The sequence below is a fragment of the Pomacea canaliculata genome, linkage group LG3, assembly GCF_003073045.1.
Source record: "Pomacea canaliculata isolate SZHN2017 linkage group LG3, ASM307304v1, whole genome shotgun sequence".
NCBI lineage: Eukaryota > Metazoa > Mollusca > Gastropoda > Architaenioglossa > Ampullariidae > Pomacea > Pomacea canaliculata.
The window spans coordinates 31,725,082-31,784,399 of record NC_037592.1 but is presented as its reverse complement, the minus strand read 5'-3'; the positions used below and the strand labels follow the sequence as shown (position 1 = coordinate 31,784,399).

General features: G+C 45.7%; 2 protein-coding genes across 2 annotated transcripts; one reads left to right on the top strand and one right to left on the bottom strand.

Moving 5' to 3' along the window:
* Window positions 1-2,109: 2,109 nt before the first annotated feature.
* Window positions 2,110-3,837, top strand: LOC112560346 (cholecystokinin receptor type A-like). Its single transcript, XM_025232153.1, has one exon. The coding sequence runs from the start codon at window positions 2,825-2,827 to the stop codon at window positions 3,719-3,721; it is 897 nt and encodes a 298-aa protein (XP_025087938.1). The 5' UTR covers window positions 2,110-2,824; the 3' UTR covers window positions 3,722-3,837.
* A 3,027-nt stretch (window positions 3,838-6,864) lies between these two features.
* LOC112559396 (rho GTPase-activating protein 36-like) lies at window positions 6,865-46,184 on the bottom strand. Its single transcript, XM_025230621.1, is given in 14 exon segments — window positions 6,865-10,983; window positions 10,985-11,486; window positions 11,722-11,819; window positions 12,052-12,234; window positions 12,538-12,689; window positions 14,677-14,827; window positions 14,956-15,011; window positions 15,315-15,498; window positions 15,706-15,802; window positions 15,929-16,071; window positions 16,074-16,082; window positions 19,536-19,660; window positions 21,252-21,408; window positions 42,637-46,184. Coding segments are annotated over 14 exon segments (2,787 nt in total). The 5' UTR covers window positions 43,336-46,184; the 3' UTR covers window positions 6,865-10,752.
* Between the last annotated feature and the right edge of the window lie 13,134 nt (window positions 46,185-59,318).

Sequence of the window (59,318 nt, the reverse complement as noted above, 5' to 3'; positions counted from 1 at the left end):
CGCTCATGTGTATCATCCAACACTGTCTGCAAATCCACCTCAAGCTGTCTAAACATGATGCTACCATATTGTTGCCAATTTTTGTTTACTGCAAGTAGTGCACTGCGGAGCTGTCGAGGAGGAGTTGCGAGAAGGCAGTTTGGGGAAAACGCAAAGTCAGGGGGTTGGGGGGGGGGTGAAGCCGGTTCGGTAATTGTTATGCAACTTGTTTTCTTTATTCTTTTCTCTTTTTTTTTTTCCTTTTTCCTTGTTTACTCACGGCTGCAATACTTTCTTGAAAATATCTTTCACTACTCTGACTAATTGTTTCTTTGGTTAATGTCAAGATGAGTGCCTTTGTCAATACTTTCCGCTTATACCTCCATTCCCCTCCCGGCATTGCTCTTGCAGTTATCTTAGTGCAGGAGCTTTATTTGTATGTAAGATGCATGTCCCCATCATTAATCCTTCAACTGTTGCTTTTAAAAAGTGAAGTTACAGCCTCCAGCACGTAAAGTGTTAAGTTTCATGGCATCGGCAAATTGCGAGGACAATATTTTTCTAGTGTCAAGACAGGGAATCGATGCAACAGCTCCTGGGAAATATTCCCTCCACCCCACCCTCCCGCTCATTTGTCACCGCGCCTTCTATGTTCGATGCTCTCTTTTTGTAGCTTTGTGGCTATAAAGGTAAAGGAATCGTCGTTAATAACGATCGTCGACGCCGCTTCGCTCTCGTGCGTTCAGTGACTGTCCCAGAGTTCTCAGCGACACAAAGACTTCTAAGATGTGCTGTCCGTTAAGACAAGATGACTGGTATACAGTGTATGTGTCTTCATTATCATTGGCGAAAGTTCTCTTCAGCCAACGAAAATAATTAGCAGTGTCACCGACCGCTGATAGGCCAGCGTGAGGACTGTTCAGTCAGTTGACAGTGTTTGTCACCAACGTCCCCTGCCGGTCGCAGTCGTTGCAGTAACGAGTTTGGACAACAAACGAAATTTTGAATTTAAAAATAATAAAAATAAACACGAAGACAAGACCAAAGCAGGAGACGAAGCGAACAAAAAAGATCTCTTTTCATGCATCATTGTTCAAGTTCTACACAAATGCGATGAGTTTCTCGTTCCGTGGATGGTTTTGCTCATTTTTCTCATGAAAATTAAATCAGCTGCGCCGGGTAAGGCAGTGTCAACAAAAGTTTCGGGTGGATGGGCAACTTTAGGAGGGCCCTTTAGGCATTGACATGATGTTGTGGAATGCCATAACATATATTGTGAGATCGGAATGAAAACACGATCCTAATACTAACCCTAAACTAAACCCGGATCCTAACTCAACCCTTAATTTTAATTCCTTCGTCTGATTTGTAAAAGATGGCTTGGCATCATTGGCCCTACTAAAGTTATATCTTTTTCTTTAAAAAAAAAAAGTAAAAGGACTGCTATACCTCAAAAGAGTGTAGTTAATTGGTGAAGTTACTTATACTTGAATAATTAACAAGGAACTTGCAGTATTCTCATCAAACAAAACGCTGTCGTTGTGTATTGCTACTTTGTTTCTTTCATTATTGCTGCCAAATTTTTTTAATTTCTCAGCACCCTTCCTTATATCTTCATCTCCCCTGCAATTCTCGTGAAAATGATTTCCATAGTTAAAATATAAACAAGACAGAATTATGCAGGCCGTTAGTTTCGCACCACAGAAGGTCGCCATAACATCACGAAGTACTTAATTCTAATGTTGTGGCTAATTGTTACTGATGACTGATGCCCTTTAATCAAAGAACTCTGTGTCCTGTGCCTAAACCACAGAAATGTCGAGTATGGAGATAGTCGGAGACACCGGGTATTTTCTGAGTCCTGGTTACCCTCAGAAGTATGCACCCTACGAGAACGTGGTATACAAGGCGCACCTCAGGTCACCGGGCCCTCAGTGGGTGAGAATCTACCTCAGCCTCGACCTGCAGAACGGCGCCAGTGGCTGTAACGACTACGTCAGAATCAACAACGGACGGCGCTTTTGCGGCAGAGGAGAGGGTTACCACGACGGTTAGAACTGCGTGTATGTGTGTGTGGTGCTGTATGTGCGCGTGCGTGCGTGAGGAGAAGCTTACCATGATTATCAGAACTACATGGACTCACGAATGGGTGTCGTGATGTAGGGAAACATCTGTGCGTACGATTGTGCGTTTGTTCGTGCGTATGTCCGTGAGTTATCCGCGAATGCGCGTGCATGTGGGACAGCACTTGAGAGGTGTAGACCGGCGTGTATCTGTTAGTAAGTATGTTTGTGTGCACGTATGGCTGCATGTCTATCGTACCCCAGTACAAGACCTTTCATTTGGCTATTTTAGTTTTTTTGGAAGGTGCCGAATTTTCTGTGCTCTTCCGCTCTGACTATGTCATTGAGTGGACAGGTTTCAACGTGTCCTATAAAGTAATTACAGGTACGTAATTAACCATCTATAGTTTTTTTGCATTTATTCCCCATGGTATGCTATAGAGGAACCCTAGCTATATACCTTAGACGAATTCTAGCTACATCTCAAACATGGTATAGAAAACGTCTGCTTCGTAACTGTAGCCTCCGGAGGATTAACCAGACATTTTTGACGCGTATATTTTGGCCCTAAAGACAGGCTTATCTATGTAGGGACCCAGCTTGATGTTTTCGGTCATTAACACTTTGCTGGAAATGTTGTCATTTCAGATCAGGAAAGGGTTAAAGACAAGGCACTAGAAACACTCGAGGCAAGACGCAACAGCACCAACAACAGCACTTTGCGCTTTGTAGATTATGCATCCTTCACGGAGCTCCCTTTCTACCTCACGGCCCAATTCGTTATGAACGGCGTGGTCAACCCGCTGATTATCGTCGCAGGCCTGCTGGGAAATTCGTTGACCATCGTCGTCATGAGCAGAATTACGTCCAAGTCGTCGTGCTACCAGGTGTACCTGATGGCGCTAGCAGCATCCGACTTGGCCGTGGTGTTGACCGAGATCGGCTCCGATTGGCTCTTCTTCCAGTTCGGAGTTCCCCTGGATGCCGCCAACGTCGTGCTCTGCAAAACCAGAACGTGGATGGTGTACAGCTTCGGGACGCTGTCCTCCTGGCTGTTGGTGGCCACGACGGTGCAGCGCTCCCTGGCCGTGCTGCGACCGCTGAACGTCAACGTCATCTGCACGACCAGGCGAGCGCGTGGACTGGTGATATCCATCGCTGTCGTCATCTTCGCCATGCACAGCAACCTGATTCGCACCTTCGACATCACCCAGCGGCAGGGCGCCTACGCCAACAAGACGTCTTGCGCGGTCATCAACGATGATTTTTTAGCGGTTTGGAGCGTGGTCGACCTGCTCGTGTCCTCTCTGGTGCCATTCGGTCTTCTGGGCGCTAGCAACGCCATCTTGGTGTGGACGCTGGCCAGGTCCTTGCGGCACGCCCGGCGGCAGCTGAACGCCGCACAGCAAGCTCCGCGCGGCGGCAAGAGAGTGGAGAAGGTCTCCTCTTTGTCCATGACCCTAGTCATGCTGTCGCTGGTCTACTTCCTCCTGACATCACCAGTCTGCGTGCAGGTGATGCTGGAGAGCAACAGCGAGCCGCCGACTGATAGGATTTCTATGGCCACTCACGTAGTTATTCTGGACGTATGGCGCTGTCTGTGGCGGGCCAGCTTCGCGGTGAATTTTTACCTGTACCTGCTGACCGGCTCTAAGTTCGGAACGAGGCGTACAATATGATTGTGGCCTGTTCTGGGAAATGGAAATGTATTCAGTCTAGAGTGTCGCAGACTACTGGGACATGCGCAGTAACTTCGAGTGCGTGCTATGCTTAAATATGCACGCACGCACACACGCACACACACACACATAACGCACACACGAACTGTAGTCAAGTACATGCTTCTTGCAGGCTTATCTACGCACGTACAAGGGTGAGTTAATGAAGGAATGAAAGAGAGAAACACTTAACGCTGTTTCCCCGAGACGTAGCACACCAGTCCCTCCTCAGAAGGGGACAAAGGTTGTAGATGGTATAAAAGACACTTAAACTTTATCTAAACTTCATCTCCATCCACCGCAAGTTAAGAATAAGATAGTCAATAGTCTACGATCGGAATACCTGTTAAATTATATTAGTGCACAAGAATAGTCAGTGCAAGTCCTAATCAAATCAACCGAATATTTAATCATTACCTGATAAGAAGTTCCTGGGATTACCACTGACCTGAAACGAGATAGAGTTTAATCCAATGTTGTCCATAGGAATGTCCCATTATGGGATAGGACAGCACACATTTATATTACACACAAAAGCTTTCATCATCTATTGTAATTCCTGTAGCTTGCTTTTGAAGCCCCCACTCCACCATTTTCACACCTTCAAAAGGGTGAATTACAGGTACACAACATAAAGTTTCTCACCTGTTATTACTTAATCCGTGGCGTGCAGGACGTTGAAACTATTTACAAATGACCCTTGCACTGCCAGTATGTATTGAGAGCCGCGAGGTCTGTTAATTCCGTTCACAGTTTTTTGTAAGGGTTTTCTGCATCATTCTCGTTTTTTTTTTTTTAAAGAGAGATATCCTAAAAGTATTCCAGTAAGTATTGATAAAGGGATACAGTTTAAGTTCTGCCTTCTTGCACAATAATTCTCCGATCGACTTGAGGTAACTAGAGCACGTGTCTCTGGATCATGTGATCTTGCAGGTTTTTTTTTTAAATATGGTATTGACATTAACGTTTGTTTTGTTTTGACGGTCTGCAAACTTTGATCGAAATTATTTACCGTGATTAAAGTTGTGAAATCAGAGCTTTTGGATACGAGTGAGCTCAACTCTCGCACCACATGCGTGAGTGCTTTGTTTTTTTTATAATTATTATCAACCCTGATTTTGCGGTGGCAGAAAAAAGCAATAATTTACATCAGTAATACTAGCGCTCGAGGCTACACGACTCCTACCATGTGTTTTTCGTGATATTTTGTATTATGTAGCATAAGCACAACGAATGGGACATTGGTCAACGGAACGGTAAAGGAAATATCAGGAACAGGTCACAGGTTTGGGAAACCTGTCCACTCCTCTAAAAATAAAGCAATTTTAAAAATTCGTAAATGAACAAATGGAAAGATGAAATGAAACACAAAATGAATACTATATGAGTATTCAGTATTTAAATATGTGATATATATCAAGCAACATCAGCGATTTTATTGCTTTTTATTTTGAGCGCCGTTTTGAAAGGATGTTGTACAAATTTGCTGTCCAAGGTGAGTACTACTCTTCAGTGCTTGATCCTTTTTGGATGAATTCAGTTGGACAATCAACGGGCGGTAAGAGAAATGAGACGAAGCGTGTCGGGGCTCGTGAAGAGTTCTTTCCCAATGTGCCTTACCTTCTTGAACCAAAGAGGTGCCAGAAATACTCGTGATAGATAACGCTAACGTAACAACATAATTTTATTTAAAATATCGACTATAATTAATACGATTATATACATTATGAACGGACTTACATATGTAAGGATTTCACTGTCCTACAGTGTGTATAATGAACGCGCGCCAATTTAAAAAATTTTCTGAGTCTTTTTGAAGTTTATCGAGGAGGAGATCAACGACTGAAGGGTTTCAGTAATTAATCCAATCAGGACAAAAGCAGACAAAAGATTTCGGATGGCAGAAAGTGACTGGAAGGGTCGGATGTCACTGATGCTGTTCAAAGATGGACTTACAGACTATATTCATGTTAAATTATAATATGTCGATGATAACATCACATATTCCAGAGGGTCTACAAAAGTAAGAGAAAGTAGAGAGAAAATTAAAATTGAGGATGGCACACATTTCATTTTATTTGCAGGGGCTATGGGGATGACCTCAGTTTTGTCGCCATTCCTTTTCCGTTTGTTGCTATACATCCAGGCTTTGACAGAGTCCACGGTGCCAGGCGCTAGCAACTGTGGGTCATCAGCACACGTGTGATGCTGGTGTGAATAAATTAACACACGTGTTTGTAATACGTATGTTAGGTTAATGGCAATGTACACATAATTATGTAAAAACTTTGTCAAGGCCAGTATTACAGCTTTTTGCTGGGTAAGTTTCGAACAAACGTGATCGCTTCTCAGTCTGTCAGATTCCCGTACAATAAAGGACTACGAAATTAAACGATCACAACGAGATATTGACTTTTATTTAATTTATTTCCTTGACTTCTGTATTTATGTGTCGTTGTGCCGTTTCCCTTTTTAATCTGTCTCGTTCTCTCTCACACACACACACACGGAGAGTACGAGTTCACAACCCTCGCAAAATGTGTCTAAGGCAGAGACAGAATGATGGGTCAGGGTGAATATAGGGGCTGTGGTGGTGGGAGGAAGGTAAAGGTATTATAGGTGTGTAGAAGTGGGTGTAGAACATTATAATCTTTTCCATTATATCTTTACTCTATAATTATAATGTGCATATGAGTGTGAGGAATGCAGGTGAATTATGAATGAAAATTGTACAGATTTGGGTACGTGTTCAACTCCCTTGCTGTAACTAATGTGCTTAAAGCAATAAAAAAAAAGTGTCTATCTCTCTCTTTCTCCCTCACTCTTTGATTTCTTTATTATTAACCCTTAATATTGTAAGAGACCTACCGTTGAAGAGGAAGCTAGTTCCGACAACGAATGCATGGGACAGCACTCGTAAAGGAACATGGACACTAGTAAGAGTTAAATCCCTTGGCACAGGAGACGAACTCTTGGGCGACAATGTCTGACAGAGTATAAACGTTTACTGTTCTAACCACCACCACCACCCCCACTCCAAAAACACACACACACACACAGACACATGCGTCAACCGAAAAGATCGAAAAGACAAACATCGCAGCAAGAATAACAGTGTATGTTATATTTGAGCATAGCAAGTTTTTTTTTTTTTTTTACGTAGCTCTTCCACCTTCTGTATACATGTATATAATACTGTACACCAAAACAGTACAAAACGCGAACATAGTGGGTACATTGCTAAACACTTGTCACAGAGATTGCGGCTACCGGTTAAGGTCCATTTCGTAGTGGAAATATCAACGAGCATCATGTTTCTATAACCGGCCAGCTGTCGCCATTGAAAATGTAGTTGACCCCGCTGCTACACTGACAAGAAGCTTTAGAATTCATACATTGTTTCAAGACACTATATCAGGATCGAAATTCATTCCTAGTAGCTTTTTGAACACAAACATGGAGATAATTTGTTCTAGTCATCACGGACATCGCTTTAGTCCAGCCTGTACAGCTCTTTGTTGGTAAACACGTCACATGACAACGACACGTGACATTTCAAGCAAGGCACTGAAAGCAGCTTCCGCCACTAAATTTTTTGAGTAGATGCTATGTCAATAATCGCAATGATAAAAACGTATCTTAACAAAACCTATTTTTAAACAATTGCCACAACCACTTGTAGACAACTTGCTCAGGAGGTTTCACAATGTATGTATATATAGTTCCAGATGTAGAACCAATACCTACCGATGACTTTGATATACACAGATACACTATAATACTATATATGGAAGTACATTTGCAAAATCCGGATACAGCAATACTTTCATCTCATTCTGTGCACGAACGAAGCTGACTAAGCCATTAAGTTCTGTTGTTCACGTGAGTTTTGATAAATAAACCATGAATTTCCTGAAAGGATCATAAACAATACTGAAATAAAATCGTCTATTATCATAACGATGCGAGATAATAGCGAGGGAGAGGATGGTGGTTTATCGTGTCAAATACATTGCATGTAAAATGCGGGGTCTAACCCTCTACATCCGGGTTTTTTTTATTTTTCCCTAGATACAAAATCGAACCGGTCTCGAACATGATACCTTTTGCTCCAGGTCAAGCAATGGGTAAAGATCAATGGACCAAGAGCCAGATAAACGGACGACTGGTGACTTTAAATGTCTTTTAAAGTCCAAAAAACTATACTTAACTATACTTACTAACTATACTATATACATATGCCACTTTAAAACGTTCAGCCGACCTTAGAAACATTAAATATTTTGTATAAAACCACGAATAAAGAACAAAATATATTATGTATCCGACAGTGTCTCTAATTTCGCATTAACCCCTTCAGTGCTGTGTCTTCACCAAGTCACGGCAGACCGCCTGCTGGTTCTCACATCTAACTAACATGTATAATATAACATGTACACTGTGTCTTGCGTGAACCTCACCGGTAGATACCCGCTTCTGAACAGTGAACACATGGACTAGACTCTGAACTTGCTGAACTCCACAGATGCACAGTCATGTTAACATCACACCCTACAAAATGTTCTACGAACGAAGCAAAATTTGGTTATTTGTTTTCCGGACTATATTAGACTTTATATCCATTTTTTTTTAAAAATCCCTTGCTAAAAGGAAATCACTCTTTCTCTCTCTTGCTCGCTCTTTCTCTCAACAACTTATTATTATTTTATTTTTTTTTTTTTAAGCCTGTTTGTGTGTGCTTTGCAATCGCCACACTACGCACACACTTACAGTTTGTTTAATTATCGCTTAATTTTCTTGATTTTCCTTTTGAGGTAGGTTCAGCTGGTAGAAGTAAAAGTAGTGACTGAAGATAAAAGTGTTATGATTTTAACCTTTTTTTAAATATTATTTGTTACACATCATAGCACAGATTAGCGCCATGAAGAAGCACCGTGTACGATATGACTAGAAATACTTCGTCAGTGTGTCTGGCATCTCCCAGTGTCTTCAAGCAGCAACAGGAGCTTTTTCTCACACCTACTCCAGCAACAAGTTTCATTTTTGTTTGTGCTTTATTTATTTATTTTTTTATTTTTTTTTTTTTTTGCTCGCCAGTTATAAATTTCTTTAAGAATTTGATTCGAAATATGGGGAAAATTAATGTATATGTTAAGTCGAAAATGTTCAGGTGACGAAACTCTGACACGAAAGAGGTCACAAACTTCTCAAAGCTCTTGTCTAAAAAATATTTTCCAATATCAAGCAAACACGAGAGCTCGATCAATAAGTTTTCTTTTAAAAAAACCGAGAAATATATGAAACTTTATTCGCTGGCTTTGGATGAAATATTATGTTTGCTTTTCCCTGTGTCAGGAGCACTGCTTGCAAGACAAGGTTGAAAGTAAGTCATGTTGGTGCTTGGTGGCCCAGACATGGTTTCAATACTTTACAGTGTCTGTTAGTTAGCTGTCGAGGGCACTCAAAGTTGAGCAGTCACTAAGTGACGTCCTCGTACCGACATTAAAGCTGACGTCATCCCCACCGACTTTACAACAGCTCCGATATTTAAAGCCAAACAGCCAAGACCTGATTTGCTCAAATAAGAAACAAGACTACGGTGTTGGGATAAGGGAAACTGGGGGTAGGTAGCACTTTGAGTATCTGAAAGCCGCAGTAAAACTACTTTTAAGTGACGTACGTAATAAAGTGGAAGACTGTACACATGGCAACCTCCACACTCCTCCCTTTCCTCCGTCCCTATTCCTCCTCCTCCTCCCCACACCCCGAAACCTCCGATCGAAAGCCTGACGTCTCTCGACTAGCACTCAGGCTTCAGACCTGCGATTCCCTGATAAGCGGTAGGGTCAACCCCACGGCTCTGATCAAAGAGAGTCACGCACTGATTAGGTCCCACCTACCTGCACTGCTGTGGGCATGCGTGGGTAGGTCATGTGGTTCATGTGGGTGGGTCAAGGTCTCACGCGCGAAAAGGGTGAAGGACGTTTTGAGCTCACCGCGGATGTTTTTTTAGGGCCATCCAAGATGGTTTGACTTCACCCATTCCACGCTGATTTTTTTTTAATCAACCCATAGTGGGCAGAGACTAAAGGGTTAAGCGTACACACGGACTACTACAACCGTTATGGTCGTTCAGGCGACCACGTGACTTCGAAGATAACAAAGTTGAATCATCTCTACTGAACACATTTGTTCATTTCATGATAAAATTTGAAAACAAATTCGTTAACACTTGAAAAAAATAAACAATATCATGTTGTTCGTTTTCGGTTTGTTTTTAAACAAACAACGTCATCAGATGAGCTAATAATTCAATGGTTCCAAACAGCGATGAAATTTCGGGAAACCACAGGAAAGGATGCAACAGTAAACAGGTAAGATCGCATCAATTTGTTTTTCTTGTTTCTACTGAACGCGAGATACCAGTTTCTCTATAATCCACATTTGAAGAAGAAGAAAGAAAGATAGAAAACAAAACCCACACAAACAAACATACCATCGAGTTGAGATTTATAACATGCATGAGAACTGTTTGTGGGTCGCCTAACAAAGACGCCAGAAAATTGTCTTTCGGATTATTCGGTGTGTGAAAATCCCAGGACCCACCCAGGCGCGATAGGAAGGCAGGGGGGAAGAACTCGAGGTACTTCCGCCACACACCACATTCCCAGGCGACCTTTCTTCGACGACGACAACGGCGTGGTCACGTGACGTCGAGCCGGCCAGCTGGCGCCGTGGCCCAGCGAGGTGGGGGGCCTTTTGTCAGGCTGAGAGACGAGCACGCTAGGGTACCTCCCATGCGCCGTCACACCAATGTCTCCTGCTCCGCCTCGGTGGCGCCATTCCTGCCGGCGGTCAGTTCCTCCCAGTGGCGCCATCTCTCCCGCTGCCAGGCCGGCGACCCCACCGGTGGGCTCAACAGCTCATCGTCATCGCTCCTGACGAGCTGGCGTGGGGTCGCCGTCTGCGCTGGGGAAGCTGGCCCGCCGTCGTCAGCCCCGAGGGAACGGAGGAAGCCGAGCGCCGGATGACCTGCGGAGAGGTGCCCCGTGATACGACGGCGAGGGTTGCCCCCACTGCCCTCCAGAACAGTCGGAACCCAGCAGGCTGGAATGGTCGCCGGGAGACGACGGGTAGCCGCTACCGCCGGTGCTGGAACCACTGTTTTCGCGCACGTACGGCGGCCTGGGGATGACCAGGGACCCGGAGAAGACCTCAGAATGGGGGCGCTCCCGAACAGGAGAAGGGGCCGCCACAATTACCGCCGGGGTTGCAACACTTGTCCGAAACACCAGCCCGCACGTTCAAACCACCAGCAGGTTGCGCAACGTCCTGATTCCTCCGCCGACCGGAAGTTACCCTCTGAACGACTTCCGGGTTGGGCGATTCCTGCGAAACAGTCACGAAGGGTGGGCGGGTGACGGAGGCGGGCCGGCAGGCTGGCAGAGTCCGTGGCGGGGACGAGGTGGTGGGGGAACCCTGGGGACTGGGTGACTGCGACGTGCGATCGGGGACGCTGTCCACGCTGGAGGTGCGCTCAGCATCGGGGTGCGGAGGGTCCGTCCAGGGGTCGGCGCTCCGCGACACTCGCAATGGGCGATGGACCGCACTCCGGCGCTGCGCCAGGCTCAGAAGGTCGGCGTCGCTGTTGGCGCTGTGTGGTAGTGACTGTTGCACTTCAGCGTCCTCAAATACGCTGCAGGTTGACTCGGGGTCCGGCTCGATCCTGCACGGTCCAACAGACACTTAAGTTCACGGGAAGCTCTTTGACGTCGAGGCAAACATTGGTATTCGAAAAAATAAAAATACTTAGTTGCTGACGCTCATAGACTGATAATCGAACAGAATGATAAAATACTAACAGAGCCGTTCAGGCAGAAACTTTTTTGGGTCGAAAGAGATACTGTTTACTAAATGACCAGTAAGTATACTAGGAGGTAATAGAAAAGTCCCACACTCACTGGTTTTCATGAGCCAGTCTTCGGAGGGCCCGGTCGAGGTTCTCCTGATCCGCCTCCATCATCAGCCGCAACACCTCGTCACGCTGATCGGCGGCGATCTGCGCAATAAACACAGCATCTTACATCTGGCCTTGTCACCTGACCACGAGTCATGCAGGATTTCACCTGACCAAAGATAAATACATTGTCATCTTGTCTCAGACCTCAGCAGTTTAGCTGACCACGACTACACACACTTGGATCCCAGGAGATATCCTGACAACAGGTAATGCAGTGTTGCAAATATAAAATAACAAGAAACTAACAAAAAATGTGTGCACGCCAGTGTACCTCGAATAAGTCGTAGTGGTTGTCAATCATATCCTTGACCACACTGATGACCTCTGCACTCTGCTCCGCCTGTTCTGCGCACTCGGCCATGAACTGCTTCTCGTTGACTGCGCGTGCGCGGTGTAGGACGTTGGGGCCGAACAATGTGGCCAGGTTATGGGAGTCCATCTTGTTACCTGACACCTAGCGACAGATAACTCAGCTGATGCGAGTCTGACTCTTCCTTTTGCCGTCCCCATAACCATTTTTTAAATGTTTACTTTTACGTGCGTATAATTATAGAGAGAAAAAATAAGTGAAACCGAAAAACATAAAAAATACACCAATGTTCCTTCCGCACTTATAAGCGAGAGAATGAGGAGAGAGAGACTAGGAAAACAAGTTTGGTGATGATGATGATGATAATAATAATAACAACATGCATAGCACAATATCCTGCCAACAGGCGAAATCATTGCTGACGAAAGGCTCTGCTGTCAGTCTTACCTCCCGCCCTTTACCATCCGTTGAGTCTGCGGAATGTCGGTGCACGGTCGCCAGAAAACGAAGAAGGGCCCACAAGGTGTCGCGGTTTGCAGGCGGAAGTAACGTCAGCAACAACCGAACAGCCTCCGCCTGCTGCTCGCGGTCTTCCAGTTCTGGACAGAATGAAATGAAAATACCTGAGCCAATTGGTCAGAGCCAATGCGAAAAATGGTCTACCTAGGAGCAAAACATATAAAAACAACACTAAGCCGAGCTTATTGGAAGTGTTTGTTCTCAATAATCTGAGTCGATAACCCTTGTTAAGGGGTTGTGATGATATCATATGCGTTGATCAAATCTCCTAGCCTTGATGTTGTGTCAGCCTGAGGTGACCTATCCAGGGTACCTAGTGCACCTACTGTTGTTGTTTTATATATATACAAAGAACACATGCACGCAACTGTATATTCTTAGCACACAAGCAGCTGTAAATCTTCCCTGTAGTAGCCCCTGCAAGTCTCAGCAGTTTACAAGTCCATATGATACTGACGAAGAATAAGTACTCAGCAAAAAATAAAACCCTTCTAGTCATCCCAGGTACTATTTATGTCAGCCTCTTTTTTTTTAGAGAGGATAGGTCATACAGCGTCACCTTTAGACTTGTAACCGTCCATCAACTATTTTTTTTCATGCAGACAGTGCGTTAACCTCCACGAAACAATATCTCTGACATGTGATCCCTCTTATCCCTCCCCATCCACCCAACAAATATTTTTCTTGTCGGTAAGGTCTCACGTAACGAGACGAAGGGATCGCGTGTATCGAAGTACACGAAGAAAAGAACAAAGTACCACTTAAGAAGGAAAGAAATGAGAAGGTTAAAGGTTGTCGCCGTTGGAGACTGAGGTGTGTCGGGCTCTGACCTCGCGGGGTTGTGATTCCCTCCTGCACACCTGCTTTCTCTCTACCCCTCCCACCTAACCACCACCCCTATCTTCTCACTGCACCGAGTCTGTTCGACATAGAGTCGACTCAATCTGAAAATGGTTTTTAAAAAGGATAAAGATTGGTCCTGCTTCATTTATTCCCTCTTTCTTACTCTCATATAGTAGATGGGGGACGTCTGGAAACTAAGTTGTCACCTGACCGAGGGTACAGCACACAGGTTGCCTAGCTACTGTACAACCGAAACCCCATAGATTGCTACGGTTTATTTTAAAATGAAGACAGTAGTGGGAGGAGGGTGACGGTTAGACCGCGTGTCTGCTTACAGTTATCAGCAAACTCTCCTGTGAATATCTTCAGTATTCCACGATCCTATGTCAAAATACTTCTAGCAAGGAATGTTGTTATAAGCGACTGACGAGTTGTACACACATGGCACTGTCTTTAGTTTGGTATCAACAGGTTGTCCGCTAAAGTGTTGAACTCACAACATTTTCTTGCACACCTGTGTCATCTCCTAGGTGACATAGTCATCTCTCGCCATAACATTTGCTGTACCTAGCAAACAATAATGATTTAGTTTAGTCAGTCTGCTCATTTCCCCTGCTTGGTATCGCGAGGATGGAGGGGAAGAGGTGAGAGACAGGAAACACCTGACAAGGTCCTCCATCATGGTCTGTCAAAGTATATCAGGATAGGGGAGGCGAGGTCAAGGTAGGGGTCAGTTTACACTATTTCGGACCAGTTTCTGCGTTGTCTCACTTGTCTGTCCCTATTTCCGTCTCCTTCCAAGCTGCTGGAATATTTTTGACAAGAGTCAGAGCATGTTACAGGGTTAAATTATGGCAGATGACTGTGGCAAGGAGTGGCTCCGAGATGTTTATTTGCTGCTCGTGTCCGGTCAAGTCTTGTCCTGACCTCTGCTGTCCAAGCTGTTAATAATGACTCGGCTTTTCTCATAGCTCACCTCCATCACACATCCGCTGCTGGAGACTTTGTCAGGTAGGTCTTGGAGTTGTTTATTATTGCTGCCACTGCCTGGACTAAAGATGAATTTGGAACTATCATAGGAGTATTTATGATCTTAGCATACAGGAAAGGAATATTTGGAAGACATCTGTTAAGGATTCACGGAGAATGGAGAGAGTCATGTTCATATTATTTTACGCAGACAACGAGAGAGAGAGAGAAAAAAAAAGGAGAGGTGAGACTCACTGCGCGTGGCGACGAAGGGCAAGTAGAGATCACGGGTGAGTAGAGGCTCAGGCAGGTCCCTGAAGAACTCTTTGAGTAGAGCCCCGATGTCGTGTGGATTATGCTCTTCTGTCAGCTGCACGTCCTGCCCAGAGTCGAACTCCTCCCTCAGCTGTTGACACCAGAGAGGACATAGTTCATAGGTCAACGTACTCCACTTTACACGTTCTTCTGTCTCTTAGTCTATCACTCGTAACGAACTTTGTTGGTAAATACTACACAGACATCATCCATGCTTACCTGTTTCACCCGCTTTTTTGATGATCCAACACGAAATATTCCTAGTACGTGTAAACCTGCAAACAATACACGATAAAAATAAATGTTTTAAGTGAGCTGTGGAGAAAGTCTGTATTATATAATAATATAATTTTATTTTAATTAATGTATATAATTTACACCACACTGACTACCTTAAATATCACGCTTACCGGTGCACAGCGCTCGTACACATACATATATTATTAATAATTATATAATCACATCACCTTTCTAACCTGGCATTGTATCAACGTAACACCTGTGTGAAGCGGATCACAGAAGACGACAAAAGTAGAAGACCAAAAAAAAAAATTACATAAAAAAACAGCCGGACTCACCGTAGGTTTCCAGATGCTTGAAGCACGCTTCGACAATGAGCGGAACTTGTGGTGTTGACCCCACAGCCTGCGACCTCTCACCCTCTGTGCTAGGCATGGACAGTGACAGGGCGTCAATGAGACTGGAACTGGCATTGCGACCACTGTACTCGGACTCCGACAGCGAGTCGGAACTCTGCGCCCTCTGTCACAACACCAACAACAGTGGGAGGTAAGTAGGGAGTGGATTTTATTATTTTATGTGACCAGCAGCTTATTTAAAGCCCACGAAACCAGTTAGCTTTGCAGACTCCCGTCAGCATCCAAACAAAAAAACATGTTCTCCTTCCACAACTCAGCCCTGACCCATTATTCATAACCGAATGTAGGATGAATGATGAAGGGAACTCACCCTGGCCGAGTCGTACAGAGAGTGACGGCCGGAGGGTGTGATGCTTCCGTTGTGAACGCCATTGTCCAGGGAGCCTTGCGACGAGCTGCTGGACTTCCTGCAAAAACACAGCAACAGGTCCTGTTGCAATATCTGTCATCAACACTTTTAGGATTTGCTGTTTTGATCAAGGAGTCCCCTAAAGGGAGGGGAGAGAGAGTGAAAGCAGCAGAAGGAAGCTGACCTGGCCTGGCGGGGGGACAACAGCTGGTCTGCGCTCTCGCTCCGAGTCTGGAGGCCGGGCGTCTCGCTTCTCGCTCTCCTCTTCAGCAGCTCCTGGTCGTTGGCGATGCAACGGGCGAGCGGAATGCCAAACACGAGGCCGGCTGCTCTTCCATCTGAAACGATTCAGGAAAAAAAAAATCGTGATTTGTTGAAATTGTAAGTCGAGGAAGCCTACTCTTCTCGTCTTACCTGCAACTTCCACGACCACACATGACTGCTCTTTCTCGCGGTGGTGGTAGTGGTGGTGGTGGTGGTGGTGGTGAGCGGTGTTTTTCCTCTCTTTGTGATTTCATAAAAGTTAAAAAAAACCTCTATAGATAGTTCAGGAACTAACTAGCGACACCTACAGGCCTCCCGAGCACACAGGCCGCGGTGCACAGACCAATGGGCCCAGGATCGTTTTGCACTCGATGGTGTGTATGTCGTAACACCGGTGCGTTCTTCAGACAATTAACAGTTGGGTTTATTTCCCAAATCTCGGATTTTATTCTGCTGACACTTGTCCCGGTCTTTCGTATCATCTATCGGTCACCCACCTCGTCTTTTGTTCGTTTTATGTCATGTCCTGATGTAGTTGTGAAGAGCTTTCATACCTCCAGTTCGTCACATTGTCTCCAAGGCCTTGTGCTTCGCGAAGCTTTCTAAAAATACATCTTGTCGAGGAGGGGCAGTGAACACTGAGAAGGCTGAGTGACATTACAGGTAGGGCAAAGACAATAGCGATTCCCGTTAGAGTAAATACATGTTTATATTTGTTTACAATTGCACACAACATCTCTTCTTTCCGAGCATGACAATTCAAGATGACTTGCTGGCCTGAGCCTTTCAGAGTCAGATACATGCAGACACATCTATAGACCGTTAGTTTCAGAGGCATCCCTAGGAGCACGTTTATGTTTGGAAAAAAATAAGAATGTTCTTGCAAACCTACCGGAAAAAAATAATACGTGAATCTGAATATCGGCAACAAGTGTTACATACAAAAACTTCAACAACAAAACACTATTCGTACACTGTGGTACAGTGAGACAAGAGAATGGAACAGCCAGCAGTGTCACGTGGATGTACCCGTTACCCCTAGAGCCTGCATCAGCAGAGGCATGCGGCACACTGACCGACATCTTGCACAGCAGAGATGCTGATATGGTGGAAGAAAAATGATTTGTCCACACAAGTACCCGACGATGACGCCGACGATTTTGCGTTGTCGCGAAGATAACTGATAATGATGGTGACGTCACATAGCTGTTAGTCAACAACGAAACAAAAGCTAGCCGGCAGTAACAAGAAATACAAATATTATTTTCGTGGCCAAGCGACTATTATGGTCCTTCTACTAACCCGTTTCGGTCTCCGTCATTAGCAACTTCAACATATTTCTGTTGTAACAAACGTTTTGTCAAGAGACAAGCTACACACGTGCTGCAGTAGTAACTATGACAACCCGAAATTCCAAACAAGGTAAACGGAAAACACACCCAGTCTATATTGATGTCAGTTGTACAGAAATATCGCGAGCTGCATAATATAATAATGCAACATAATAAATGCACACATACAAACAAATAGGAACACACGCAAGCACGTTCAAACTCTCACACACAACAACAACCGTGATTTAGTTCTTTTACTGCAGCAGGAAGACATTTTCCCTTTTGCTGTTGACAGGTTTTATTTATTTTCTCTGCTGCCGACTGACGAAGTGGCCAACAAACATGTGAGGACGGGTCGGCAAAAGTGGGTTAACTAATTCACTACATCAACTGCCCCAGTCCCACACCAGGCCACCCACCATCACCTTCCTGCTCTGCGAGATGTCATGGATGTGGAAGGGAACGGGAGGGAATATCTCCGCTTACATTGGGTTGAAAACAATTTGTCATTGCAGGTAAGGTACAGAAGTTGCTTGGCATAGGTAGGCATACCATTCCTTCTTCCTTTGTCAAAGGAAGGTGGGGTGGGAGGTGAGGAAGAACCACTGAGCGGGATTTCAATGATAATAATTTCAGAATGATAATATGCTAATATACTGGCAGGTTATAGCTTCACAGAAGCCTTCTTCATCCGACGGAATATAAAAATCAAAGTCACTAGGCCAAAGGTCACGGTGATGCATATTACAGAAGTTGCAAAAGTTCAGGGCGGACATTAAAAGATCTCAGTTTTCTCAAACAGCAAAGGAACCATGCATTTTCTTGACAACGACATCAACATGAGCTTTGCAGGTAAGTTTATCATCGATAGATATACTGAAATATTTGTAACTGTCTACTCATCTTACTACTGTCCGCTACTTGACACACTTTTCTGTGCCATCAGCAGTCTTTCCTTGACATACTGTTGTGTCCATGTCACGGAAGACAAAGTGAAGTCAATGTTTTGACACACTGACACCAACTCTCTGAGCCAGAGAAGACAAACAAGAGAAAAGCTTTAAAAAAAAAAAACACCCCTACTACTGACCTGGTCTATTTTAAGACGTCTGTACTGAAAGGTGAAAGGTCAGACTCGGTTACCTACCTCAGAATAACAGAATGATGGATGATGTAGTGAGTGGAGAGAGAGATTGTGTGTGTTTTACAATTTCCACAACATCATTTGATATATTTCCAGAAGGCAAATTTGTATTTTTTACATGTCGATGAATGAAGGATAGTTAGATTGGTTGCTCTCTTTCTCCCTCCCTCACACACATACATTTTCTTGTGTTTTCATTCAAAAGGGAGAGAAAACATTTTTGTCCGACATGTGTTGTGTACCTTAATGAGGCTTTTCACCCCAAATACGATAGTTACCTGAACATCAACAGGTGAATGGTCTCTGCGACGACTTTTCAAAGGCAGATATCGAAAATACCACAGGGTTACAACCCCGAACCTGATCTTAGAGCCTCTCTGAGTCTTTATGAGAAGACTAGAACCCTAGCAGATGTTGAGCAAAACAAATATTCATCGTCTCGTATATCGTTTTAATTCTATATCACATTTCTTAGCGTGCATGACCAGATGAAGGAATTTTAAGCTCAGACTTTTATTTCCGTCCCACAACTCCGTCCTGACCCCAGATATCACCCCCAACCCCTCCTCCGTTGTTACAAATGCACACAGCAGGGCTTGAGCCAGAGAACCCGGGGCTTCATTAAGCTTTTTGCCAACTTGCTGTTGCTCAACAAACAGATTGTTGACATAGCGAGATCACCCAGCTGACCAACTGCTAAAAGTCAAAGTCCAAACAAAAAGCTCAATTCAAGGAAAAGGTTTACACGACGAATAAAGATCGAAATCAGTGGTTGAATATTTTTTTGGTGGTCATCTACTCTCTCACTCACGGAACTGACCATTGGAGTGACTGTTCTTGTACTGATTTTATCCTTCAATGAACTCGGGGTAGGAAAATACGGACTTGTGGAAGTGAGGCATTGGCCTCGTGTTACAGAGAAACTCAGTGAACCATTCGCCCGTGTGATGTCAGCGGGGTGCCTGTGAGCTGTACTTACTCATGGAAATAAACTTACTCATAAATGTTCAAAAAATTAAAAAAATTTCACCTTTAACAGTAACTCTTACCTTTGTTTTCCTTATCTTTGCCTTGTCGGTGGAAAGTGTGTCCAGCAAAGTGGACAGGTTGGCGGACTTGGACCGGCGCTTCAGGGAAAGGGTTCGTTTCTTGTGCTGTCGTGAATCGCCGGCATCTGCAAACCAGTTAGTAACAGCTTTACTTAACAAGTTATTTGGATAATGGTACCGCTTGCAAACCACTTGGTAATTTCACCATTAAAAAAATTGTTTGGTAATATCACGGTTTGCGTTTACAAACAATTGATAATGAATTCCAATAATCATTGGTATTTCACAGCCCTAATTTTACAAACCGACTACTTACGTCTATAATGAACTTTGCAATAATATCAGCTCAAACACCAAACCTTTGGTAATATCTCCTTGTATTAACATTGTCCGAGTTTTAAAATGGCTTTGTAGCATCCAAACTGCTTGCATATGCAAACGGTCAAATGATGTCAAAATCGTTTAAAACAAACTGATCCCCTTTTTCTTCGCTCTTTATTTTTTACCAAAAAATACGTATTCTGATATGTCTGGGTTTACAGAAGTATTTTCTTTTCTGCGTCCATCTTACTGACAACACGGTTTAAAACAAAAACTAAAGGAATTTACCAAGAGGACATAAGTCTCAGGTGAGCTATTTACGTCCACGCCGTTGCCCTGTCCACGTCTCACCTGTTTCTAGACTTCCCGGAAACGCATCTATCAAACGGCATTGTCCCCCGTGTCGGCTTACGGAGGGCTCTGGGTGTGATTTAATGTTGAGCTTTCCCCGTCACTCACTCAGACATGTTGCTGTTGACGGCGGCATAATATCTTGTACAGCACCATATAAGGAAATCCCTTCAAGGGATTCTTCCTGTCACGCGAAATTTATATACTGGCTGCTATATTTAGAGTCGAGATGTTTCTCTTACCAAAAACGTTAAAGAACACTATAAACCGAAATATTTCATTCCTGCAGGTGAGGGGAGGGACGGTTTGGTGGGGGAGAGAAACCTCAGCATCACATGCCCGTTGTGACTGTTGACATGTGACGTGACGTGAGGCACGTAACCTTAAGCCCGGATATTAGAGAAATATGTACAGCTTTTTTTTTTTTTTTTTACTTCAAAAATAATGTACACCAGGTAGCAGGTGCTGAGGTAGGACAGGACGAGGGCTGGTAAGCACTGCGACGAGATATACTTGTCCTTTACACTTGCGGAAACAACTTTGGTTACGTGTCATTCTGTGAGAAAACTGTGAACGTATGGTGAATGTTTTCCAACCCACCCTCCTCTCCCTCCTTGTCATATGTTTACATCCATTGCTTGGTGTGTCGTCAGTTTATCCTACTTTTAACTCTTCTTAAACATGGACAAATATTTGACCAAGCCCTTAACTTGATCAAACATGCGAACAATTACGATCAGAGAAGATGAAAGGCGATTCCGGAGACACGAAAAGAAAGACCATGGACGTGACAGACGAGCCAAGTATGTTTGTCGCCAAGAAATACAATTTTTATATTTCGTGAGACATTTTAGCCTCTGGAAGAATCATTCTCTGAGTATGCATTTCGCATTAAGTGTATGTTGATTTAAAAAATGCCCCACAAACCGCCGGTCAGTTGGGTTTGGGGGTTGTTCATCTGTCAGTGAGTTGCAAATGCTGGCAGTGAAGTGAACAGTGCTACACACACTTACACTTTACACTTACACTTACTAACATACGTACCTTTGGGAATGACGATGGGACAGGCCAGGTCCATGGCCTGCAGCTTGGCCAGGGCAATCTTCTGTAATGTCAGGCGCTCTGCTTCCGACAGCTGCAGGATGTTCACTGGCTTCAGCAGCACTTTTCGTCCGCTCACACTGCACCAGGTGCATGGGCCCTGCAAGTCACCACACAGGTAAATTGCAGGTGTTAAGGCTGACAGTCGCTTTTCATTTCAAAATATTCGAAGGTACAATTTTAATTATTAATATTTAACTGAGCTTTTTGTGCTGAGAAGACACTTGCTGCCGAGGAAGATGACGAGATAACAGAATACAACAAAAGTTTTTCTATCTCTCTCTCTCTCTCGACATTTCTCACTCACACTTAAGGCTGTTCTTAATTAAACAAATATGAGCAAAGGTTTGAACATCGACATGGCTTGAACATGGCGGGTACAAAGGTGTCACATGTAGAGAAAAAAAAAAAAACATGTCCAAGACGAGATCTGAACCCAGGACCAGTCCTCGCTATAGTGGTAACCATCGCTAATTGTTGCGCCACCGGACCGTCCCTGTGGTTGATACGGATGGGAAGCAAACGTTTGCTTTGACAGGTTTAGGGTTTGCTGTTGCTAAAACGAGTGTATTGGGAAGCGTTACCCCCAACTTTGGTTTATGTGTCTCAGACTTATCCGGGATTCGACTGCGTACAGAAAAAAAAAAAAACCCATTTCTGAAAAAAAAAAAAAACAATTCCGGGAAACTATTATCTTTATGTTTCAAAAATATGCCAAAGGAAAACAAGTTTGGTGAAGTACACACACCAGCGAAGTTGATGTTAGACTTCTTCAAAGAACCAAAAAACTCCGGGTGCGGGAGTTAGTGTGACGTCCTTGTCACGTGCAGCTGTTCAGCGGGTGCGAAGATAAATCAGCATCCACAAACTAATGACAGGTTGTTATTTGTCTGGGTTAGCATGACCTGACTCCACCTCTCGCAAACTTGAACATCGTAGTTTAAAAGCATCCTCCCCCTCACCAATCCCAATCGCAGGGGGCGGATATACGAGTGTCCCTGTGATAAGCAAGGTGACACCATCAGGACAGCAAGTGTGTAGTATGTAGTCACGACTGCAAGCAATTTCAGATATGATTTCCCCCTCACACAGATTGTGAAAGAGAATAATAAATGATCGGCTGGACAACACCAGGAAGCGTCCGTGCGGATGACGGGGTTGGGGTGGGAGTTGTTGTCACGCTGTCGCACAAACTACAGGTGTGCAGGTGAAACAAAGGACACCCAGAATGACTCCACCACAGTTATGCATAGGGTAAGGGTGGAAAACATGGACGAGGAAAGATTCAATTAAAAACAAGTTCTTTTCCCATACTTGCACACCCTACTGCTTCCTGCTGTGGATCGTACAGATGTATAACGGCCGAAATAAACGTACACGATTTTAATTCGATGATGTTTATGATGATGATAGTAACAACAAAAGTAACTACTATAACAATGTTTTATCTTGTCATACAATAACCAGCGTTATTAGTCATACACCTCAGAGGTCAACTTGTCCCGACAGCGGACCTCCGTGGGCAGCTGCGGCTTCAGCGAAGTCGTTGGTACGACCGTTGGCACGTCAGAGGACGTTTGACGGATGGTCCGCGAAGTCATTGCGCGTGACTAGTCACGCTAAGTCGGGACCCTCTTACTCTGTATGTCTTTCGATGGAACTTTCTGTGGACTGTACCCCACTAAGGTGTCACACCACGACCTCTCAAAAACAAACAAACAAACAAACAAACAAACAAACAAACAAACAAACAAACAAACAAAAACAAAACCAAAACCAACTTTGGGAGCCAAGGTTCTGTTCATAATGTGTGACTGCAGAATGTCCTAGCCACAGTTGCTGGTAAAAGCGGGTGGTTGACAGTGGGTGAATTGTTGATTAAGTATTGATTCGTCATGGTCACTAATCACGTGACAATTAATGACAATGTCGCTCAGTCGCTTCTTTATCAGAACATAAACCATAAAAGAAACAAACTTATGCTAATGAACGTACGTCGACCTCTTTCCGTTAAGTCGGTTAATATGCCATTTCACTTCTTCTCTAAAAAACAGTTCAGTAAATATATTCTTTTCTTTCTAAAATAAGTCGGTAAATGAATCCTCTTTGAAGAAGTCGGTAAATATTTTGCTCTCCAATAACCGAGTCTCGGCGAGTGCAGCTGTGAGTCCATAAATCCAAGCACCGCCAACTTGACGTCTCGGGTGGCAACAAACACGAGCATTAATACACAAAAACGAAGGGCAACATCTCAGGCGCATTAATTGCTGAACTGCGCTCACGTGCACGTTGCCTGGCGACCCCCTGGCAGCAGGACAACCCTCGTGACGAGAGGCAGTGACGCCTTACGACCACGTGACCGAAGAAAAATAGCCTGCAGATGACGTCATGCCCTGCCGACCTTGTCACGATATGATTGGCTGTTGGAGATCCGTCCTGAGCCACGAACTTAACATGCAGGTATTTTGACAATCTTCGTCTCATTTTTCATTTCTTTTTCCGTTTTCCTTTCCTTGTTTCTTTGAGGTTAACTTATTTAAAGGAATTTTTTTTTAGGTGCTGGTGGAGGTAGGACTCCATTTTTGTTAAACGCGGAGTTGATCTTGAGCGAAAAATAAAGTGTAAATTAAATGGAAAGTAAGGGAAATTAATCAAAATTGAAAGTATTAAAAATTTGCTGTCTGTCTCTCAAGCGTGTATGCGTCAAAATTCTGAATGAATGGGTTCTAGTGAGTGCGTGTGATTGTGAATGATTGTGAGCCGACGAATGAATGAGGGAAGTGAGGTTGTCATTACGTGCATGGAATTTACGCCTGACGTATTAAGACCGTTTATGACGTCCCACAGGCGCGTGAGTTGGAGGAGGATAATCTCCGCGAGAAGGTGTCCATGTCAAACGTCAACGTCGGTCGTCCCGTCAATCAATCACATCGCCTTCTCGGTCACTTCAGGATGAGGGTGGGGCGAGGATGTCGCAGGGACACGGTGCACGAGGAAGGAAAGTTCACGAACGCTGAGGAGGAGAGCGAGGATGTAATCACGTGAGTCATTCTACAGTCTACACCCAGTGCACGAGCATCACTTCGTGACTCTAGACACTTCTACAACCTACCCTGTTCTGTCTCCCGACTTACAAATTACATTTACAGTCTATGGCATCTCCACATTCCTTGTTCTGAAATGACTTGAGCGTGGAAGGCTGAGGAGGAGGAGCAAGGCAGGTCCCTTACATCCGTTTGCCATCTTCATAATCGAGAATATACTCGCGACCCCGCGTATCCTCCTCACTCACAAATGGATGTTGACATCTTGACACTCGCAATGTAATGCCAAACTCTTTCCTTGTTTCCTAAACGTTACACCACAAACGTCACTCGCTGTCTGTATGCATGTACGTCACTTGTGTGCGGCAGCTCGTGGATGAGATTGCTCACTCTCCCCCTCCACCTTCCCCCTCCGTCCCATAACAAGGCCACAACAGACAGAAAAAATAAAACCCTCCCCACCGCTATCCTTCTTTCTCAACTCAGTTCTCTGAGCGGCCTCGTTTTGTTGGCTATTTGACGATTCTGGTCCCTCCCACGCCTTCCACTCTCCTTCCACTGAGCCCTGTCTGACGTCCCTTGCGGCGTCAACTACAAGCCACCGTCAGGTCCACTTCCTGTCCTTGCCACCCAGTGTTAAATATTTCCTGTAAACTATCAAAACAAGGTGAATTTTCTATAAGTAATTTAACTCCGAGGTACAGGGTATCTTCGCTTGGCAATTTCGGAGACTTTCCCCACCTTACCCCTGGGGCAGTGTGTTCACCGGGCTTCATGAGTACGGCCCCAGGGGGACACAACAGCATATTAATGAAGTGTCAGTACTGGACTTATTAACCCTGACCTTAGTCGAACTTCAGGGTGTAACCGAAGGTCAGGTCTATCTCCGAGTGAAGGGTATGTCATCACCACTCATCCATCTCTACACATCTTCTCTACACAAACGTGTCAGAGGAAGTGGTGGACGATGGGGAGAGGGAAAGAAGGGAATAGGGATTTGAAGATACGGCCAGTGGCCAACGGGACATCAGAAGGGGTTAAAAATGAGATGGTAGGAATATTTTTAGAAATACTACCCTTTCATCACTTCCTGTTTTCTCGACAAACGAAAAACATTACAGTGGCGTAGGAACCAGGGGGGCAGCGGGGGCAGCCGCCCCCCCCCCAAGGAAAATACAGGGGGGGCAGGAATATCCTTTTGCCCCCCCAATATTTGAGACGTAATTCCTCACAAAGAGCAAAGAACCAAAGAAAGGTAGGGGAACGTAGAGAGGAGACGGTCATCACCGTCACAAAAGCGGGCCCTGAGGCAAGTGGAGGCTCTAGCACCTCTGACGATCAGATCGGGTACAGTCCGTTGGTATTGTTTGCCATGCTAATTGCAGGCTGTGTTGAAGCCTGAGCGAAGAAAGCAGCCGGACAGTACATCGGTACATCGAGTGTGGTCTCCCTCCCCCCTGCCCCATAATGCGACGCCTTTTCTTTGGCGGTTTTCCTTTGACCAACATCAAACATCCCCCACCCACTCGCTGTCACCCTAAAATTATCTGCTATCGCTTACAACCGAAGGGGCCGCACTGGCCATCGGGAACACAGAAAGCCAGTAACGAATTAGTTGCATACCAATACCCCAGTGAGTCTTGCCAATCAGACAGGAACCCTTACACCAGCGGTTCTCAACCTTTTACTTGTGGCGACCCCCCTGACGAACACCGGTACGTCCGCGACCCCCCTTAGCCAGCTAGGTCGGTGGAAGAGTGGGGGAGGGGGGGGGAAGCCTTAGCTAACCTCGAACGCCGCGTCGAGGAAATTAACAACGGAAGAAAAAAGTTCGTATCTGCAAGAAGTATAACTGTTAATGAAATTTTACTAAAGCAAATTCTGCGTTGCTAATAAATATTATTTTATTGGACACTCACTTTGATTAATGAGAAGGTTGAGCCTGCTTGCTGTTGCATAGAGAAGCGAACCTGTGTGCGATGTTCGTACCCACTGCTATTCGCAGCTCAGCCTCTGCGTCCACACGATTTCTGTATTGAGACTTCAGTGCTGCCAATGCTGAAAATCCTTGCTCACACATATACGAAGTTGAAAAAGGCAGAAGAACTTTCATTGCTTTCTCAGAAAGGAGAGGATATTCACCGTTGATGCTAATCCAGAATGTTGGCACTGGTGTTGTTTGGAAGACCATTTTCAGGGATTGGTCACTCGAAAGGTTGATGAGCTGCTCTTCTTCTTGCGTGGACAACCCGCTTGTGCTAGGATCAGCCAGAAATGATTACGAATCCAATCGTATTTAGTCACATCAATTTCAGCGAAGTAATGCTGAACCTTCTTGCAGTCCGTTTAGATGGGCAATAATTACATTCTTCACCTGATCAAGATTCAGTTGTCAGCCTTGCACTTAAACAAGCACGGAAACAATATCAAAAATATTTCTTGCGTATCTTTTGCGTCCACAACGAAATTTTTCGGATGAAAGCATTCATCTTGTCAGTTGTTTGTAATATGGTGGTGTCCTTCCCTTGCAGAGAAGTATTCACAACGTTCAGATTCTCAAATATGTCCGATAAATATGCCATTAGCAGCAGCCATCGGTCCTTCTTAAGCCCCCACCTCGCACTGTCTAAGGGTGTGAATGATGGACGTTTCCTGAATGTCTGCCTTTTAGATTTTTTTTTTAAAAGAGAGAGGTGTGACTGGAGAGGGAGAGGGGAGTCAGCGATGAGAGATTGGGGGAAAGAGAGGGCAAAATGCGAGAGGAGGGAGATTGGAGGCTTAATTGTTGAGAGGGTGATTGTGTTTTGAGTTTTGGAAGTGAGAAGTCATTGAATGCCGAGACAGTGTACTTGAATAGGGAGAAGCGATTTGGAGTTTGATCGCCCGCACCACTCGGTTACACAATGTAAACTAATTTCACTAATACCAGTATAAGAAACTTTTAAAAAAGGACCACCTTCGCGACCCCCTTGTAGGCACGTCGCGACCCCCCAGGGGGTCGCGACCCACAGGTTGAGAACCGCTGCCTTACACTTTGTGAAAAGCTAGCGAAGCATGAGGAAGGCAAAGACTCCGAGTCCCTATATTGGTAGTTTCTTTTAGAGACAGAGAGACTGTATTATTGCTATCTACGACTCAGGGAAGTGCATAAGTAACATTTCTAAAACTACACAAGGGCACTCTTTTATCATCAACGACTGGCCGGTACTCAACATAAGTTATCTGTGTTATACTGTTTGGTTTGTATATATGTCCGTGTTTTGGTAGATGGCCATAGAACGTGTCGCATCGCTGGCTCAGCACCGTCGGGTAGCGAGGAAGGGGATGGCCCTGAGCAATTCCCACCCTAGTTTCGTCCCCTGGCCACGGTGGTCTGGCCATTATGGCCTTAATTATACGGTAGCCTTGCGTCCGTTCCTCTCTGGTCTCTTTTTGTTTCTCTTGGGGTGATGGGGCTATTTTCCCACGTGTGCGGACACCGAGTTCAGGTATAGGGCTGTGCCTCTTGTAACGTGTATTATCTCGCGGACGCTGGCCCTGTGGGTAGGAAAGGTTCTGGAGGTTTCTTGAAGCCTATAGAAACTGCCACACAGTATATTGTGGACTGGAAGACGGCGGGGCGGAGAGACCTGTGCCCGTCTCTGGAGTAGTCGGGGGTTTGCCACGTGCTGTGTGTACTGTCGCTGAACTGGCGTGGTGTCTAGAAGAGGGTTCCAGCAACCAGCGTATTTTCCCCGCGTTGTTGTGAGATAGAACAAAGCGTGTCACGAGCCGTTGGGTGAGTAGGCTTAATTAATCTTTACCTTTGTTTTTTCCACCCGATGGCTACCCTGCCCAGTATGCAGACGTGTACGGTGTTGACCGAGTGTGACTGCGCAGCCTGTGCATGCGCGCATGTGTGCATAGGTGTGTGCGCGCTGGTGTATATGTGCAGAGCTGGAATGTTGATCGTGCTGTCACGGGTTTGGTGTTTTCTTTTTTAGGTATAATGTTGGTAGCCGGGAGTCATTCTTTAATTGGTTTTTTTTTTTCTTATTTAATGCTGCTTTGCCTTTAAACAATAAAGCAGCGTGTTGTGATGCTACCACTGTGTACGTGCGTGCGTGCAGTACCCCCCCCCCCCATCCTTTTTTACGTAATGTGCGATTGCGAACGCCGTTCACTGTCAACAGGGAGTTTGCCCCCCCAACGCCGAACATCTTCCTACGCCACTGCATTAATGTAAAATCTCTCCTGCCTCTTCGTCATAAAATACCGCCTGAATATTTTTGTGATATTTTATGCTGAGTGCTCATGTTGTTCAGTACAGTGCCATACCAAGGTTTGACAGTTTATGTCAAGTCTAAACTCAAAACACATCTTTTCAGAACACCGACCTCACGCCGACCCTGTCCTGACCTGGAGCGTGCACGTCACGTGTCTGTATTTACTTGGTGTGTAAGTAGGTTTGTTGTAGAAATGCACGTCTGATATATGCGAACATCGTGCATGGCTGTTGGTTTTTTCTTTACTTTAGTTTATCCTTTCTGTAAAGCACTTTGAGCGTATTATAAGAAAAGCACTAAATAGATGTTCATCATTATTATTAAGGTAATGAATGAAAATCAGGTTTTGCTTAGGTCGTTAACCTGTTTGTCGACCATCACATCGTCTGTTATCTATCATCTCTGCTGCTAACCTCATCTAGCCTGAGAAACCTATAGACTGAACTTCTCTCTCGCGCGCGCGCACGTGAGTGTGTTTTTAAAAGCAAAGCTTATCTCGTTCCGCTTCAATTACTTCTCCCTTACGGACAGACGAACATTGTCTCCCTGGGGATGCAAGAAATGCAGAATACATTGACACTCAGACACTGGTGACTTTATCTGACGACGTTATCAAGGTTATCGTCACAGACACCTCGTAAGACTTGTTCTCGTCATCGTCAGTAATCCCACATTCGTCAACAGATAACAGTTTGGGGTTGCTTCACGAGGGTTAGCTATACAAGGAGTATATCTACCCCGTAGACTGAACTCGATAGAAGGTGAAAGCTACAGCTGTAGGACATTCTCTCTTTCCTGAAAAGGAACCTAGATCATAATTACTATATTGTAGCTTTTCACGCAGCCCGTAACAAAAACAAAAACAAAAACAAAAACAAACAAACAAACACACACACACAAACGGTTGAGTGACCACACGTCATCCTGTGACCTCAGGACACTCGTGATCGTCAGATGACAAGTACAAAAGACCGCTTTCTCTCCCCAACCCTAGTCCCTCGGCGCCCGTGGCTACCTGTGACTCGCTACTAACGTGACCGTGTCGGAGGTCAGGCAAGCAGACGTGACTGTACTCAGGAAGGGAAGAAGGATGTACAAAAAGAAGGGTCACGTGCTAGACCCGTAAACAGTGGAGAAGGCTGGTAGCTTGGGGAAAGAGAGCTGAGGGTTCGAATAGTTTTGATATTCGGACAAAAGTGGAGGGGCCGGAAGATAACTATATCGTTGTTTTGTCATTTGAATGTTACAATCTGTGAACTCAAGTCCGTATAGTGCGGGGCTTAGAGTACACGCTATCTGCTGGCAGGCGCCAACCCTTGATAATAGCTTCCCTGTGTCCGTAAAAGCTGAAGATTTTTTCAAATGATTGCGTTTGGCTTTATTTTTTTTCAAGATAATTTTGCTTTGTCTCAAGCCCTCGATGCTTTAGTTGATAACATTAGAATCTGTGCATTTGCAGAAATTACTGACGCCGACACGAAACCTTTGGACGCAATAGAACGGTAACTCCGGGCATGTCAGCGAGAGTAGTCTCCCTTTATAACTCTCCCTTGGAGGAAGGAAACCATCCGCTGAATGAAGAGCACGTCCGCAAGGTTTGTGGTCGCTCGTCTTGCATTTCCTAACACAGGCGCTGCTTAGTACCCAGGTAATGAAGTCACCAGCAAGCTGCACGATCTGCAGGACAAGTATCGTGGACGGACTTTCAAGAAACGCCTGCGAACGCGACCAAAAGATCACGTGATCATAGGTCTCCTGTAAGGTCACCAGATGGCGCGAACATAACATTTGCACAGAGCGTGGATCTCGTTATGACAATTCGCTTCTGTTCGGATCATTGCACACTTCCATCACCTTCTCTTTCTTCTCTCAAAGACGGACGAAGAAATTCCATCAAAATGTTCTTGCAGACTGGGAGGTGGAGGAGCGAACGAGTGGAAAGAAAATCAAAAGAACTGTTGTATTGCTGAGCTGTTCACATTTTTGCACTCCGAATCATAAAGTTTTTTTTCATTCCCTGTGCAGTTGTTGTTTTGTGGTCTTGACTAGCCGACTGACAGTATTAAGCAGAAGAATTATCCACAAACCCTCTCAGCTCGTGATTTACTACAGGAGGGTGTCAGTGCCGGCGGCTCATACATAGTCTAGCTTCCTTTATATTTCGCACCACCAACATGTTTGAGACAAAGACAAGACTAGCAAGGGAGCTGAGGGACAGAAGGGTGTAGAGTGGTGAGGAAGGAGTCTATGAAGATGAAATAGTCTGGAGAGGTGTTGGTGGGCCTGTCTTTTACAGAATGGTCCGCTTGTCGACTGCGCTCCATGTCCTCGGGATCGACTGTGGTCATTATTACCATCAGATCTCGATATAAACAACGAGCTAGAGAGAAAGACAGAAAACCAAGCAAGCAAAGCACGCGCCCGCACAGAGAGAGAAGTTGCTGGTGGCAAACAGGAGAAACTGTTTGTTACGAGTCGGAAGGGAAAAAATTCCTTAACTAAGCGTCTGAACCCCCTTCTACTCACCACAACAACAAAAAACTACAAAAAAAAAAAAGAAAGAAAAAAAAAATAAAAAAGGAACAATCCGGGCCAGGGTATAAACTAATATTTTATATGCAGCAAAAGAGCTGCTCAGAGCGAACCACTGAATAAAAAATAAAAAAAATAACGCGGGGACGTGAATACGGACATAAAATTAAGAAAGGCTTGGAACAAAAAAATGTCCGTGGACAAGTCGCTCGGCAACATAAAATTTATTGACCCAGCAGTGAAAAGAAAGGTCACGATAAAAGAGGAAGACGAAGAGAAGAAGGAGCGGGACGAGGGATGTAGCATCAATGAAGGCAAAAAAAAGATGATAATCACACAAAGTGCGATTTGATTTTTTTTTCTCTTGGTAAAGGATTTCAATGGCCTTGATTTCCACGACCATCCGTATGGTCAACAAAGCTGTTAGGAAGACACTGGTAATGAGCAGACGTTGAAGAGACCAAAGAAATAGATAACGAGTGGAAGGACATCCTAGAGGAAGACGCCTGGTGTGACAGATGTCGCAATGATGTGAGTGATCGTTAAAATTGTTCGATGATATATATATATTATTTTTTTGCATTAAAAAAAATCTCTCACGCTGCTTTAGTCTTAAGTCATATGAGAGAGAATCCCAAATAAATTTCCCAGTGTCCTTTTGATGACAGACCAGAACTTGTTTTCCAGAACTCAGGTCAACAGAAGGTAGACCAATGCTGAAGAGTGCAGACAGCTACGAAACGACTACAAAAACTGTTCACTAGAGGAGTGCGAACAGCAGTTACTTGTGTCACAGACTCCATTCTCCGACACCTTCTTCAACATCTTTGAAGACAGCAGAAATTTATGGACGACAGCACCGCGGACGAGCCACTAGAGCGAAGTTCATGGCGGCATAAACTGCGAGGATAACTGCGACATAAACAAAGGTTCAAACACCAGGCAGGGGTTGGCTCCTCTCCCAAGGCTCTCGTCTTCTCACTGTTCTCGCTATCGAGGGTCGAGGACATCATCGAGTTTAGAGAGTCGAGTGCTCGGACATAATGTGAGCAAGTTACTTTGTTTTTCTTTTAGTTCCCGAGGAATGTCTGATGTGATAAGGTGGGATGTCGCAGGGACCTACGCGATGTTCTGTAAATCTTTAAAATCTCGGTTAAATGGATTTTTTCCCACTCCAGCTGTAATTGTACATACTCCATCCACCCTCTTCTTACATGAGCTTGGAGTCGAGATGTGGAAACTTGTACATGGCCGTCAGCTTGTGTAGACTGTAGGTGAGCTAGATGATGCTTCTGTGAATGCCCGGTACCAGATATTTCACTTGTTTGTTGTTGTTTTTTTTTATCGAAAAAAATATTTCATTCGGTATCATGTAGAAAATTTAATTATAATGCGCACAAAATTAAGAAATGATAATAATAAACGAAACAAGATGACATGCAAATATAACAGGTTTGTAGACTGACGGGCAGATTAAAAAAAAATTCGTTATAGGTTTATTGAGTTGAGAAATCTGAGGGTTGGGGGAAGTAGAGGGAGAGAAGACGTTAAATACTCTAACGTAAGGTCTGGTTCCTGCTCAACGACCCAAAAATCGTTAGACGACGACCTTTGACACTTTTTTTAACCTCTCTTGACACCTCCTAAAACAACAACTAACCATTGCACGCTCCCCTCCCTCTCCCTCCCCCGCACCACAACATTCAATCTCCATCTACCAGTGATGACATCAGCAGAGTATGTCTCACTGGACCTGGCAGGACATCCACGTGTTGAGTGACTGTCAATGCAGCGTTTGAACTCCGCAATTTTCTTTATAAACGAGAAATCGACAGAAGACTGATGCTGTATCGATGATGAAGAAAGAAGGATGGAAAAATAAGGGACGGACAAAGAAGAAGAGAAATATAACGGTGGTGGTGACACGCAGAAAAAAAATTAGGTGACTCTTTTTTGTCACTCCTGTCGTCGAACCCAAACTTAATGTCATGGCGAAATCGTCAGGTGGAACTTTTAAAAGGTTTTCGTTGTGCACCAGTCAGCAACCGCAAAACGTAGTAAGGAAAAACTCGACCTTCCATGGCGAGTATTGATCACATACTACAAGGCCAGACCTCGGGCAACCATGGCAACCAGTTTGTTTGATCCATTTAACCTGTCAGCTCTGACTGCCGCTCTCTTGAGTGTCCCGCGCTCGAGCTCCGTGTGTGTGAAGAGAAAGAGAACACTCACATGTTTGATAATGTTCATAACAGCATTCATCAATGGACAAGAGCCGGGATGACTAATGCCAAGATGGCGCAGATGTGACAGTAGAAATAACATAGGACAGGAAAAGAGGAACAGTGGCGCAGACACAGAAATCCTCACAGGAACGTAGTAAATAATCGTAACAGATGAACATTGCACACAAAACTTCACGATAATCAATGAGCAAATACAAAAAGTGAGGGAGACAAGTCACCCTCTAGTCGTGCAGTTAGCCGAGGGGACATCACTCTCATTTTGAAACGTTCACATCTTTATTCAAAACATTAAAGTATGGTTTATGGGAAGAAAATCAACAGCACCAGATCTGAACGCCTGAAGGAACAACACAGACAAAGATATGCAAAACTGAACAAAGAGGTAAAGAGGATGACAAGAACCGACAAAAGATATCACATAGAGAAACTGGCAGATGAAGCAGAAAATGCAGCAAGTAAAAATGACCTGAAGACACTGTACAAGATAAACAAACAGCTAAACAACGGGTTTAAGAACAGTGATGTGCCAGTGAAAGACGTGAACGGTAATGTCATCGAGGGAGAGGCAGGAAAACTACAGCGCTGGAGGGAGCATTTTGAGTCAGTTCTGAACAGACCAGATCCCCTCAGCTTGCAGACATCCAGCCAGCAGCTATAGACCTCGACATCTGCACAGACCCACCAAGCCTGGAAGAAGTGACAGCAGCAGTCAAGACAATGAAGAGCGGCAAAGCACCAGGGGCAGATGGAATAACAGCAGAGATGTTGAAAGCAGACGTGAATGTGACAGCTCCCAAGCTGACTGAAATCTTCAGGCAAATTTGGAATCAGGCAGGTCCCTGTTGCGTGGAAGACAGGGCTCATCTTCAAGTTACCCAAGAAAGGAGATCTTGGAGACTGCAATAATTGGAGGGTATAACACTTCTTTCCCTCACCAGCAAGGTCTTCAGCAAGATTGTTTTGTCAAGACTGACGGCAACTCTTGAGAAAGACCTCCGACCACAGCAAGCAGGATTTCGCCCTGGGCGATCCTGCTCCGAACACATCTTCATTCTGCGACAGATTCTGGAGCAGAGCAACGAATGGAACACACCGCTGTACATCAATTTCATCGACCTGGAGAAGGCTTTTGACAGCATCCACCGCGAGTCCTTATGGAAGATCCTGAGGCATTACGGAGTCCCTGCAAAACTTGTTCAGGTCATTGCAATGCTGTACAGCGATTTCAAATCCCAGTTGTCTGTGACACGGAGCTCACAGACCCCTTCAACGTCAGTACCGGGGTGAAGCAGGGCTGCATTCTGTCGCCGTTCCTCTTCATCCTGGCCATGGACTGGATCATGAAGACTTCCACCGACAGCGAGAGGAGAGGGCTCAGATGGACCATGACTATGACAGCAACAACAGCGCTGGAAGACTTGGACTTTGCTGATGACATTGCCCTGCTGTCACACCGCCACCAAGACATGCAGGAAAAAACAAAGGCCTTCTCAGAAACAGCTGGAAACCTTGGCTTGAAGGTCAGCACAAAAAGACTAACAGTATGAGAGTGAACGCCAGAGTCCAAGACAGCATCAAACTAAATGGAGAAGAGATTGAGGAAGTTGACAGTTTCACCTATCTTGGGTCCAAAATGTCAAACACTGGGGATGCGGAGGTGGAGATTCGAGCCCGACTGGCGAAAGCCAGCCAGGCCTTCGCCTCACTCAGGAGCACATGGAAGGCAAAAAACATCAGCCAGAAGATCAAGCTGAGAATCTTCAAGTCAAATGTGATCAGCACCCTCCTTTACGGATCAGAATCTTGGAAGATGACCAAAACCATCAGTAACAAGCTTGACGTCTTCCAAAACAGATGCCTCAGGCGCATACTTAACATCTTTTGGCCAAACACCATCACCAACGAAGAACTCCACGAAGAAGTGAAACGAGTCCATCACCACGCAGGTTCAACGAAGGCGTTGGCGATGGATTGGACATGTGCTCCGCCAGCAGACAGCAGACCTTTCCAGAGTCGCCTACGATGGACTCCAGACGGCCGAAGAAAACGAGGCCGCCCAAAGGAAACTTGGAGAAGAACAGTGGAAAGGGAGATGAAAGGAAAGGGCTGGACATGGGGTCACCTAGAGCGGGTTTCAGCCGATCGACATCGGTGGCGGACTCTGGTTGAGGCCTTATGTGCAACCTGATGCACAAAGAGGAATAGATAGATAGATTATGGGAAGAAAAGTAGAAGAGCAACAGCAAGAAAAGAAGGAAAAAAAAAGGTTGGGGGAGGGGGAGTACGCATGACCAGATATCAAGCACGTGACCCGAATCAGCAAAGGCCGCGCACCTGTATTTTTACTGTGACGTGGATTAGCAAAGCCCGGGCACTTCGCGCCAACTGCTTTGAACGCGAGTCTCTCGCCTCCTCCGACAAACGCCTTGAACAGATGACCTTCTTCCAGCCTGCAAATACCACCCTCCTTTCACAACCCTCCGTGCACGCTCTTCACACTTGGTCGACAGGCGGGAGGCGACTCACGTTCACAGACCGTCTGCTCCACACTACTGAACACAGGCAATGATGAAATGATGGCAATGAGGAGACGAGTTTGTGTGTGTGTGAGGCTGGAGAAAGAGACAGAGAATATAAGGCCACAGTCTATAATGACAAGCAGCACGCAAGCGCATGCGCAGACACGTGCGTTGCAGGCCTCATGTTGCCGCACTGCAGGAAGCGAACTGCCGCTCGCGCTGTAAAACTATAGTCCGTCACCGGCGGCACGCGGCTGTGATCTTCGTCACGCACTGCTGGCTGCAGTGTAAAGTCTCCATGGTCTACCTACGAGCTGGCCGCAGGTATGCGACCTAGTAGTGAGAAAGAGCGGCAAAGGTTGTCGTACACCTGTTGCAGGTGAAAAGCGGACTGATATGCCTTGGTCATGCTCTGTAAGACTTCTCAAACTTTTGTGGATCAAAGGAAGCAATAAATATTATGTTGTCGGATATTACAGCATCTCCTACTCTCTTCACACACATACATTGCCCTCCTCACCCACTTTCTGTTACAATTTAAAGAAATTTATCATAACCAGAAAAATTATTTGCCGATCTACGAGATGGCTGAGGTATGCGACCTGGTAGGTCCGCCTGGGGAGAGAGCTGCAAAGATTGTCTTGCACCTGTGTATGTTTGCAGGTAAAACGATCCAGTGGGACTCTTGTGCCCTCTCCACCCTCCTCACACACAAACACCTCCTCCAACCTTTTCGCACGCACGCAAAATCTGCTGCCTGAGAGCGAAAGATTAGAAGACCTCGTAAGGCCGTCTATCTAAACTCTTTTCTTTTTTTTTTTCCTTCACGCTTCATGTTTCTCGTTCACTGATTCTGGTTTGTCGGGACCTGAAGCAAAGTGAGCCTCGGTTCCTTGCTGGAGGTGGCAGACTGTGTGTCGGGGGAGCACCACAAGGCGATCACCAACCAGTCCACCTCGCGAGGTCTCGCCGGCCGCCATGACATGTCGTGTGCTGCCCCCTGGTGGCTGAGTTGTGGTCGCTGCAGAGGCACGTCGACGGAACGTAAACATGATGGGTGGGGTTGGGAGGGGTTGAGGGGGGGAGAAGAGAAAGAGGGAGAAAGAGCTGATCTGTGTTTCTGCCGAGGCTCAGGCGGCGTCCCGAACCTAAAGGGCAAGAATTTGAAGTTTGTGTACGTTACATTCGCAAACCTCCAGCGCGCGTGCCACCTGCTGCAACCTTTGGCCTATGCCCTTTTGCTTCTTCGCTTGAAACCTAATGATGGCACGGAATGAACTCTCGTCGGTCTCTCGCTCCGGACTGGGGGGAAGGGAAAAGAGGAGGAGGTGGTGTAACAAGGGTCTTGACAGTCCTGTAGGTAACAGGAACAAAAGGAAAACAAAAACTTGGAAAATGAATCAGAAAAACGGCAGCTGCGACCGGTGCCTGCTTCCAACGGACGTGAACCGATGACTTAAGTCCTTTCACCTGGCTCCATGAAAGGCGACTTCATCGGATTACAGGTATGCGAAAAGGTATGTGAGGTGGGGACCACCGGCCTCTCGGTTACCTCACCTGACCCACAGACACGAGAAGGGGCATGAGGTTACTTATCTGTAGATCCTCGGGAATCCCTCACCCTATTCCACCTGCTTTTAGCTCCGCTACTTCCTCCACCACCTGGACCCTTGCTGAGTACCCCCACAATCGTCGGTTTGTAGGTCGAGATGACAAGAGCGGTTTGCACTAAACTGACGTCACAGGGGGTCTGCTCGTGCAGTAACTGTCTCACTTTCTGATGTCATTACCGATATTACACAGTACAACAGTACAGGTTCACTCACAGAACCCTGACCGCCCCACACACATGAAAAGAAATGTTCAATGTCTGTGCAAATAACATGACCACCAGGGCGAGGAAACTAATAAACCGAGTTGCACGGCGATGTTGTCGTGCCGGCGATGTAAGAGAACCTTTGTGAAGACAACAGAAGTGAATGGCTTGGGGGCAAAGGTGACATCAGCGGACAATAAAACGTAGTGCAAAGAAATAATGGTGGCTATTTCATTAAATTGGGACTTGAAATATCTGTCTGAGCACCCGTTTCCACCTAGTGGAGTGTCTGAAACAGCAAGTGTATCCTTTGTCTTTTGTTCGTATGTATCTGAGGCGCAAAATACTGGTTGAGAAGGAGCGAACGATGGTGAGCTGGGGACAACCGAATGCAAATGATGAAAGATAAAGATAACCGAAATAATAGCTATAAATGCACAATAAAACAATGTTCAACGAGATAAGGAGGAAAAAAATAATAAAAGAGATGAAGCAGACAAAGGACAGAAAAACTGATCAGGCACTGTACAACTCGTACACTGCGATCTTTTAGGACTCAGTAAATGTTGTTGATAAATACATAGTTTTTAAACAGAAATTTGACAGAAATGATGTTCAAATAAATATATATGTGAATGATGGCATCTAGGATTCGGTTAATATTGGGTAGACACGTCACTGGACATCAAAGACCCAACTGTTCACACTCACCACAGACATGTACCTGACCCCTTAGAGAAGATAGAATTGGGAAGGCAGCTACCCAGAGAAAGCAGATGAGCTTGAGTTACGGAGTTACAGGGGCTAGGGGTCAAAGTTCAAAACCACCTGGCTGCCTGTGGTTGTTCCTTTAAAAACACAATACAATGACTGATTTCTCACAGGCTTGCCTTCCAACACCAACACCTTATCCCCAGAAAAAAAAAGCCTCGAGACGAACACTGACAGCTGTGCCTCCTCGATTTTCTCAGTTCAAACATCTGATCAGGTGATCCCCTTGGCGATGGCAATGGAGGCGAAGATGGAATCCCTGTGCAGGCACGATGCCCTGCAACATCCGCACTGCAGCTGCTGTCTCTCCCAGTCATGGCGGTTACAAACAGATTATTGTGCACCCAGTTCCCACCTCTAGAAACGTGTGAAGGAAATAAGACTCGGGTGGTGGAGGTGGGGTGGTTTTACTTTGAATGAACTACGGAAGGTAGCCAGCGGCGCGAGGATGGCATCCGTGTCGTGCGTCCGTGATGTCACTAACAACCCTTGACCATGTCACACCCGGAGGTGGGGGTGAAGGTGGGGTGGAAGAAGAGTTGAAGATTGGAAAAGTGGGTGTGTGTGGTTGGGTGGGGTGTTTACTACACGGCGGAGGCACCATCGTGTGCACCAACCTCCGCCCGGTGCGCCTGAAAGCCCAGTGACGCACGGGAGAGCTGTGACCTGGGGCGACACCACTCGGTGACTGACGGTCTCCACCCTGCCTGACAGGATACATTGCGTCACAGAATGGTGGTTGGTGTGTGGAAGGAGTGAGCAGGGGAGGAGGTGATGGTGACAGCAGCAGCGGCGGCGATAGCGACATCTTGACGTACCCACGTCACAGCTCATCACAACCAGGGGGAGGCCACTCTTGTCTGAGTGACGTTGACGATGTCGGTGACTCACACCGCCGACATCGACATTTCATCGCTCCCGTCCACCGTATTCTGCACTTGTCTCCTCGTGTGTGCGAGCTGAGCTCCACTGACACACTTCGTTTTTGTTTTGTTTTTTTTTGTTTTTTTTTTCTCTTTCATTCCTCGTGCGTCAGTGACTCCGCCATTAGAAAACAGTCGAGAATAAACAAAACTTTGTCGGAACCCTTCTCCTCCGGCATTGGTTCGCATACATAACATTGTTACCTGTATCATTTTACTGGTCAGTCTTTCTTCGAGAGGAAAAGAGAAGTGATAAGTACAACACAAATGATGATTGAACTATATGACTATTAGTGCTGCTAATGATAAACAGAGGAACCATACTATTAGCTGTTATTTTGTTTCCCCTGATTTTTTTTATGAAATATAATAATAATTTAAACTTTGGACACTGTGTTGTTTACTGTCAATGGCCTTGCCTTCATTGTCCAGAGAAAGATTTTTTTTTTTAAATTAGGGTGTGAAGGTCTTGTTCTACTTCCGAAAGTTTTTTGGTTTGTTTTAACGGTTTTTCATTCGCTTTTTTGGAAGAAACTATTTTGCTGAAGTTTGTTGTACTCTAGGAAATGAGATTTAATGACCTTAAGCTGGTCCTACAATCAGTAACCCTTGCTGTGGGTGATGTGTCCTTATAGGATAACTTCCATCCTCCTGACTGCCACACTTTGGTTGTCAAGATGTTTCCTAGTTTCTGATGCCAATTAATCTTTCTTTGCTTGAGCCCGGGGACATAAAACGTGAAATAAACTATTAACTAATTTCAATTCATCTATTTTCTTTCTGCTGACATTTTCGCCAATTATTATGTTAGATTATAGACTGTCTACTACTCCAGTCCACACAAAGTTTTGAAATTCTCAGCTGCACAAAGTTTCACCTGGATGCATAAAGGTCACCGTTTGCATAAATGTCAGACAGGTGAGATAATGTTACACAAAATATTTATCTTATTCTCCGATCAAAACACGAGGAGAAAAGAATATCCCTTCTACTTCTCCTACATTAAATTATCAGTAAAACTAATCTTGGATATCACGAACAATCTAGTTTTTGTTTACCTGATTACAATCTATTTTTAGACCCTGACTAGACGTTTGTTAATAATTGATTTGAAACAATACTGGAAGCCCTACATCCATAATGTTGACAAAGTGGTCCTGACACACAAACTCGTTCACTCGCTGATGGCCACATCCCTCGCTCTCTAACCACTGACACAGTCTCTCTCTCTGACCAGTTGTCGGGTGAATATAATGAGTTGCAGCAACAGCGATGTAACTCCGATGGTATGACCTGTTCCCCGCCTCCCACAGGTCCCCCCAACTGACATCCTGTCTTGTTACTCAGTCACTATTTCTTCTGCTTGCCTCGACTGGCAGCTTAAATTAGTTGATATGGTAGGGTGGTGCAAGGACAGGTAAACAAATATAGTTTGGTTTGCATTTACAACCTTCAAGCGGGTGCGTGACCCTGGCAGTCGACACACCCTGACGTTAATCCGCTTACAAGGCCGGATCATCAAAGATATCCACCCTGAGCCAGAAACGAAAGTTTATACGAGTGGAAACATTGGCAAGCACACAGGAACTCAACAGTAGTGACAGGTGTTGAGTGGAGATAATTAAGGGACTGTCGTATCGTGGGTTGTAGTGTCACGGCATCGGGTTGCTCAACAGTCACGTGAGACAAGACTGTGGCGGGAAGGAGGAAGGGTTTATCTGAGGGGAAGAGAGAAGAGGTTGACGAAACTGGAAGAAGTTTTTGACGACGACCACGACGACTATGATGTAACGATTACTAGATAGGACATTTAAAGTTTCACTTGTTTGTAGTCGCCAAGAAGACCATGATGGCGGGAGTAGGCAGGGGTGGGGACAACTACCCGGCACCCTCTTCATCCAGACCTCATCACCAGACATCGCAGAGCACGGCCACTCAGCTCTTGTGCACACGCAACACGTCAAGTCACGTGATGACAAACGAGCAACGTCATCGACCGCAGCTTGTATGGTATGCGCAGAGGTCAGAGGTCACGAGATTGTTTTACTGTCTGTGGGTGGGGGAATGGGGGCGATGAAATGAGCGATGGCAGGGATTTGGGGACATGTGAGCGAAACACTGGCGGCGGACCTGCGACGACAGGCACGACACCCGACACCACCACCATCGCCCGATGGCGACGCACAACATGGAGACGATGACAAGGCTTTGTGAGGATCTGTTATTAAATGAATTAAAGCATGGTCTTTGGTCACATCGTGTGTGTGGGTGCTGTTCGAACAAATTGGGACAGAAAAGTGAATGTGTGTGAGAGAGACGGAGGAGAATGATACGGGTACAAAACGCGAGGAAAACACAGAAGCATGCCAAGAATGTAAGACTGTAAAAAGGCGTGTATACACGCTCAACACGTCCGGCAACTCAGAAGTAATTCATCTCTCTCTCCTCCCCCCATTCCCTCTCTCACCCCCAAAGTTAGCTGCAGTATCATATCCCATTAGGGTAGATTAGTTCTACCCAGGACTCGGCAGCAGGCGTGCCCCTGCATAGTCATGTAACTGTTGAGAGCGCGCCATCACCACACGTGACGACACAGCCGCGGTTGATGTGTGCAGGTAGAAGGCTGGAGGTGGGTGAGACAAGATACCTTATCGTCTGCACCACTCCAGCAGTCAGTCACTTATCAGTGGAATTCGCTGTTCAACCATCTGCCCTGCAGAAATGGCGCCTGACAACAAAGCTGGTTGCTGTGCAAAAGGCATCACCTGCCTGCTTGGCACAGAGTTGGTAAGCGTGGTGTGAAAAGTGTTCACGACAGGTACCACTGTCACACGCCTTGGCGCCTATTTTACACGATGACTTTTGGTGAAGATAAAATAAATAATTGTTTATCATTGTCTGGCTTTAATCTAAAGAAGACGAAGATTCTTTTTTGAGTAACTAAAAGATAGCAGCATGCCCACACAATCAAATGTCCCGAGTAGATGAGATCGAGGGTGGGGTGAGGGTATTATAGTACACGCACACACACATACACACAAGCATGCACACATACACACGCAAATACATATACAGGCACATACACAAGCACATACACATATACACGCACATACACAAGCACAGACACATATACACGCACGCAAACACACTGGCGTCTGGGGAAATTGGAAGTCAGGGACTTATCTCTCTCTCACTCTCACTGGTGTACATACCTCCGGGGTCCACATGGCTTGCGCTGGGTGTGAGGAGGAGGTGGATGACTTGCCCTTGCCCCGCCATCGTCTGGGTAGGAGGCGCTGTGTCGGTGACGCGGCCGTCACCTTGGGCTTGTGCATAGCTGCAGCGGAAGGAGAGAAGGATGAGAAGGGTGGGCGGCGGCGGCTGAGGAAGCCGAAATCATCGCCATCCTCATCGTCACTATAGCCACCCCCCGAGTTCCCCGACCTACTGCTACCTCCGGACGACAAGTCCACCTGCAGGTCCGGCAGTGACTTACTCCTGGACCTCCGGGGCCACACCTGGGAAGGGAGGGGCCTGCTGCTGATACTTCTGCTGATCTTCCTACTGTTGTCGTTGTCATTTTTCAAAGAACTAGAGACCTCGCAAAGCCTCGTTTCCGCTACTCTCCCCTGTAACCTCAAGTCTAGTCTCGCCTGCAGATCGGCCCAGCTTACTATGTGGTAATTCTCGCTGTAGCTGCTGTTAACGACACTGTAGTTGTCACTGTAGCTGTTGCGGGAGGTCAGGCTGCTGCGCCTGCTGCTGCTGTCGAACGACCGGGGAGTGTTGGCGCCGCTGTTGCTGTCGCTGTTGCTGTTGTAGCGTGGTCGCTGGGGATCCGGCGCCATGACGTGGGTGAGGTGCTCCACCACCGTCTGCAGCGTCTGGCTGCTGCGTCTCCGGACCAGCATCGCCCCTCGCGGACCGTACTCGAAGGGCCGGACATTGCGAGCCGGGTGGACACTCTGTCCGCAGATGTTGCTCGGATGTTGGTCGACGACGGTTCCTTGTTGGCTGCCCGACTGCTGTGAGTACAATCGCTGTAACGACGGTTTCTGTCTCCAGTATCGCTTCCGTACCCGCTGCTGTACCCGTTAGACAAACTGTTCTCGTCGTGATATTTACGGGGAAGATCCCTTTTGGTCTGGAGGCGAGAAGGGTGTTGGGCAGTGCGTAGTTGTGAACAGGTGTACTTCCGGCCTGGAAGCCATTTTCACTGAAATAGCTGTTGCGATCTCGCGATGCGTACCTGGATTCCAGGTCACCTGCAGAGTACACCCGAGGTATTCCGCTGGAAGTGAACGAGTCAAGTCGTGAGTAGACTTTACACGAAGTGTGTTGGCCGGAATGTTCGCAGGACAGGGACCTGCGCAGTGAGCGATCTCGGCAATTCTCGTCCCCGAACATCGAAAACTTCTGGCTCAAGGAATACCCCCTCATGTCGAGGTCTTCTTTCGGGAAGGTTCCATCCCGACTGTCAGATACAGTAGCAGCAGAGGCAACACCACTAACATTATGACCACCACCAACAACAAAGGGTTTGTGTTACTGTAAAGACAGTCGTTGCTGCTTCTTCGCACTTCACCGTTGCTTCGTGACATCCTTTCAGACTTGTTTCTAGACAGCAGGGCACTGACGCTGACGGAGTTTGGACTCCACTCATCCAGGTGAGTCCAGAAGCAGCGGGAACAGTCAAGACCCTCGCCAACGCGGCGCGTAGTCATCGCGCGCTCGTCGTCGCTGGATTCTGATGTCCTCTTTGCGAGACCTTCATGGTGTCGGTATTTCCGAGTCCGTTCTTGGCGGGTGCGGGGGATGCTGTTGTGGCGGTGATGATATTGGGGGTGATGGTGGTGGTGGTTGATGACGTGGAAGTCGCTGGTCTCTGATGCCGGCCGTAGAGTGAGGAGTTCAGGATGGGAACTGTCCACCACATCCTTGTAAGAGGTCGCGTTGAGTTCATCCCTGGGGAGATCAGCACAACCATGGCCTGACAACCTTCCAACACACCTTTCTCTACCTGTGCGCTGCCTTGAAGACAGGTTTTATCCTGTGTATCAGAGAGCAGCTTGCTCCATGAAAGGGTATCATACACCCTGCATCCTATCAAACAAAAACAACAACACGGTATGAAGTCAACAAAAGGTCGATAGCTCTTGGCGTCCAAACCTTAACATCCACCGAGTGTCTTCCAGCTGATCGAATCCCGTCGCACCCAGGAGTCGTGCGCTGCACAACTTATTCCGGTTCTCTAATCCTCCATGATGTCCTCCAACTTGTCGAATCCTCTCTCTTACACAACTCTCTGACTAGGTACAGCTTTCTGTGTCATTACACACCCTCTGGGTTTTCAAAAAATACACGAGTATGAGTACCACCGCACTCTTTGCGAAGAAAGCACGCCCGCCTTCTCCACTCCAGCCTATGACGAAGTACGCTTCATTCTGATCTCAAAACTTTTCTAAAGGTCGCAGTCTCCTCTCTCTCTCGGAGTCAGGATGAAGTGACTGTTGACAGCCGTCGAGGGCCACTGGGTGACAAACTCGAGGACATGCGAGTGTGTTAGTGCCGGCTGGCAGAAACGACTTCACTCTCCGCAACCGGTTCTTTTACAACTCCTCAGTCTACGCGCCCAGATGCATATGTGTTTCTCGCCTGCACTTTCCTGTCTTATGATGGGTCGTAAATCATATCCTCGTAACAGCCAACGGCCGCTGTGAACAAAAAAAAAAAAAAGAAAAAAAGAAAAGAAAATGTTTATGCTGGGGTCACGGCGTTGTGTGCTGAGCGTTGCCCGACCCGTGGAATCACCGGAGATTACACGCCGGAGCCTGTGGTGATCAGGCTAGCCTCGTCTTCTCTGCTGGTGGTCGTCCTCCACAGGTGAAATACCTCGAGAGTCAGTGAGATAACACTCGCCAGGTCTTACCCTCACGAATTTCCCGGTGGTCTTGTTTCTTACGGTTTTAATTCCATTTGATGTTTCAAGAAAAAAGTCCGAGTTGACGGTGGCGATAATTTCCTGGTAAATACCGCAGGAAGGAACTTGTGTAGGTTTCTATTTATTTGTTCACCCGTCCGATGTGAAGTACAGGTGTGCGGTGGCCACCTGTGAATCAGGTGTAGTGAACAGAACTGGCGATGGTGCAGGGGTCGTCTGTAAACTCATTCAAGTAGACCGCGGTGGCCGCTCGACGACACAAGTAGGACGGTGGGGTCCGCCACCACTACTACCACCACCACCACCAACAACAACCCTCATCACCACCACCACCCAGGCGCCGGCACTCGTGTGCACACCGTGCGTGTGACGGTGGACGAGCGGGATGCGTGCGCACGTACCCACGAATGCGGTCACCCGCCACGCGTCGTCTCCGCTCGGGGCTGAACACAACACTACCGACCCCAGTGGGCGGAGCAACGAGCGAGTTCTCTTTTCCATTGGTTGCCAACTCACGGCTTGCTTGTCGGATTGACAGGACGCTGAGTGATAGGGTGTGGGCGTGTCTCGTGCGACCATCTGGTCAGCTGACCGTCAGTTCGGAGTCTTGATGTCGGGTGGATGAGTTAACAGTCAAGGTGATCTTAGGCCACGATCTGATTTCAATTTCTGCCTGCCTTCAACCGGGTGCAGTGGATCCGGAGAGGTCACCTGTTTCAGTGCACAGCATTGGCACACTTTGAAGTCCCGACTGCATCAGCTGATCAGCGATGATCTGAACTCACCTTCAACTCGTGATGGTCCGAGAAAATGTTTCCATGGTCGAAAGAAAGCAACGGACCTACTGAGCTTGACTTTTTTCTGATGGGTTTTGAAGGTGGGGAACAGAGCTACGTAACCTGGAGGCTATTTTTGTAATTAGGTCAAGAAGGGGCGGAAACTATTCCAGCAAACACAATTAGATTCCCCCCCTCCCTAAAAAAAAAGCTACACGTGTCAGTGATACCTGATGCATATTATAAAAAATAATATCATACTTATCTAAATATATACTCTGTATTTGTAAACAAATGTATATTTTTAAACGTAGCATACACTATTCAAAGTAAGCTGAAACTACAAACTTTCACACACATGCGTTAAAAGAAGCGTTTAGACATGCAAGGGTGGTTAAGCGGGTGCAAGAGTTAATCTCGCTTCTCACTCACAGAGAATAGTCAGTTACACCACGACAGCTCGGGAGTGTGGACAAAACCGAGACTGAGTACACGATAGGCAGTACAGAACTAGACAAGTCTCCAAAAGCTGTGGATGTAACAAAAACAATTATTCACCAGCTGCACTCAAAACAAACGATCTCGTATAGTTTACACCTCTGCTTAGGCTTCTTCAGTGAGAGCTACGATGCTGCCTGTTGCTGAAGTCGGTCCGGTAACTTTCCGCACTATGTGTGTGTGTGGGGGTGTAATGTCATCGAGGCCCTGCCCCTCACCACATAACATAAACCTTGAACTGTTCCAGTCTTCCGATTAGATGAAAGTACACTCACACGCACACATGCACGCACGCATGAGGGAAAGCGAACAGCTGAGAGGCGTCGCGTTCGATATCCGTGTAGCGCAGTGATCCTTTCCCCGATCGATTCAGCTGTTAGTAATGGATACCTGATTCTTTAGATTGGTTGATGAAGGTAAGGGAGGGGTGAGAGGAAGAACAGATGAACACCGTCCTCCCAGAAAAGCTGGCCCCTAGAAACGTGTCTCTAATGACAGATCAACGACCTAAAACAGTTAGTAGTCGACAGTTAGATTGCATTAAAGCAAGGTTTACACGGCTTTGCTTCAAAGACTAATAAGGGTTTTTTTTTTTGAAAGAGGTCAAGACTTGATTTTCCTTCACGTTACAAAAGAGGGTGGCCGTTAGAAGACTACTTCCATAGTACGTTTCAGGCTGGGCCTCTGTCTTGAATGATGTTGAGAGCCTAAAATATAAGTTAATCCATGCTCGATATCATGGACACATTTAAATGATAATGGATTTTTGTGACTATTTCATAACAACGCTATGCTTTGCCAACCTGCCAGCAACTCAGAAGCTTAATTTTTTTTATGAATTATTGTTCTGAGTTTACAGCTAGCAACCTTGTGATGTCACTCACATTTGTAACGCACACTGGCCAAGCGAGCGTCAGTCGAGGGTCCGGGTACTTAGACTGTCGGAAGTTATTCATAATTTCATAAAAGAGCAGTTGTTCTTAGAACAAGGGACTCTCAGTAGTGGCTTTACAGAGAGCTGTCCAAAAGAATTACCCGCATTGCATTTTACTGCCACCAGCATTTCCTGTTGTTAATCTGAAAGGTAGAAGATTTGTTTCGTACGTACGTGTGTATATATATATAACAATCCATTAAATCTATGTATGCATGTGAGAAAAAAAAGACACATAAAGCTTTTAACATGAAAATGGATGTGAAAATAAGTTGGAGATTGGAGTGTTGGTATGTACATTCATTTTTTTTTTAAAAAAAACCAAGTGAAAGAAAACTGTTCTTTTTACATTCTATTTTACTTCCTGTACAGTACGATTAATTGCAGAATAATTAAAATTATTAATTTTAAGATGAGCCACTGAGCTCGCGCATGTGATTGAGATATAGAGAAGTGGGAGGAGTGTGGGAGCGCGTGCACGACACGATGAACTAGCATCACGTGCCTTTGGGTAGACGTGAAGCTGGCTCAACATAATTCACTCAGTTTGACTGGAGGGTGACAGGACAGACGTCACTGTCAAGATGGAGGTTGACAGGTGTAAGTGTGGCGCATGTACACAGCGGGATTAAGCTGCACGGCGCCTTATCTAGCATCGCATTCCGTCATCGCACAGACGATGAGAGTGTGAGAAAGCTGGAGCTGCGGGGTACATGTGCGCTGCCTCTGAGCAAGTGTAGAGATCGAGAACCTTCTCTCTTGTGTGTGAAACATCTTTTATGCCGTGTTTATGCAGAATTAATTTATTTTACAATCTCTCTATCTGCTGCGTGCGTGTGTGTGTGTGTGAGAGAGAGAGAAGTACGAGAAAGACGAGGTCAGGAAAGAGTGTGTATGCTTACAGACACACAGATCACACTTTTTGTGACACACATCTCTGATGCTTGCCCCTGGCTGTCCGTTTTGTATATTCTCAATCCAGGCGATAAAACGATGTGATAATCTTAACTTCATTTTCTTCTCCTCATCAATCCATAACATAGTGCAACGGTTCATTCGCCCTTGACACGAGTGTTTGAGCAGGTGGATGTCTTTTTTCTTTTTTAACTAGTGAGCTATTTCGATCAGTACTTGTTCATCCGTCGGCCCTCCACACTCAAGATGGTGAGAAGTGCGATAAGGAATGCGGAAGGTTACTTAAGTGGCGATTAGGACTGACCATGTACACTCATAGAGGTCACCAACAGGTCACTGCAAGGTGGATTTATGGGGTCACCCAGTCCATAGTATTTGATCCTCACTATACAAATTTGCAGGTGCATATAACTTACCCACAGATATATTAATAATACGCACATCTACTCACACATGTACACACTATAGCAATACACATATACATACACACGTATAGCAAATCACATATACACAAATATTCCCATCTGCGAATCGACAAATACGAAGATACTCATTCTCTTAGATCACAAGTTATTAAGTTACAAAAAGATCAACAGCAGGAACAGGAGATGAGCTTGACTTACTGGCTAAAGAGACTGGTTGGTTGGGTGAGTCTTACAGTCTAGCGCAGATACGGGCATCGAGAGGCTGGAAGGGTACACGAGAAGGAGGGGATGCTCGCTGTTGAGCTCATTAAATGTTTTAGTCGAAAAATCAAAGGAATGCAGGGAATTTGAAGAGGGAGGGGGGACTGCGCACGTGAGATCAGTAAGGGAGCAGGGCTAACGGGGTGGCACTGGAATGCAGCACCTGTGGGCTGTGGGATGAGGCTGTCTTCGTGTGTCTAACGATCAACACGCTATCAAGGAAGCGAACCAACCTTCAAGGGCAGGCTTCCCCTCCCCTCCCCCAACACAATTTAAAGTTGCTTTGATTCTGATTTTAGTCTGCGACCATGAATCTCTCTCTCTCGCTCAGGGGAAGTAATAGACAACTGAGGCTTGAAAGTATCTCAATACATTTCACAAAATAAACTGAGGAATTTAAGAGCTCTGAAACCTGTCACTTTGATCATCCCTATTCGTGATTCTTGCAAGAAGAGAGTTCCAGCTCAATGAGCCGAGTGAAAGCCGCCGGATGCGTGCATCGGGCAAGAGGACATCCCTCCCAACCCCGAGTTAGGGGAAGTAACTCTTACAAAACAAAACTAAACCAATCATTCAAAAGTAGTGTCCCTTACATATCACTATCAATCCTTACCACAACCACTACCCTCCCTGCTCCCGGGTGACGCACTTGTTCGTCGAAAAACCTATTAATGAGGGAGGGAGAGCGGGTGATTTTTATCATTTATGGGATTATGAAAGATAGCAAAGATTTCTTATTAAAGTTTATTTATAAAAACACGCCCCTTCACTTTATAACATGATAAGGTATCGACGACCTCAGTCAAAATTCAAATCCCACACGCATGGAGTGGGAGAGTACCACGAACACCTTATATTTTCGAAATATTTTCACGCGAAAAAAAATAATTTAAGAGGAAAGTTGAATGATCCAAGCAAGAAAAGCGGTCATAAAATCGTTGCCTAATTGAATATATCCGCAAACGGACCAACACATCTTCAATGCTGACGCCCACTCAGGAACTGCCATTGCCAAAAGCGCGCGTGAAGGGTGCATCTGTGAAACATGCTTTTTAGCTATTAAAATCAAAGTCATGCTGGGCTGGCTGCTTTAAGGATGTTTTGCTAACTGAATTTTTTAAGTTGCCGTCTTAACAATTCAGCATGGAATTTCATTTCAAATAAAAGGTAGTCAAACTACTGTTGGAGGCATGAAAACGCTCCTAAACATCGTGGAAAACACGTCAAAATTTGCAGAAAAACATGTCAAAGTCTTACTAAAAATATGTTCTTACTTAGAAATTATGTAAACGTTTTATAGAAAACATGTCAATATTTTGTAGTTCATCATCATTAGCAGCAGCAGCAACAGCGTTGTCGTCGTCGTCGACGGCGGCGGTATGACATACAGGCTGAGATTGTTAGACACTTTGAAGGACCCTGGAGTTGGTGTGAAGGCTTGGTAGTGCTTGTTACCCTCACACACTCGCCGACCTTCACGCAACGATCGCCGCGAACGAAGAGAAACAAAGGGCAGGAAAGAGTGCGAGAGACTTCGTACTTGGATGACATCCGCGCTTGCAGAAAATTCCTACCCACAGAGCATTTGATTAAAGGATCACTCTGTTTGTGTGTTTTGTTTCCAGGCCCCACTGCTCACCAGACGCTGCGCATTTGGTTGAGACAGGATAGTGCATCTGACATCTTGGCACGGGTTTACATAGGTGTGAGGCCAGGGCAGCCGCGAGGTAAGGGCACCAAGGACAGGGCGGGAGACTGCCAGAGATGTACACTTTGGTGTGTGTGTGAATGGTGTGGGAGGATCGAGTCAGGGAGCGAGACCGAGGGTCGGGCAAGATGCGTCAGTTTTTGCTACACACCATCTATGTACGATGAGCGATCTCGCGACCTTTCACCTGTCGTCAAATTTTATCACCTCCACCCATCCTTGAATGACACACGCAGGATGGGAGAGGAAGGAGAAGAAAAAAAAAACACACGCACACACGCGTACACACACATACACGCCTCAACGGAAATAGTTCGTCAAAATGAGTGAAGAAAGTGGCCAGGTTCCAATTCATTGCCACGAAGCTCCCAGGTCTCATCAGCAAGCTGCAGGTTGGTGATCACTCTGCCATCAATGATAACCCAGCCTTCGTGGCCATCAGGTTCATCTGTCGTGGCTCATTTTATGTCACTCGGCACGATGTTGTGAAAGTGTTGCATTTGAAGATGTTATAAAGAGCTCCACCCAGGAACTCGTTGCAGGGAGCGCTATACAGGAAGCATTAAGAAGATTTTTAAAGGGCAACTTCCAGCTGCATAGCATCGTCCTCCATTGCATGTGCGAGTCCTGACGTCAGCATCTGTTCAAATGCTCTGCAGTTAGTGTTGCTGATGATTTTTCTCCCCCTACCCGGCTCCCACCACCAATCAGTTGCGCCAAAAAGCGACGCAGGTTTAAGATGTTTCAAACACCTTTGCCAGGTGCCTGGACCCCTAGTCCTTGCCTCCTCCGCGATGTTACTGATCCTGCTCCAAGTGCTTAGAACGTCAACATTCCAACCTACAGAAAAATATTTATTCCTCGAAACTTCCTGATACCGAAACATCCTCATTTCATAACTCAACTGACTGAGCAGCATTAGAAAAAAATATTAGTCCCTACTGATGCGGTCCGGCATAAATCCGACTGTTGTAGGTCCGACCTGGATGGGTCTCGACTGGTTAGTGGCCTGGCATTGTCCATCCTTCCAAACGGTGACTTCGAGAAAGGGACGGAAGGATGAGAAGAATTAACTTTACTGAGTGACAAGATTACGATGGCGACTCTGACAGAGCGAGGTCAGGGGGCAGAGGTAACCATGGCATTCAAGGACCAAGACATCATTCCTACAATGAGCGTAGGACAAGGAAAGGAAAGCTTGCAGTAAGCTTTGGTGTTGGAGATGCGGATGAGGAGAAAGTAGGAGAACAGAGGCTAATGAAAGAAAGTGTCGGTAGGAGGGTGGTGTAGTCGTGGGCATCTCTGTCAGCCAGATGTTAGGAGAGCTACACAGACGACCTGCCGAGTTCACCCGCCGTCGCTAAAAACAGCTTTCAGGTTTATATTACTGCCTACAGACGAGAGATGGAGATGTACACACATGCGTCTAAACACAAACACACGCATCTCACACTAACACACACTAGGGAGGGGGAAGAAAAAAAAAGAGAAGGATTTTTTTCCTTCGGAATCCTACATCCACAACTACTCTTTCTTCTTGGGGAATCTCCATTCACAACCAAACTCACAGATGCTCAGTAATTCCGAGAGATGACGCTGAGTTACTAAATAGGAGAGTGCAACTCATTAATTAAAAAAATTCAAAAGTACCAAAGATTCTAACTAGGAGTCCGTGGGGTAAAATAGTGAAGATTTGCCCCACTTTGCTAACCAGTTCATAAAAAAGTAAATAAATCGTGAGAAAATATGGCTGTCCGGAATGGTCGACTCAATTTTCGAAAATACAAAAAAATGAAAAATAAAATAAACAATAAAATTCAGAAGGAAATTAGTAAAACTTACAATAAGACATATAAACACGCTGATTTCATACTAGAATAAGGTCAATCATATAAAAGGTATTTGTACTTTTTTAAAAAAAAGCATCTCCAGAGAGGTGACCTAGAATGTCCAATCTTAATCTGTTAACTAGGCGAGAGTCAGCCCTTTATTCATTACAAGTCGGTTAAAAAAGGTTCAAGTTAACCTCAAAGAATTTTTTTTCAACTCGTTAAGCACTTTGGACGGTATGCTGAGGTAATAAATGTAAAGCCACTTCGGGTATTTGCGAGGCGTGGGTGGAGCTGGAGATTTACGACATGCCGCTAATGGAACTGACAAGTCTGCCAGCTTCCGGCTCCAGCAGTTCTGGACTGTGGATGCGATCGAATTTCCAAAGTGAAAATTCAGGCCTTTGGTTGTTTGTGATGACCTCCTGGGCATCGCAGCAAGTGACGAAGACTGAGTCAGACGAGGCAACGAGTGATCTAACGATTAGTAATGACAGCGAGTCGAGGAAGGCGAAGAATAAAGTATAAACAAGGAAAAAATATCGGGATGAAAAAAGTAGATCGGTTCTTGTTGACGTTTATATTAGTCCTTGTGTTTCTCTCACTCCATCCTTTCTAGACAAAACTATTTTTTCTTTTTTTTTTTTTTTTCTTCTTCCTCCTCTCCCCACCAGCAGCCGTCAAGCTGTTCGTGGCTTTGCTCGTACTAAAATAGTTCCCTTATTTTTTCCTTTGGTGCTGGTAACAAATACATTAGGAAGACAGGCAGACAGGTAGAATTGTAATGTGGAAAATCCCAGAGGTGGGAGTGCTCACCCTGGAGTCTGTAGCCAGAAGGCGTTACCCCAACGTGACAAAGATGGCGGCGTGTTCACGTGCCGGTTGGTGAGTTGCGGTGAGTGCGTTCTTTATGTGCTCAATATAAAATAAGCTTCCTATGTTTAGTTTTGTACACGAACAAAGCATCACCAGCTCTGTCTAATGAGAAAAGTCCTAACTCTCACATTCAGAACGAGAGAACAAATTGAGAACAGCAGATGAATTTTTTTTTTTTTTTTTGTTATCAAAGTGTAATCTTTGAGAAACTAATTCATACGGAAAAATCAGCATTTGGTTTTTAAACGATTATAATCAAATACGCCTGTGGCTTTGTAAAAATTTTTCCTCAAAAACGGCATCGAACTCAATCTGGGGTTGATTAGTAGGGCTCCAAAGCTGGATTGTTTTGTTTTGTTTTTTTTGTTGTTTTTTTTTATCGATGCAACGAACAAAAGACAAACACTTATAGTGAATAAAAACACAAATGTACCCTAGTACAAAGTATTGGTTGTCGTCCATTAACGCGTTGTTTTGTCGTCGTCGTCGTCGTCGTCGTCGTCGTCGTCGTCGTCGTCTTGACAAGAAGCCTAATCACGAGATCAGCTCGCGACATTGAGCTCCAAGTTGCAGCCAGCGCAATAAAACATCGTGCTCCCATTAGCTGTACAAAAATAAACTGATTTTTGCTTAATTGCTTGAGAGGAAAGTAAGGCACACTTGAATTGATGTAACCAGTGAAGGCACTGCAGCCAAGGATATCAAGCTAATGGAGGAATAATAATAACAACAAGAGGTAACACGATGTGTACTTAGGATGTCGCAAGAAATGATACTTTGACCTCTCTGTCTAACGGCTTCTATGACTGAAGGAGTAGAGTTACTCTGGTGATTTTCACAGTTCTGGCAATGAACCAGTCGAGTAACTCGAAAAATAAACAACTTTTGGAGACCGGGTAGCTTTGAAAGCTGTGCTTTTAGGTGTCTACATGACAGAACACAATCTTGGTCGGCTATAGTACTACGGATCTTGTAAAACAATTTTTTAAAACTACAGAATGTGGCTCTAGCTTCAAATTATCGCGCGGAGAGTTGTATTAGACACGAGGGGGAAAGCTGATTAGTTGATGTGATGTTAATGTCAGTGCGACATCTCTCACATTCTCTCTCTCTATGCACGCACACCTCTCCTCTCATGTTCACTGTATCAGCACTTACCCGAAACTTGGTCACAGTGTAGAAAAAGACAAACACCCAGGGAAGGAATCATCGCCGACGACCTGTTCGCACGAGCACACACCGTCAACAGCTTTCACCCGACTAACAGCAGGGCTCTTCCGTCACGCTCTTTCATAATCCCCATGTGGCCCTCCCGCCGAGGGAGGGTGCTGGTGGTGGCAGTAAGGGTAGGGGGTGCTAGATGATAAAAATTTGGAATTCTTGTGGAAAGATGCAAAGGGGTGGGACGGGGGATAAGTACGGAGGATCGAACTCAGCAAGAGATCACAGGCAGGGTGGGATGACGGGGTAGTCTAAGTATAGTGGTTGGCGGTGCTGAAGGGGAGTGGAAAGGAGGAAGGGGTATGCAGAAAAGAGAGGAGAATGAAGGAAGTACAGGCGGTGGTCGAGTTGGATGGGTGCCGGAGTGGGGCGGGATGTAGAACGCATGAGAGAGAATGAGAGTCGAGATCGGGTGCAAGACAGGGTCGGGGTAGAGAGCAAGGTCGCGCAAGGTTTGAAAGGGGTTTCGATGGTGGGGTGGGGGAGAGGGTGGGACGAAGGTAAGTTGAGTGATTGCTGACAAATAGCGGGCGGGTGGATATAAGGCTGTTTTCCTTCGCGACCTTGACGCACCTCTGTCCCCACTTGAGAACGCGAGCGATGGAGCGGGCCAGCCAGCGAGCGAGAGAGAGAGATTGAAGAGGAGGAATAGGGGGGTGAGCTAGTGGTACCCGCACGCATGCATGCACACCCTGTTCAGCGTTCCCGGCATTCCAAGCGTGCTGGGAGCGTAGCAAAGCGTGACGGAGTGAAATCTTGCACCAAGCGCAGGTAACTCAGGTACCTCGCCAGGCAGGTGTGAATGCGCAGGAAAGGGAAGATAATTCGTGTTTTGTCTGTGGCCTGCGATAACGCCCCTCGTTCTCGTCTTCGTCGTTCATGGTGGTAACGGCTTGCACATCCGAGCCTCGGAAAATGTCTGTCGTATGGAAAAGACACTACTGTGAGATATGTAACAGATTTAGCAACACCAGCGCCGTCTGGCTCAACATCTACAGTCATCCCTTCGGGAACATGACGGGGATGGGTAAACGTCTCCCTGTCGGCACTTTGCCTGCTTTGTGGACCCTCTTCAGAACACCACCCTCTTGTCGAGATTTTGCGACAGTGTAAAATTGTACTTTAATAAAGGACATGGTTGGCTATCACAATACAATACAAGTAAACAAAAACTATATTGGAAATAAAAGACTTTAACACTGGCGCTGGCACTCTATAGACATTCAAACTATGTTTTTAGTTTTATTTTTCTTGATGTTAACTCTCCCACATTCTGGTTTATTGTGGCATCTGTGTTTATTGTTTACTCACCAATGTGGGAATCAGGACCCGAAAGGTAGCACAACATGCATCTCTGGTTTCTCTGGTTAAACCCAGCTTTTCCTTGCACTCAGTGACCGGAACACAGCATCGTATTACACGGGGGCAGGGCCCTGACGCTAAGCAGGTCACTGAGAAAACAAAAGAAGAGAACCTGCAAACGAAAATATTCCAGACGATGCCTGTTTATGTGGTGGGAAGGGGTGGGATTTCTCGGTGCATGAGAACCGAAGAAGCTTTGAACTCGCCTTGCACCCGACCTTTCAGAAGCTGTGGACAAAGCCTCACAGCGCAGTGCAGCTTGGGTGGTGCTGTAACCACAACAAACATGGTGCTGATTCCTGCACACCAAAGTCTGGAATGCAGGTGCAAGAAGTTGACATTGTACACTCTATGGCACAGTATTGTACAACAGGACACCGCATTGTACATTCCGTGGCACGGCATCCTACCCCTCTACACACACATCCTACACACCCACACACACACACACATACTGTGGCACGGCATCGCACTCTGTGGCACCATATTTCACGCATTGTTTCGCAAAGGTGCTGAAGTTAAGAGTTTTCTGGAAGACATCGAACAAGTTAATTGGATGTATGGAAAAGAAACTCCAATGGCCCAGGATATTACTCAAAAATATTGTATATCTATCTGGCTAAATGCACCAAAAGGTGGTCCACATTTTAGAAGTCGGTGGGAATAAATTATTTAGCCCCGATGCCAAGCAGAGCTATAATTTCTTTTCCAAATGAATGAATACATATTTCATTGAGATGTGCTATGAGTAAGTATTGAAACGTACGAAAAAACACAACTGTGTCCAGGACTAACACCATTCGGAAATAAATGTTTATCTTGTCACACCGATTGGCAACACCTCTGGATTGTGTAGAAGCACTAAGGAAAAATAAAAGCTTTCGTCCGGCTCACAGTTTCTCAAGGCATGCTGCATGTGATCGGAACTAATAGGGACAAAGAAGAACCTCGAGAGGCATCACCAGACACCATGACCAACACACGGATGGCCACAAAGATATTGTGATACCTAGTCCGAGGTGTCTATGTGATGGAGGGCTTTCTCTCTTCCCCGTCTTTCTCTCTTTCTCTCCCCAATGTTACCAAATAAACGCGCTTCATTTTATTTTGTTTATTTTTTATTCGCCAATCAGGGTGTGCAGCTGCCTCTCTGACACATTAAACTCTCACCTGTGGGTCAATGAGGATAAAGGGAATGAATCAGTCGACTACGGAGGAGAATCACGAGCTGATTCACCAAGTTGCTACATCCGCATCTGCCTCACAGCATCATCTCATCGTCCCCCGCACTGCCCCATCCCCCACCTAATCCTTTGATTCTTTCTCCTCCCTCCCTCAAACAACATGCATGGGAGGGGTAGGTGGGTGACACCCTGAATCTCCGAAACATTCCTCACCCGGGCATTGGAGTGAGCACCTGTCAGCTCCGCCATCTTGGTCACGTGACCAGCTGGCTTTTACAGTTCTGCTGGTATGCGCGTGCACTGTCTACCCGATCAAGAGCGTCGTTGAGTGCTTCGAACTGGCTATACATTCCGCTTCCTGTCCGATCTGTTTGAAAACAAGGTTGTTAACTCCTCGACCCAGGGTGCAGATGACTAATTGGCCAATTACCCTCACTTGCAGACCCGCGTGGTGGAGGCTCTCCTGGGATGCTGATTGCTCCCGCATGGCGACTGATGTGGGACTTTCTCAGCAATCCCGTCAGCATTTTTAGCCCCCTCCCTCACCACCATGTGTACCCCACCCCTACCTGTCCTACACTTGCCAGTAATCTTCAATGCCAGACAGGGGTAGACAGGGTCTGCTAAAGTGATGTCTGGAGTCAGCTTTCATCTCCGAGAAGTACCCTGATGAGGGTTCTCTCTGAATCTGAGATACCTTTGAATATCAAGGACGAGAAAGTCTTACATTTTAATCCAAGGTGAGAACTGCCCTACTTTAAATGTCCACTCTCTTCATAACTGCTATCATCGTCGTCGTCGTCATCATCATCATCATCATCTACCGCTGAAATTTATCAGTATGACTTATCTTTATCTGTGTATGATCTCTATCTAGGTTTGTCATTGTTTTATTTTCTCTCCGTAGTTACGAATCATCGTGGATGTAATCTTTCAAAGAACTTCTAATCAGAGGCTTTCCAAACGATGAAGAAAATAAGCGGCAGACAGAGTAGCAAGAGGGAGAGGAGGATGACTTTTACCTGTATTTTAAATGTAAACTTAAAGTTTGAATTAACGTGTAACTGAGCTTTGTCAACAGTCGATGACATGTTAATGTGTATTCTACAGTCGACTGTTTTCTGTACGCGCTGACAACTCGAGAGGACATCGTCCTGTCCGAACTACCCTGGAAGACAGGTCCTCCCAAGATTCTCTTCTCCTGAACTTGGCCTTCCTCTTTACATTCCACCCATTCTCTCCTTCTGTCCCTCCCTACACCCTATTTATTTATTTTCTTTTTTTTCTTTCTTCTTCTTTTTTTTTTTTTTCTCGTCAAAGACAGCTGACGACTGAGCTTTGGAAACATGCGGGAAAAACCCAGGCCTGCTTAGAGTGCTCTGCCCTTATTATTTTACCTGCGTCACTACACACGCGCAAAATGTTTATGTGTCGGCTTGGAATGTGCCGGGAAAGACATTCTCGTGGAGGAGGGAGGGGACAGAGAGAGAGAGACGAAGTTTAAAATCTGATCCCGGATGCGGTAATAAAGACAAAGGTAAGTACTTCAGTCTCAAGACGGCCATTTTCATTCCATAACGCCCCGCGCATACCTGCGATGTCGGTGGTACGAAGGTAAACATTAAAGTCTCGATGATCAGACGTTGATATGAACGCATTCATCTTTAAGATTGTCTGTCTCGTTTATCAAAAGCTATATAAGATATGAACTCGCTTTTTCTTATCCTCCCTTCCTCATTCTCTCTCCTTGCTTCCATAAGAACATCCGGCATCTAAGCGTCAGTGCAAATTATTTCCGAACTTCCTTTATTGCGGCGTTTGTCTGTTTGTGCATACGATTGTCTGTATGAGTGTGTGCACACTTGCATGAACACCTGTTTGTGCAGACATGTGTTTACTAGGGTAGCATCCTCCAAGTACCGTTTTGGTGCTGACGTAGTCTCTCCGCCGCACAAACATCTCCA

Bases quoted from the DNA above. Each gene is read 5' to 3' on its own strand.
- LOC112560346 (XM_025232153.1), top strand. From the start codon at position 2,825: ATGAACGGCGTGGTCAACCCGCTGATTATCGTCGCAGGCCTGCTGGGA.